The sequence below is a fragment of the Nesoenas mayeri genome, assembly GCF_963082525.1.
Source record: "Nesoenas mayeri genome assembly, chromosome: 3".
Taxonomy (NCBI): domain Eukaryota; kingdom Metazoa; phylum Chordata; class Aves; order Columbiformes; family Columbidae; genus Nesoenas; species Nesoenas mayeri.
This window is the reverse complement of record NC_137544.1, coordinates 110,485,089-110,557,177: the sequence shown is the minus strand read 5'-3', so window position 1 is coordinate 110,557,177 and position 72,089 is coordinate 110,485,089. Positions and strand designations below refer to the sequence as shown.

Genomic DNA, 72,089 nt, shown 5'->3' with positions numbered 1-72,089 from the left:
CTACTGGGGGACAAACGGAGGGTAAAATAACTGCACAGCCATTAGTGGGGCAGTAGCCTGAGCAGACCTGCTGCATGGAGGGGCTGAGATGTCTCTCACTAACACTTCTAAATGTCTTAGTCTCACAGCCAACTGTGACTGCAGCATCCCATCCTATTGCTCTGCCCAGCAACATTTTATTTCCCTGATCCTTTTCCTCCAAGCCCAGTTATAGACAGGGTGAGACTAAAATGCAGCTGCAATACAGTGCCTGTCTAGTTGGCAGGACACTGGACTGGTGTGTGGGAGCCCTTTGCACCCTGCTACTGCCCCGCGCTGCAACCTTGGCTGCCTCACATCCCCTTTCCATGATGTTTCTCCTCTCCATTTTGACCTGGGTGTTTCGGAGCTGCACTGACTCTGGCTGGCACTACAGGCCCTGATCTCAGCTGCAAGATCCATGCAAGAGTTCATTATGTTATCTCAGAAGCGCCAACAGAAGGCAGCTAAGAAATGCCAGTCCATTACTAGGGCATACCAGTTCTGCACCTCCTCTGTAATCTTCCCAAGGGAGTTGGAGAGATTGAAACTTCCCAGTTACACACAAAAGGAGAGTTAATATTCATGATGGGCTGTCTTTGTTTATGATGCACTGGGATAATGCATCCTCAGTTGGGGTCTATGTGATTCAGCCCTGTCCCAGCTCATAGGCTGCTTGAAGCCCATGATGCACAGATGCAACCCCCATTGCTGTATCCCCAGACCAGCATGTTGGTCCAAATGATCCCATGGGAAACCTGTGGGTCCCCAGGCTTCCTTCCCCTGCATAGTGTCCCTCCATGGGCTTCATCTCCCCATGCTTACCTGCCCTGCAAGGTTGAAGTATGCATGGTTTGTCAGGTTGATGGGTGTTGTCTTGCTGGTCTGGGCTCGATAGTTGATGGCCAGCTCCCCACCACTCAGCATGTAGGTCACCCAGACTTTCAGGTCACCGGGGTAGCCTTCCTCACCATCAGGGCTGAGCCGGTAGAAGCAGACGCCATTCGGGAGGACCTCGGGGCTCCAGAGAACCTGCAAGGAGCGTGCCATGGATGGGACAGTAATGGGAAACATGGTGCCCTTCTCTCTCGACCCAAGGGACAAAAGGTACTCAAGGAATAATACACAAAACCAAATAATTTTTCAATCATCTTTCCTGCCCTTACTCCTAGAAGAAAAAAAAGTCCAAACCATCTTCTTCTCCCTATGAAGAACTAAAAATCAATATGACCTTGTTGAAAAAGGGAAGCGTGAGAAAACACAAGCACTAGTCTGCTCTTTGTTCAGCCAGGGCCAGCAGCAGTAAACAAGTTTTCCACTGAGCAGCCAAACAAATAAGGCAGTTTGCTTTGATGGGAGTCTGTCCATGTTTAAGAGGGTCCATGTATTTGATTTTTGTCCTGCAGCTGGACTTATTCCCCCTCCCATAGATCTCCTGGTGTGCAACATCACCTCAGCAAGCTGCCAGAACACTGTAAATTTAGCTGCTCAGGCAGCATGTTTGACCTTGGCTATGGATCTGATGCTAAGCAGATGTGTCTCCACTTGCAGGACAGATGCGTGACAAAAGGTGAGGTGCTCTGGCTCTGGAACTTTGCATTTACTTAAGGAATAGTCACTATCTAACCAAAGAGGACAGATCTAGGGGTAGGGACTAGATAACAATTTTGAGATGGCCCCTTTATGTCCTATGCAGAGATCGCAAACAGAAGGCACTTGTCAAAAGCCAACATTTTCACCAAATGTGGGAACTGAGGGTGCCAAACGTGATAACCAGGCTGCCGAGCAGGTCCTCCTGCACCAACTACAATTTGACTGCAGCTGTCACTGCTATGGGGACACTGTGTTTTTTGATGTGCATGTCTATTTAAGTTATTCAAAGGAAAAGGCTATTAAAGGCCAGTAAGCATACAGATACCACTATTTTTAAAACTAAGAGTCCCCCAGTTCCCCAGCAGTGTGGCTGCAAGCTTCCATGTCACCAGACCATAGACTGACTGCAGCACCGAGGTCTCTAAGATCTGGAAAAACCCACAAGATGGCCAAGACAGTCACAGCCAAGCGTGTCTTGTTTTTGTTAGAGCTGACCACAGCTCTCTGCACAGTGACCATCACCTGGCTGGAGGAGATCTTGAGCAGGTGCTGAAGCATGTCCCGTGGCCAGAGGACAGAAAGCCCTGGTGGAGAGGTGTCACTGCCTTGTCCCCACCAAGCTGGGGTGCCTTCAGCAAGCAAGGGGAAGAAGCAGAAGAAGAGATCACATCACCTGCCTGCAGAAGACAGCCTGGAAACCCTGGGTGCAAAGGAGTGCATGTTTTCAGCTCCAGCTCACGGGGCTCAGGGTATATAAATAAATTTTAAACCAAATTGTCCTCTTCAGGGGTACAACAGCCACATCATCCCAGTACTCCCTTTTTTCCTGAGGCTGCTGAGGAGAGTTTGATCCTGATCTGAGGCCAGTTCACATTGCACTGCTCAGAAGTGAACTTTTTTCCAGACACTCTGAATTTTTCCCTGTCAGCCTGGATGTCCTTTCACAAAACAAAATATTAACCCAGGAATGCAGCTGCAGTAGCACACTCAAATAAGTTCCTCTGGGAAAACGCTGAGGGAGCTGGGTCTCTTTAGTTTGGAGGAGACTGAGGGGTGACCTCATTAATGTTTATAAATATATAAAGGGTGAGTGTCACAAGGATGGAGCCAGGCTCTTCTCAGTGACAAACAATGGTAAGACACGGGACAATGGGTATAAACACAAACATAAGAGGTTCCACTTAAATTTGAGAAGAAACTTCTTCACAGTGAGGGTGACGGAGCACTGGAACAGGCTGCTCAGGGATGTTTTGGAGTCTCCTTCTCTGGAGACATTCAAAACCCACCTGGACACATTCCTGTGTAGCCCCGTCTAGATGTTCCCGCTCTGGCAGGGGGATTGGACTGGATGATCTTTTGAGGTCCCTTCCAATCCCTGACATTCTGTGATTCTGTGATCATCTACTTGCTGGTTAAAAATGCAGCTGATCTGACAAAGTCCAAGGTTTCAGAGACTTGTGAACCTGCTATACAATCAGTAGGGTTACCAGTAAGGCTTTTGAGAGAGGAGATTCTCTGCTGCTCTTACCACTGTTAGCGCATGGATGGTATCTGGACTTCAGCAGCAGCTCTTGGGTGAAGATAGGAAGAGTTGAGTGCCCTGGGGCAAGGGAAAGGTTATTTTGTCTCAGGAGGTGACAGGGAAGGGCTGGGGAGGGGACACAGTGATGCTGAGGCATTTTGCAGGCCTGATCTAGTCACCCACTGCTGTGAGTCAGAGCAAGAGCCCAGGGTAAGCTGTCACTGCGATGAAAGCATCATGGAAGGGGGTAATGCAATAACTTCACTGAACCCACAGCACCACCCTGTTCTCCCTGTGCTCAAAAGAACTGTCAAAAGCAAACAGCATTGAGTTTCTGCAAACCCAGGGCCTTGTGACTCTGGGAGAAACTATGGGCAGATAACAGCCTCGAAACCGCAGGCGTGAATGAGTCTGCATGGATCACTGCTCCCCAGGAAACTTTCCTTTGGCACTGGGACAACTGCATCACCAACTCCAGGTCAGTGCGGCTGGCACCTCGGGAGCCTCCATTGTGCATGAAGCTGCATCCTCACCACCACGTCCAGACCCAGGCACTGCGGGAGCAGCACCTTGCCCCAGGACAACCCCATCAGAATTGGGCTCATAAGGCCCCAGGGCTCGTAATGCAGAAGAAACACAGCAACCCTGGGTGGGTGTATTGATCTGCTGGAGTGTATGAAGGTTCTACAGAGGGATCTGGACTGTCTGGATTGATGGGCTGAGGCCAGTTTTATGACATTCAACAAGGTCATCAATCCAGCCAGTCCAGATCCCTCTGTAGAGCCTTCTGGGTCCTGCACTTGGGTCATAACAACCCCATGCAACGCTACAGGCTTGGGGAAGAATCGCTGGAAAAGGATCTGTGGTGTTGTTTGACAGTTGGCTGAATATGAGCCACCAGTGTGCCCAGGTGGCCAAGAAGGCCAATAACTTCCTGCTGTGTTTCAATAATAGTGTGGCCAGCAGGACCAGGGCAGTGACTGTCCCCCTGTACTCAGCACTGGTGAGGCTGCACCTTGAATACTGTGTTCAGTTTGGGTCCCTTCACTACAACACAGACATTGAGGTGCTGGAGGAGAGAGTTCAGAGAAGGGCAATAAAGCTGGTGAAGGGTCTGGAGCACAAGTCTGAATGTGGAGTGGCTGAGGGAACTGGGGCTGTTCAGCCTGGAGAAAAGGAGGCTGAGGGGAGACCTTATCACTGTCTACAACTACGTGAAAGGAGCTTGTAGCATGGAGGGGGTTGGTCTCTACTCCCAAGTAGCCAAGTGACAGGACAAGTGGAAATGGCCTCAAGTTGGATATTAGGAAAAATTTCTTCCTGAAGACATAATATCCTCCACCATAACCCCACAGGCTGTGTGCCAGAGAACACCGGGACCCATCAGCCTGATTTTTACCTTGTCAAATCCTTTGGCTCCTCCATGCAGGCTGTTGGGCCCATTGTTGAGGAACAGCTGATACTCCTTCCCATCCACAGCGAACCTCCCTTTCGCAATCCTGTTGGCAACACGTCCCACAACAGCACCGAAGTAGGGGTGCTTCCCGATGTAACCTGGCCAGACAAACAGCATGCAGTTAAATGGAAGGATTGCTCAAGGACCCAGAGGTGTCTCTCTCTGCTTTCCCCCATTACTAAATAGGTGACTGCAGTCCCAGCATTTCACAGGACACACAGCTCACTAGTCACGTGCATCTTTTATTAAAACAGCCTTATGGGGTCTTTTATCCTCTGCAGATTTGCAGAAAAGGCCTCTGTCACTGCCGGTTAAAGCGTGACACAGAGCCACCCAATTAAAGAGGCAATCCAGAGCCACCAGTGCCCCATTCCCTGCCCACCACAGGACAGGCAGCAGGAGTTGTATTTATTCAGCCCACAATTTGGAGGGACCCTTAGAAGCTGATCATGTGGCAATAAAACAGAAAATAATTTTTAAATTGCCTGATTATATTTTTTTTTTTTTTAAGAAACAGATTTAGACCCACCTTGCAAAGTGTCAAAGCCTAGGACAACATCTGAAAACTCTCCATCCCTGCCTTTTGTCTCCAGAGCAGCGATTATGCACCCTAAGGACAGGATCTCCACTTTCACGCTGTCCGACTTTAACACGAACTTTTCCACCACTCCTCCTCCTTCCTCCTGGGGCATCTGCCCGAACACCTCCCGCTTAACTTCGGTCATTGCTCCCCAAAATTTGTCCCTCCGCACCGCCGGTAGCGAAGGACGCTGAGGAGGAAGCAACGGTGGCCGGGAGCAAAGGCCAGTCCAGACACCAGTCACCACAACCGCATGATGGCGGCCCCGGGCTGGGAAGAGTCACGCCGGACAACAGCCACCCCGGCCCGGCCCAGCCAGCGCAGCCGCGGAGGGCGGGGGCGGAGCCTGGGGAGGTGCTGAGGATGTCACAGAGTCACAGAATGGTTGGGGTTGGAACGGATCGCTGGAGATCATCACGTCCAACCCACCTGCTAAAGCAGGTCCCCTGAGAGCTGCGGAATGTCCCTGGAAGGCAATGGCCATCAGGGCCTCCTGGGCTGGGGGTTATGGAGGAAGGAAGGAAGGTGCTGTGGGAGGACACCTGGGAGTTCTGGTGGGCAACAGGGTGACCATGAGCCAGCAACGTGCCCCTGTGACCAAGACGGCCAATGGTACATGGGGTGCATTAAGAAGAGTGTGGCCAGCAGGTCAAAGGATGTTCTCCTCCACCTCTCTCTACCTCTGCTCTGCCCTGGTGAGGCCACATCTGCAGTACTGTGGCCAGTTCTGGGCTCCCCAGTTTAAGAAGGACATGGAATTATTGGAAAAACTCTAGTGGAGAGCTACAAAGATGATTAGGGGACTGGAGCATCTTTCTTATGAGGGAAGATTGAGAGAGCTGGGTCTGTTCAGCCTGGAGAAGAGAAGGCTAAGAGGGGATCTTATTTATGCTTATAAAAATCTCAAGAGTGGGTGTCAAGAGGATGGGACCAGACTTTTCAGTGGTACCCAACAATAGGATGAGGGGTAATGGGTATTGACCGAAGCATAAGGAGAACATGAGGAGAAACTTCTCTGAGGGTGAACGAGCCCTGGAACAGGCTGCCCAGAGAGGTTGTGGAGTCTGCTTCTCTGGAGACATTCTAAACCTGGCTGGACGCATTCCTGTGCGATCTGTTCTGGGTGAACCTGCTTTAGCAAACCCCCTTCCAAACACAACCATTCTGTGATTCTGTAACAGAGGACCACCACAAAAAGCCCTTCTCCCCCACTGCCATGACACCACCATAGATTTCATGGCCCTTGCAAAGTATGTCATGACAAAATGCAGTTTTGTCCCTTTATGCCCCCCACTTTTAGCCCCTCCAGAAGGGGCACAAGGCAGGTCTAGCTCCTTCTGACAAAACTGTAAATTTGGCTTAGGGCATTTGCTGGCCAGGTGTTTTTCTCAAAGTCACATTCACATGGCCCTGACCTAGACTCCATTAAAAAATCATCATCTTTTGAAATATCACCGACTTTTGTCTCTGTCAGGTCTTTGCAGGCAATTTCAGGCTGTGGGAAAACCCTAGCAATGTTTAAGTAATGTGTAATGCGCATATTTGATGTCTCTTGGCAAGGCTCAAATGTGAGGTAAAATAAATTCACTACAATTTGATATTGTTATATTTTTGTAAGGGCCCATTTTCAGAATTTGTTCAAAAACCAATAATCCCAGGAACCACCACCAAAAATCCTCAGTCAGCCAGTGGTTGCTAAATATTAATTTCCAATGTGGCAAATCAGCTTTAGAGAAGACAAACTATGGATTTCAAGCTGACACAGAAACAAAACCTCCCATCCGTGGATGAGCAGAAGTGGTTTTGAAACCTGCACTTCGTTAACTACAGCCTGCTGTTTGCAGTGTAACACAAATGCTGTTCCACTGTTTCCTTCTGCACCTTCACAACTAGTACTCTCTGTCTGAAAACAGCATTGCAAGTAAACATGCCTTTTACAGCTCATCAATACCAGCTCCCATTTGAAACCTGCCACAGAGCAGCACAAACTCTGTTTGGAGCAAGGAAGGCTCCTGGCAGGTGGGAGAGAGGGAAGCGACATTTATAACCCATTCATTAAGTGTTTTCACATGGAAAACATTCCCAGAAGCTCAGTCCTTGGCTCCCTCAACATGTCTCTCTTAACTTGCTTCTCCAGACATAGGAAGCATTTCTGCTTCACAAAAACAGGTTTTCATTATGGGCTTTTTTTGTTGGTTGGTGGTGGTTTGGGTTTGTTGTTGTTGTTGTTTTGGTGTTTTGTGGTTTCGTTTGTTTGTTTGTTGTTGTGTTTATTTGTTTGTTTTAACCACAATAGAAAATGCCATTTTGATTTACTTCTCTGATTCACACCAGAGAATATCCAGAGCCAACTCTTTGTCTGATACAATAGTTATGCATACTCTTCCATTTTCTCATATAGCTTCACAGGTGCAAGATCACTCAAGCCCCAGTGACATATAAGACTGTGCAGGTGCAAAAGCAATACCACAGACAAATCTGTTCATGAACCATCCACCCAGTTCTCAAGCTGACAAATCAGAAAAGAAACGAGCTTATACAAGATGGACTCTTTGCACAATACAGTAAGGGCAGTGAAGCAACATCAGCTTCAGGATCTGAACAAGGTATTTCAAGAGTCCTGCTTCATTACCTAGAGGATTTCTCATAGTTTGCCTTTGTGTATGTCTTACCTGTCTGCCTCTGGTGAATGGGGAAGGCAGACAAGAGGAAGAGGCAGAATACAAGCAAGTTGTGTTCGGCATCTCACTACACTGGATTTTCTTTTTGGTCATTCATTTTCCTAAGAGAGAGTTTGTTTCAGGCCTTACTCACTGTGGCATTGAGTTTTTATTACAATGAGGGTCAAATGCAAGCTCCTTGCATTTTTCTTTTCTTCCCAGAAAAAAAATGCAGTACTGGGCCTGAACGTTCCTGACACTGGCATCAGGGCACTTCCACAGCCAGTGAGTGTTCAGAAACACTTGCTGCACATCTCCAGGAATTTTATTTCACTTCTCTGCCTTGTGGCTCTGCACAAGTAGCATATTCCCCTCCATATTCTCCTCACTTTCACTGAAAAGGTACCGCATCGGCCTTTTGCAACCCATAGCCCAAAACATTTCTGAGGATTTATCCACCCTGTCACAGCCAGTGACCCTGCAGGTATAGCAGAGGCATGGCAGGAAGGCAGGTTATGTGCTGCCCAGAAGCCTGGCCCTAGCTCCTCTAAACCAGACAAGGAATTTATGTTTAGTAGCAAAGGTGAACTGGGAAGTGAGCCTGTGAGTGAATGGTCCTGTTTTTCCCCCACCAAAAAGCTAGTAAAAAGGCACACTGTAAAAAAGAACAGTTTGGATTTTTTTGATTTTTTTTTTTTTTTAATTTGAGAGAGAGCCATTTAATACACTGTCAACTGCCATCAGAAAATAAACTTGTTATGAAAAGAATTACAGAGGAGAATATTTCCCTGGGATCAGCAGCTTAGAAATTCCAGGTGTTACAGGGCAGCTATCATTTTGCAAAGTAGAAGCAAGGCATTGGATTTTACATGTGCTTGTTCTATTTTCTTATGGATGCTTTATTTTTATGCTTTTTTTCAGATGCTTTTCTTTAATCCAAAACAAAGTGACTTTGCTTAAAAGGCTAGAGACAATCAAAACTCTCTGTCCTACAGTACCTACTATCACAAGATACTTAAGCAATGGCCAATGACTACAGTTGCCCAAGAAGCTTCCTTATTCACTGACAGCAACGGTAACATACCAGCGCTGCAGCTGCAGATGGGGTCTGTCAGGGCTGGTTGCTGCACAGACACAGAAAAGAACGCAGACATCACTTGTTACACCCTCCAGCATTACATGATTGTAATTAAATCCCCTTTTTCCAGCAAACTTTGTGTAAGCCTGCAGGGATGAGCTGGTACTGAAGCCTGCAGAGTTTGCATCAGTACACGGAACAGTAGGGGAGACATTCCCCTCACCATTTCATTGTCTGTTTATTTAATGTATCTTCAGCTCTGCTGGGTACTTCCCTGCACACAGGCTTGAAGTGGAGCCTGTGCCTTTTTTTTTGCTTCATCTTTTCAGGGGCAAATATGCTGAGCCATTGATTAGGTTATTTTAGGATCATGGCACAGTACAATTGTTTGTGGTTCTGTCAGTCATTTATCAGGAGCCAGTTACACATGTTTTAAACAGCTCTTAAAAAAACACAGCTAGCCGAGAACACTTTACACAGTACATTTCACATGTGCCTTTGTGTGCAAATTGTGTGTCAGTAGCAGCCAAAAAGCTGTTCGGATATGTTGGTTGCTATAGTAATTACTTTCATTGGGAACTAAAATAACAGTTTACAGCTCCTGCAGCTTGCTGTTGTGTAGGCTGCCTTGAAGCAGAGACACTTCCATTTTGTTTTGGAGGGGGTTGGGGACTATAACGAACGCTGAGAGACAGACTTTCCTTTCTGTGCTTGTGCAGCTAATTTTGAATTTAACCTTTGTAGAGGATGTGTCATGGGTCTAAAGGTTCAAAAATAAAAGCAGCATATGAAATGGTAGGACAGCCTTATAACCAAGGTTTCTGATGGGGATGAAGACTTGGATGTGATTTCCATTTCTGTTACTGGAAACTGGTAGGAAGGGGACTGAGGGTCATTCTCTGAGACTGATTTTCAGTGCTGAGGGCCCTACAAAGCCATGGGTGGAGGGCTTGCAGGAGTTTAAGTGCCTAAGCAAGTCAAGTGGGAACATGACAAGGAAGACAGCTCTGCATCATTCAACATCTTTTTCACTGGTGATGGCACTGGTGAAGTAGCTGCTGTACGGACCTGCAGCTCTGGAGAGGGTAAGGGGTCTCACTGTGGACAGTGTTTTGCCTTTCAGAGAAATCTCACAGCTGGCACACACCAGCACCTCCCTCCATCTGCACGCACAGAACATTTCTGAGTGACATGTTAAATTGTGGTCCTGTGGGCTGTGTGACTTTTGCTTGAAACGGTGCTGTGCAGAAGCATTTCCCAGCAATAGAACAAGCTCTGTGCTCATGGCTCTCATGAAGGAGGTACTGAACGAGCCTGGCCTGACGAGATGTCGATTTTTGTGCAGCTTTCAGCCAGGTAGGGTTGGCACTTGTATCTGCCAAAGAAGCAGAAGAGAGGCAGGGGCAAGTGTCACAAGAGATGATCAGACCGATTGCCTGCCTGCATCAAGAAGCAGCTGCAGGGCCACTGCAGCTCAGATTCATGACTCACATGAGTTGACCTACATAGAGTCCCAGCACCAGCAGCAAGTACCAGTTTGGTTTTGCAGACAGAGACCGGAAAAGGGGGTGGTGGATATAAAAAAGAGCTCAGAGAAGGGGGCAAGGTGAGCTAGGATGAAAGGAGACAAAAAACCAAATAGGGAAAGTGTTTTGCCTCACAATGCTGTCCTAGAAAATTTGCTCTCAGATATGTACCTGGCTGCATTGGCAACTGGCAGGGAGATGCCAAAGGGAGATAAAAGAACTGCATCGTCGGCTAAAGGCTGCAAACATGAACAACAGTTCCTGTTTGAATAACAGCAACACACAAAGATGCAGGGAGGAAGGGTGTTTGGGGAAACCACAGGACAAAACTGGGCCTTCAGATGTGAGGGCGGTGTGCTTGCCTTGCAGGCAGCAGGTGATAATAACTTATCTTATGTGCAGATGCCCCAGATCCCCACCCCCTACAAATTTAGGCATAGCATACATACAGGTTTTATGCCTATGTATATTCTAGGGAGCACTTTGAAGAAATATCAGCTTTGCTAATTCCTTATTCCAAGCTATTTTTCTTTCTGCAATTTTATGCTCCTGAAGTGTAATGCTTTACCCACAGAGTTAAAGCAGCCTCGCGGGAAGTTATATGAGCATCCCCCTTCTCCCCAGGCCATGCTGAATAAAGCACCCTTTGGCATGCCTGCGTATACTTAAATGAGGCTTGTATCTAAAACCACTGGTACAACAGGCCCAGCTCTGGAGCCCTCAGTACAGGAAAGACATGGACCTGTTGGAGAGGGGCCAGAGGAGGCCACAAAAATGATCAGAGGGCTGGAATAGCTCTGCTGTGAGGACAGGCTGAGAGAGTTGCGGTTGTTCAGCCTGGAGAAGAGGAGGCTCCAGGGAGACCTTATTGGGGCCTTTCAGTGCTTAAAAGGGGCCTATAAGAAAGATGAGGACAGACATTTTAGCAGGGCCTGGAGTGATAGGACAAGAGGTTTTAAGACTAAAAGATGGGAGATTCAGGCTAGACATGAGGAAGAAATTTTTTCCAATGAGGGTGGTGGAACACTGTCCCAGGTTGCCCAGAGAGGTGGGAGATGCCCCATCCCTGGTAACATTCAAGGCCATGCTGGACGGGACTCTGAGCAACCTGATCTGGTTGAAGATGTCCCTGCTCATGGCAGGGGGTTTGGACTAGATGAGCTTTGAAGGTCCCTTCCAACCCAAACTATTCTATGATTCTATGAACTAAAGCCAGATAACTTTTTGTGGAGGAACAGCCATGGAAAGATGCTGACCTTGCAGTGAACGATAGTTCAAGACTGCTCTGACGACCAAGCCACGGCCCATGTACTTGCACAGACGTCCTGGTGCCCTGTGGAGGCCAGGAGAGCCTGGCCAAGCTGGCCATGGGGGACACAGGGACTCAGCCCACTCACCTGTCCCTCCAGCCTGGGGCAGACATGTGTGCCTAGCCCACAGCTTACACCAGGTTGATGGGAAGTCAAGAGAACATGGTTTTGGTGTTCCTAGGCCCTCTTCCCCCTCACAGTGTGGATGTAGCCAAGATTACTTGTATAGTGCCTCTAAGGATAATGCTTAAAGATCACAGAAATCCCAGGGTAAAACAGGATTATGGACTTTGTCAAGGAAACTCCCCAAAAAAATGATACTGGAAATTTGGAAATGCTTCATTGCAAGGACTCACAGCTCTTTTTTTCTTTTTTTTCTTTTTTTTTTCTTTTAAAATGATCGGAGAGCCAAACTTTTAATTCACAACAGTCCAATTGTGCAGGTTTCAGCTATGAGAACATTTAAAGTGTCTGTTCTGTATTAAACTTGTTGTGCTAAGTTTTCTGCTATTGTATCAGAAAATTTGGCTGCATTTTTAGCCCTCGTAGATTGTGGGGTACCAAAATCTTTTAAAATTGTTCCTGAAGCACTCCAGTAGAAACAACATTTGAGATGAAAAATCCGAAATGCAAGGCGGGAAAAGTATTTCTCTACCAAGAAGCTTTAAGAAACAAAAATGTAAATAGAAAGGCATATGAAGATAAAATTTCACAATCAATCCAATGTATTACCTGATTCTATAGATTATTGGCCAACAACTGCAGTTTTAGCAGAGTAAGAAAATTTGTTTCTTTACCCCAAATGGGGCCAGATATGGCAGAATCATGGCTTTCCTTAAACAGGAAATCTGCAGCCATCATGATTACTTAAAATTATAATTAAAAACATGATGCAAGTATGAGATACAGTCTAAAGTTACCACAAGGCAAACAAAACAATTTAGACTGTCTTTTTTTAACCACAAAAAAAAAAACCACCTGATTTTTAAGCCATGGTTTGGAGAGAGCAGGACAGGGCTAATTCATGACTTTTGATTTCTCAATGGGCAGTACAGATCTAAAGAATGATTTATGAGACTGTGGCTGGACCACTAGATTTCTCTTTAAGTTGAGAGTAAATTTTTTTATTCATTATTTGATATTTTACATTTGTAATGAGTTGCTCATGTGTGACAACCTTGAAGCACTCCCCACATCCCAATTAAAACAAAACATGATATTATGCCTTAAACATCTATTTTTTTATCCTTTGGGTGGAAAAGATAGATGGCAGACACCTTGTCTTTTCTTTCCCAAGGTTTTGCAAAAGATTTTTAAGATAGAGGCAATTAACAGTGTTGATGTTAAGGCCTCGTGGCCTAATTGGGGTGATAGAGATGAACCACCTGGCAGACAACTAACTACCAGAAGAAACCACAAACCAACACCTACACCTGCTAGGCAAAACAACTCACTTCTGGTCAGTACTGTGAACTTTCCCCTAGTTTGAAGACCCTAGACCCATTTCCAGAAGATTCTTTCTAATTAGCATGAAGAGCGAACAGAGGGAGGAGACAAAGCACCCTCTTCTATCTCACATGTAAATGAACTGGGTTATAAAATGACCTCATGCATGACATGAGGTGGTTGTGTGTACCAAAATCTTCAATGTGTCCATTCCCCTCCAGAGGACGTCACGGAACTGATCAACCTGTGGAGCAGTGATATCTTTCTTTCTCTCTCTGATCTCTTAGTTTTCCTTCTCTCTCTCTCTTTTCCTTCTTCTTGAACATATAAAGGTAGTATCATTGTAAGTTCTGCTGCTAAAATCTTGTTTTGTGCTATATTAATATACTTCTGCCAAGTCACTAATCGCTGTAATTTATATTCCACCAAGTGCTCTTAGTAAATTCATAACTGAATCGGACCCCTTGAGTGATTCACTTTGCATTACTGTGCAGAAATACCCAGAGTTAACTCACACCTGATCTCACCTGGTGAGACAGGGCGTATGTCACATTCAGAGTTAACTCATCCTTAATCCCACCTGGTGGGATAGGACACTGTGTCTCAGAACATGCACTTTAAGAAGCTTTGCCATATTAAAAGCAAAAGTTGCTACTATATTTAAAACTTGGGGGAGGCTCCAAAAAGCTTCCTGTAGTGGAGAACCACTTTATGCAAGATAAGTATTCTTGCTAGCATAATTATGATTTCTTCGCAGCAGCAACTCTTCATCAATACAGACATCATAAAATGAAAAAAAATCTTGAAAGTTTGCTCACACATATAATTAAAATGACTTACCTTACATCAATGTAAGCTAGGTAGCTTAAGCATGTGGCTGAGCTGGACAATGCATGAATGCTCCTGTGAAGTGGAGTGTGGAAAGATGAAGTGTGTCATCCAAGAAAGTGTCTCAAGGACACCCTAAGGACATGCTTCATCAAGTGCAACTTCCTCACTGAGTAACTGGAGCTTAGTAACGATGCTCCACAGACCTTGTTTGTATAAATAGAATTTCCTCAGGCAGGGAGAGCGTGCTAGCTGGAGTAGTAGTCATGGAGGAGCTCAAGTGGTAAATCATATTGCAATTGCATAAGAGAAAGCTGACTGAAGCTTGTATTACTGAGCCTGATTCCTCCGCCCCCACCACAACGTTCTCATCTTTGGCGGCCAGTGGCAGCACCAGCCATTTAATTGACACAGGTTTAGATACTGTCAGTTGAGGCAAAGTAGAACAGGGATTTTTTTTTTTTTTTTCTTTTTCCTCTTTGTCAAACCAATTGAGGCAATACTTGGGAACTCACTTGCTTTGTTGCAGTCAAAATCCTTGTGCTAGTGCTCTGCTTGGGGAGTCTAAGAAGGTGGCAAAAGTTATGCTATAAGGAAATCACAAAGGATTTATGTCAAAGCTATTGCAGCTAACTAGGTGAAATGGTACAAACCATTTTATTTGGCTTTAGTCAGCAGAACATTATTTGTAATGGGCAAAAACAAGCAGAGACGACATTATTAATGATAATAAAACTAAACCTCATGTACCACATACAGCACAAGAGCATCGGTAAGCAGAACTGCTTTGAGCTTACAAAGTGTTTGTGCTGTCCAATGTACATTAAACCACTCTGGAAGCACAAGAAAAGATATCTATAAGATGCTGGTTCATGCTTGGGGTAGGGTGCATCATCTCCAGCCAGCATGAAGGTGAAGAAACCTCTGCACCAGTCTCACCCTGTTGACATTCTTGCTTACCTGTCAGTTCAAAATCCATCACCAATTTGCAAGTAAAATAGTCCAGTGCTGCTGCTCCATCCTGGATGGGAAGAGGTGAAGGAGATCAAGATTAGAAATAAAATACAGTAGCATGTAGGAAAACACCTGGCTCTCAGACTCTCTCTCACTTAGATAATGAGCATTATGCTCCAGTCAAGTTTTCACCATCCAAGAGCAAGGTGCAAACCACAGAACATAATCTAAATTTCTGTTTTAGAAATGCACATCTTTTCTGGTAGCTCTGCTTCAGGGGTGCTTAACAAATGGTGATTCTGGGAAACAACCTCACCTTCACAAATTGACCACTGCTCATTTTTAGGAACTGTTGCCTAATATAAATCCAGAACTGCGGCCCATTCCTCCTTGAGGGGTGCAATGCTCACAAACAAAAAAAAAAACTTCCAAAAGCTGTCTTTAAAATGGAGCCACTATTTTAAGAGAGAACAGTCCTGGTGTCTGGATAACTATGCCCACTGATGGTAGTTCAGGTTGTAAGCAAGAGTCAGAACTGGCTAAGGGCGTGATTTGTGCCCACAGGACAGGAAAGCTATCTGCCTTCTCAGCCGGAGAAGCTGCCTGGTGATTATTTTGCATGAGCAGCCCTGAGAGCATTATACCAACAGGCAGCCAGGGCATATTAACCTGACAGGCCATGTTGGTCAGCCCCCCTTTCCCTTTGCACCCTAGGACACCCCAATCTCCTTCATGATTCTGTGCCCACATTTCCTGAGCCAGGCAGGATGAGGAAGGTGTCTGGGTTTCTTTTAGAGAACTTTGCTATGCACAGGGCATAGCCAATGTGCATGCAAATGAACTGTGGGTACACTGCAAAGCGGTCGATTTAATGGGACCAGGAATGAGTGTAGCAGCTGCAGACTTGACTTTAGGCATGGGCAAAGGTAGTTTTCTAGGACAGCAAGGCAGCCATGGCTCAGGTCCCCCACACCAGAGCTCTGGAGGGATAAGCTGCCAACAGGGGGTGTGGAATGGCTGCTTTGAGACACAAACACAGCACGCCTGCATGGCACATCTATACGGTACTGAAGTTGTCCACCTCTTCTGGAACTGCCAACAGATCGGCAACCTGCAAAGAAAAGGAAGAAATTTCAGAACTGCAGTTATTTTATGCTGCAGCCCAGAAGACACAAAGCCAGCCCTGGATGAGGATGTGAAAGTGCCATTACAGTGTTTTGAAGAACAAATGGTGTCTAGTGTTTATGCAGAGAAAGGTGATTTGAACTAGATAGAGGAAGTATTGACTAGACAGATATGTTGTACTGTCCATCCAAGAGAGAATGCTGATAAACAAACAAATAATACAGGTAAAAAGTAAACACCACCACCCCCCACCATCCAGTGGCCTCGTACCTGGGTAAGAGCTGTGACACTGGGACTTTTATCTCTGCTGTGGCTGCACTAGTGCAAACAAGTGTAGTGCCTCTGGCCTGCTGGTGTACCTCTGGTATACTTAGGTCTGAAAAATACCACAGGATGACCCATCAGGTTGCCTTTTTATCTTTTTAACAGAAGGAAAACACACATGCTGTAGATTACAAAGAAAAAGAATTAAACATGCAAAGTCAAAAACATACATAATGGAAAATGCCAAGATGAAAGTTGCAAACACAGGCTGATTTTGTTTCCTCATCTGTAACTTGCTGTGATAAGGACTTCAATTTTACAGCCATTGATTCATTTGTTTATGGGGCCTCAGCCTCACTTGGTGCACTGGACAGGCTGTGCCCAGGTAGCAAGCAAGTGCACAGCCTTTGCTTTCCTCCCACTCACACAGGGAGCCCAGGCTGTGCCCAGAACATGCTCCTCACCTCTTCCACTGCTAAAAGAATTCCTTGTTTTCTTCTGAGTATTTTCCACTACTGTGGAGAAGAGTGTCACTGCCATGTGAGGTGAGCAGGTGCTCTAGTCTGCTGCAGAGGTAGAGGACTGATGATACGTAGACAGCTTTTGGCCAGATGTATTCTTAATAATTTCCAAGAGATCATTTGAAATACTTAAGGCCCGATTCCACAGATAATGCAATTTTATTTTGCATTCAGTTCTGAAAATTAATTCTGAGGTTGTCAGCTCAGGTGTAAGAAAATGAGGAAAAACCAGTGAGTTTTAAGTGACTTACTTAATATTACATCAGTCTGAAGAGAAACAAAGCAATGTCATTGCTTTTAAAGTCCATGAATGTGTGCGTGCGTGTGTGCATGCACTGACTCTGTATATACAGAAGAGCAGCCGTAATAAACACTTGAAAACTTTGTGTCAGGACATCCAAAAGAAAGCCTGATATGTGCAGCAACACAAAACCTCCGAAGAGCTGTTGCCCTCCCCCACCCAGTCACAACCGCATCCTTGGTAAAACAGCTGAGTTTTGGCTGAGCAAGAACTGCAGAATGAAACCTGCAGCACCAGAGCCTCCCTCACCACCAACCCCCACTTACATGAGCCACCTTTCCTGGCAGGGCTCAGGATGTCACGCTCCTCCTATGCTGTCCTGCCAGCGTCCACTTGCAGCATGATGCCTCCTGTGTCATGCTGCGGCAGAGAGGTGCAGAGAGTGCAGAACGCTCCAGTTACACCAGTCTAACCTGTGGTGAAATTACTTTTCCTTCAAAATGGGATTTTCTCAGTTTCAGTCCTTGACTGAAGCTCCTGCAGTTGCGTGCCCGCAGCTGCAGTAGCTTGTGTCAGCAACAGGCACAACAGGCCAGAGGGGGAGAACAGTGGTAACAGCCCTCACGTCGATGTGCTGAGAAATGCGCTGACATGTTCCCCACAAGCTGCACGATTCTCCTCAAGCTCCAGGAAGATCCCTGGCATTAGCTTCCATCAAACGTGCATGCAAAAACATGCAACACAAGTTTGAGACATAATGGCATCAGAGGACTGATTACTACAGGAGAACCTTTATGGAAGCAAAAAGTATAAATAGGAAAAAGAAAAAAAGACTAGGCAAGAGCCAGCTTAAGGCTATTAAACAGAAAGCTATAGAAACAGCTTCTGATTCAGAGGATGCTTAAACTGATGACAGCTGGAAACTAGAAAGTGTACCAGGGAATGCTCACTCTGTGCATGCCATGTTTTATGTGGTGCTATATGCACCCAGTGCTGGCAACTCTCCTGTATAGGATGCTTTGGTATCTCTGATCTGACCCATTTTTATGTTGACTTGTCTGAAAGGCGTAGATCAGGTCTTAGTGTAATATCACCCCTAACACCCAGCACAGTAATGTGTGATGGCTAAGGGACGAACTAAAACCTTTACCCATTTGTATCCTAGCTGTTATTCGCATTCCTATGGTATCTAAATACACTGATCTTAGCACTGGAAGTGTAATGTGTTAGCATGGTAAGAAACATTCCTCGCTACAATGAGCTAATAGCTTAATGTAATATAAATTACAGTAAAGGATGTAAGAAACACAAGGCAGAAAAGGAAGAGGAGAGAAGATTGAACTGGTAACAACATGATGTTGTTGTGCATAATTAGGTGGTTTACATTTCTGCCGGGTTTGGAAATTTTTCTTCATGTCATTGTTCTGCTCTTTATGTAATAATGTGGTTGTACTTGACTGCAGGGTAGTGAGTAAATACCACTAATTGCTTTTCTTATTGGAGAGTAGTGGACTGAAACCATGATTTCTGTTTATCATCTCCAGGTAATAAAAAATGTATTAAAATAACTATTTCAGGCAGTATTAGCACCTTTCATCTCTCACTCTCTTTTATACAAAAGAAGCAGGTCTGACAAGCAACGTACAGTGAAATCCTTCTCCTGAGTCAGATATTCAGTTTCAAACTTACATAACTGGGATGTATTTCCATATTTCCTCACACCTTTCATATGCACAAAACACAGACAGAAATAATGACTGCTCCTAAGCTACTCACAGTAGCTTAGTGTGGAAACCTCAATGTCGCAACATAAATGTGAAAAATATTTTAACATCTCCACTGTGGAATAATTAAATAATGCATTAAATTAGCAAAGCAGGGTCTGCTACCAAGTGAGTCCATATGCTGCACAGAAGTATGCCAAAACTTTTCTGTTTGTTGGAACACTCAGTAAATAAGAATTTGGTCAAACAGTAAGTCATTTCCTCATTTTCAGAAAAGTAATTTTAAATACATGGGGGGAGAGAAAATTTCGTTATTGCAGCAAATCTAATTATTGCAGCAGTTGAATGCCATTTTCTGACTGTAACTGGCATGTTTTGTGATTTCTCAGGCTGTTTTTTGTTTGTTTGTTTGGTTTTTTGTTTGTTTGGCTTTTTTTTTGCAAAAGTATGGTGTAAATGTCTGCTAAAATGCCAGAGCTCTAACACATAAAACTAATTTAGCAGAAACCTAATGTAGCAAGTAAGCATTTATGTCCATAGCAGAAATATTGGTAGTGTATTTAGAAATAAGTGCCATGAAAAGAAAGTTTAATATTCACGGATGGCCTGTTCCTCATGGATTATTTGAGCCTACAACAGATATATGTACAGCTTCAGCCCTGTGGACGGTATGATCTCAAAGCTGTGAGGGATTTTTGTTAAAAATGAAAAATAGGTACAAGAAATACTGAAAGTAAAACATAACTTAAGAACCAACGAGAAAAAAAGAAGGTGAGAAATACGGCAAGCTAAGTTAATCAAATGTATGTATTTGTAGATGAGATGATTAGATAAGCTACCTGAGAGATGCAGATTCAAATAATGTCAGGCAGAACAGGAAACTGAATCTCCTCCCACTTCTTGAAGGATTGCCTTTACCACTGGGTTTCAGAGTAACTGAAAATGTTTAAACAGCAAACCATTTGCTTTCTTTTATAGCTTACAAGTATTATTTCAGGTTGAACAAGATATTTTGTTTCATACAAGAATGGGGCTTCCCCCCCGCCTCACCAAAACAACAAGGATTATGTTTATTTTGGCTTCTGACTTACTTCCCTTCCTCTTATTTAGCTGCTCAACTGAAAAAGCAATTACTTGCACAATCCTGTATCCATCATCCATTGACCTACTTTCAGCAGGGTTCTACTACACATCCACCTGGGTTTGGCAGCCACAGCAGCAGAAACTAATTCAGCTAAGAAAGCCCTGTAAGCCACTTATAAAATTTAAAGTCTTCTTTCTGTGCCTCCATCCATGAGGAAGCCTTCTGCTGGACAAACTGGCACAATACAGATTGGATAGGTAGTCTGCAAGATGGGTAGAAAACTGGCTAACAGGCTGCACTCAGAGGGTGGTGATCAATCAGGCTGGCAGCCTGTCACAAATGGGGTCCTCCAGGGACTGACACTGGGCCCCATGCTGTTCATCTTCACAAATGATCTGAATGATGTGATTGAAAGCCCCTTGACAAAGATTGCTGATGACACTAAACTGAGTGGTGAGGTGGAGACACGAGAAGGCAGAGCTGTCATATGGAGAGAGCTGGATGGGCTGGGAGAGCAGGCTAGGAAGAACAATATAAAGTTTCACAGAGACAAGTCCTGCACGTGGGATAACATAAACAAAGAGGGCAGTACAGGCTGGGACCTGTGTGGCTGGGGAGCAGCCTTGCTGGAAGGGGCCTGGGGCTCCTGGTGGACAAGATGCTGAACATGAAACAGCAGCATGGTGCTGCAGCAACGAAGGCAAATCAGACCCTGGGCTGCATCTGCAGGGGCATTAATAGCAGGGATAGAGATCTGATCATCCCACTCTATTCAGCACTTGTCAGACCACACCTGGAGTACTGTGTCCAGTTATGGACCACACATTTCAAGAAAAACATGGTCAGACTGGAGAGGGTCCAAAGAAGGGCCATGAAGGTTATCAAAGGGCAGGGCAACCTGCCCTATGAAGGAAGACTGAAGGACGTAGGTTTTATCTCCCTGGAGGAGAGAAGACTCCTGGGGGCAGTGAGCCTCATCACAGTATTCCAGTACTTAAAAAGTGGCTACAAACAATATGGAGGCTTCCTTTTCACAAGGGGCCCCATGGAGAAGACAAAGGGCAATATGACTTTTTTGTTTTTACAGTGAGAAAAACCCATCAGTGGAACATGGGGATGGGGTAGAGGCTGGTTCACAAGAGGTTTTAAAGATGCGACTGGACTGGCTTCTAGATAATCTCATCTAGGCTCCCTTCCATGAAAAGTTGAACAAGATCATCTTTCAAGCTTCCTGCCCACCAGAGTTGTTTAAGGATGATATACAGACAGACATGGGCTCCCAAGAGCCACCTTCAGCAACACTTCCCTGCAGAAGGAACCCTGAGGCGACCCACCTACTATTTGCATCGCCAGCAATTGCCATTGCAGTGCAGCCCTATGACACACATCTACACGGTTAGTGCCAGTCACAGCACCCTGGGGCACACAGACAGCCAGCCACCCAGGCAGCTCTCCGACCTCGCAGGGAGCACATCTGGTACGGTCCTGTTTCTCATCCGATGAACTCCAGACCCCAGGGCCCCCCTGAACAGGCGGACGTGCTGGCCCCCCGTGAGCCGGGGGCTCAGGGCGCGTAGCGAACGCCTGCGCGTGAGGAGATGCCGCGGCAGCGGTCTCAGGGCTCTGTGACCTTGGCAGCCCACGGCCGGGAGCTGGGACACACCGGTCGTGCCGCCGGCCCATCCACTCCTGGCCGGGCCCGCGGCGCCGAGGTCCGCGCCTCTCGCCGCCTTTCTCGGCCGGCAGCACTGGCAAAGAGACAAAGGCGGCGCGGGCTATGGGTGGAGGCCGAGGCTGCCACGCCGGGCCAGGCGCCCACAGGCCCTCGGCGCGGCCTCCCTCAGGCGTGCGCCCCCGCCGGCCGCTGCGCCGGCCGCGTCGCGCACGCTCCCGCCAGCTTCCCGTTCCCGAGTCCTCAGACATCAAAGACCCGGGAGGGGGGAAGAGGGGAAGGGGGGCGGTACCGATTCAGCCTCGCGGCGCGGTGAAGGGCACTCTCGCCGGCCAGTCGCCGCGCAGACGGCGCCCGATGGGCATGCCTGCTGGCCTATCGCCTCGGCGTCTTCGCCCCCTCCCCGGCTCGGAGCCAGTTGTGGTGTCGGTGGGCGGTGGAGAGGCGTGACCCGCTCCCGGCGCAGGCAGGGGTGTGTGCGGGGGAACGGAGCGCAGAGCATCTTTCGTGTTCGCCGGCGCCGCCAGGCTCCATCCCCGCACCCGCTCGCCTCCCCCAGCCGGTAGCCGGGCCGTTCCTTCCCTCCTCTCTCGCGGCCATGTCGTCGCCGTCGTCTGGAGAGCGGTACGAAGAGGAAGAGGAGGAGGAGGACGGCGCTTACGAGAGCCAGGCCAAGCGGCTGAAGCCCAGCGCCGCTGCCGAGGAAGGCGAGATCGAGTACAGCGGCGCGGAGGAGAGCGAGAGCCGACGGGACCATCCACCTCCGCCGCGTGGAGGGGCCTTCTCGGGCGGGGTGAGGGACGCGGCGGCCGCTGGGGTGGGGGCGCCTCCCGTCTGGATGTTGGCGAGGGGCAGGGGGCCTGCGAGTCACTCGCCCCGCCCCCTCCCGCGGGGCTAGATCGGGACCCTCCCCCTCCTGTCTTTGCCCGGCGCGGGTGGCGGGAGTCCTGGCCCCGCGGCCTTCCCGATGCTGGAGCCCACTGACCTTCTCCCCCGAGCATAGAGGGGCTTCCGGTGGGGGGTGCGATCTCCCCTAGCCCCCGGGGTCAGGAAAGGCGGGGAGGGAGCCAGGCCGGGTCCTGTCCTTTCCCTGCTCCCCGCCGCGGGCTGTGCGGCTGGTTGTTTCTCACCGTGGTCGACCGGGGAAAGGGACTGAGTTTGCAGCTGGCTGGCTATACGTGATTTGGATTTTGCAGTTCCGACGTTGTCTCTGTTCCGTGGGCAGCTTGTTGCCTTTTGAGATGTTACCACTGCAAGTTTTTGTGCTTGCCCTGTTGCTGAGTGTAGCTATAGAAACGTAGAGCGGGGGAAGAAAGCAAGGCAGAGGGTTTCTTTCATCCTTCTGTTCTGCCTTTGTGTCTGGCAGTGTAGGGTGATAAGGCTGATCATAAATGATTACTTCCTTTTTAAATTCACTTGTATTTCTGCTTTCTCCCTCACAAACAATGCGTGCTCGTTCACTAAATGTTTTAGTGCTTACCTTTTATTCTTCATTAATTTGTATCTAAGTATCAGGATAGTGCTTGACCCATAAATTTGGGTCAACAGTCCTTCGGTGTCTGTTGTTTGATTTCTTAGCCAACTAATTGTTCAGCTGATTGTAACCATTTTTCTTCTTGATGGCTCTATTTTTTACTTGAAAAAGCAAGATTGAGAAAACATTGATTTAACAGCAGACCTTGAAATTTAGAATACCTCTGTTTCATGATTTGTTAAAATGAACTTGCTTAGCACTGGGATAAGTTAATGAGAGAGCATTTGCTGTTACAATCTCTCCACCAATTAAACCTCTTGATGGAGAGGATACCTGCTAAATTAGTACAAGCGTCCCCTGATAAACTGCAACAAAGATAGATCTCGGGAGAGAACTATTTTAATTCTATGGTTTCTCGTGACAGAGTATCATCTCTGTCACAGTCAAGACTTAGCAATATGCTTTGTTTTAAAGGCCAATTCTGAATGAAATCTGTATGCTTGTTTAAGTTATCTTGAAATTTTCTCAGGTAGGAGAGCTGGACATCATGCAGTCTTTCAAGTAGCAACAGAAAACTGCTCTTGTCTTTCCTCCTTTCTGCAGTATTTTATGAAATCAGCTAGTTCTTTTTTCTTTTTTTTTTTCATTCTGGGTTCTGGCTCTGACAATCTTCATGTTGACCTCAGTATATAAGTTTATCACAGTTACTTTGCAGGACACACTGCTCTGCCTCTTTAGGTAAGGAGAATGTGAAGTAATATCTGTAACTTTACATTTTGGATTTCAAGAATGGCATGTGCTGAGTCTCCTGAGCCAAGAAACAAACAAATGTGTAGCAAGTCAAAAACATGGGGAATATCTAGCCAGCTTGTTGTGTCCAGTTCAGTGTGCCTCAAGGAGCTGCATGGTCACTGACTCCGATGATTTATTGACAAAGCTGTAGTCACAGGTCCGCTATTGGAGAGGCAGAAGTTGTCTTGATAATAGAGATCAAATTAGTTTCTTAAGAATAAGTCGTAACACCAAGTGGACATGTAAAAAAGGAACGACTGAGTGCTTTTGTTAGTAATTTTATGTGGGGCTTTTAATAGCAAAATGTCATCATCTATTCATTAGACTTAGGTAATATGAGATTTTTTTTTTCTCTAATAGATTAAAAAACTGTGCAGGAAAGTTATTTATTCTGTGGATGTACCTTAGAACATTTCCCTGGAGAGAAACAAATCAACTTACGAAAGTTGTATGTGGCGTAGGGCAATGACGTATAAGAAGAAAGTGGGCTAAGAGGAGGGAAGAAGTTTAAGTGTCTTGGGTTGCTTAGAAAAGAGCAGGAAAAGAATAAGTGAGGATGAAGTAGGAGGAATTATGGGGAATTAGAAAGAGAAATGGGAAAATGAACGACTAGGGTAAAAAGAGTGGTAGGAGTCTGGTAGCCTCACTGTTGTGTTGTTTTTTTTTTTTTTTTCCTTAACATGCATTCTAGAATATCTGTAAACTGTACACTCCTATGGATTATATAGTCTCTTTGTGTAAAAGCTCTTTTGTGGTAGGACCCTGCAAGTGTGTTGGTGGGGTCTCCCTGCTGGGCTATATTTGTTGTTGTGGCATTTTTCCCATTTCTCTGGAATTGTTTCATTTCATGCCTCTAAGTGTGGTGTTTGGTGTATTTTTGTTTGTTTGTTTGTTTTTTGTTTGTTTGTGTTCTGTTTTGTTTTGTTTTTTTCCAAATGAGTGCCTAGGAGTCTGTATATGAGATCGATTATCCCCGTTCTTACAGTTAGGGAAGTGAGATGTGGTATCTAAATACACAAACATAATTACAAGCTGCCACAAGGTAAGATAGGGATGTGAATTTGCAGCTTCTCAGCTACTCTGCTGTAACTTCCTATGTGCAGTGTTCTTGCTTTGTGGTAAATGGAAATCAGCTCACTGCGCAACGCAGTTGCTTCATGTCTTTACAGACAGTTGCAGTTACAGTAGTGAGATGGCACTGAGTTCAGATCTTCACCTATTTTGCATTGACTTGTTCATATATCCATTTCTTCAATGAAGTGCACCCTAGAAACGGGTTATGGTGTCAGTGTAAATCATCCTCCCTCCTTTACTCTCCCTCAGAAAAAGTAACTGTTACCTTCAGGCTAGTTCTTCTAGAATCTCAGATTGAATCTCCTGATAATGCTGTGTGTTGTTTGGGGTTTTGTTTTGGCATGTTGTTTTTTTTCTTGTTTATTTTTTTAAAGGATATTCAGATTGTGCTAAGCTGAGAGGAAAATAGAATAGACTAGTTCAGTTGCAATGATCATCTAGGCCAACTGCCTGACCGCTTCATGGCAGATTCAGAATTAGCAGAAGAGGCCAGAGCGAAGGTATTCTGTTCTGTAGCGGTTGTATTAATTGAAAAGACACAGTGGTAGACAGTGCTAGGAAGAGGTATGTTTAAAAAGAGAAACAATAGCCCAAGTTCTACATCCAAACCAAAACTAACTTGCCACGTAGCTTTTTAGAATATGGAGTGTGATTAACCTTAACGCCCTTCTCCTGCCTAGCCCTCTCTAGCTCCCCAACCAGCCAACCAGTAACAAAAAACCCCAAGATATAGAAAACTGGCATATTCTCATACTGCTGTGTAACATTAACTTTGTCTTGTTTGCATGGTTCTGAGACACTGTCATACTTCACTGTGTACTGGAAGTAACTGTTGTCACTGCAAAGCTACAGGCATTGCAAGTGGCACGGAGAGGTGTCTCCTGTACCTCTGTGGGGAAGAGACAGGACTGCTCAAGTCAGGCAGGTATGATCAGCAAGGGTGATGTATGTCAGAGCAAACAGCTTTAGGTTAATGCCATCATCCTGTAGTACAACTAACAGTTGAAGAGTGTGCAGGAAATGCGATATATCTGCTTATGAAAGACCTCCCTTATCAGACCATCCCTATTGGGCAGAGCTGAGATAATTGGGGAATGCGTTGTGTACTTCCACTTTGCCTTTATAGTGTGGTAGTTTTAGCTACCCGTGACAATCATGCAGGGCAGTTGGATGCAGATCAGTCCATTGTTAGGCATTAATGAAGTTTTGGGCACTTACATACCTAATAAGCAACCTTTTGGGGCTTCCTCCCCACCCCAGTTCTGTTGTATTTACGAAAGCAATTTCAGAGCATTTAAGAGGGATGCGGCGAGAGGAAAATTTGAGAGTGAATAAGATAATCCTGATGGTGAGAAATAACAGTTTATTTAGGTACCTAGTGGAGAGAATATGAAGGAAGAATGCCATCCTTTTGCATAAGAAGCACAATGGAGGAAGTAAGCAGAGAAATGTCAAAGGAGCAGATGGTCCAAAAAAGGCAGTGCAAACTAATAGAACCAAGAACTGGAAGGTGTCTGGAGAAAGGATAAAGGACACATTTATGTGCAAATGGTGACAAATTCTCCAATCTGGAATTGGTGAGCAAGAGACACATCATCCTAGAGCCTATGATGACTTTTTTTCCTTTTCAGAATGGCAAATTGTAATTTGTTAGCAAGAAACCAGTGATATATTTAAAGTGTTGTCTAGGACTATGTAGGTCACCAAAGAACGGAAGTTAAAATGCTACAGCTTTGAATGCTTTGAAGCTGCTTCTGTTGCTGTCTTATGTATATGAAATATCTTGTTTGTGTTTCATCTGCTTGGTTATGTCAGCACTTCCCTTCATGCTTCAGCTCTCTACAGAAGCTTGTTGTCAGTGTTAAATGTTTTTATGTTCCTAGCTTCTTTCTTGAGGGAGATATTTCTGTCCTTGTTACTGGTCTTGAGCACTTAGAAAGGAAGTCTGTTTCCATTGTCTATTTAATAATTGCATTTTCTGTCCAGCTAATGATTCTTCAAGAAATTGTTATTGAGCTTTCAAAAGCTCTTCATATATAGTCATATATACTAATGGGTACAGCAGTAATGTCAGCTAGTCTGTTCTGGCTTTGGAGGAGTGCAAATGTTGTGTTGGAGTTTTGCATGTGGTTTTTGTGCCATATAGTGGGAGTTGGAGTTACTGAAAGACTCCTTCATAAGCAGATAAATACTGGTGGTGGTTAGTCTGTATGTGAGTGGATGCTTTGATGTAACCTTTGTCTGTGTGTAGTTTTCAAGATACAGTGACCACGAGATCTTGGTCAAAACTCTATATTTTTTGTCTCTGGGAAGAATTTATGGCATCAGTGCAGTGGTTTGTATGAGTTCTGATGTTAGCTGTGAAGGTGCTTAACACTTACAGACACATTTGATTTTTCATGTGGTCTTGTGGTTTTATTTCTTTTAGAGGAAATCAAGGCTTCATACTGCAGCTTGGTAGCTGCAAAACTTGTTTGATGATAATATTTAAGTCTGCCCTTCATGAAGACTTTTTGCACTCAAACATATGCCTGTGGCTGTCATGGGGGAGTGATTTTAGGGTTCGGCTTGCTGCAGAACAATGTTTAGATTTCTTAAAGAGAAGCGTGACTTAAAAGGGTTCGGTGGCATGTTCACTCTATTATTTACCACATGGGTGAAATATGCCAAGCCAAATGCTGCTTACCTTCTCTCCAGATGCCTGTACCCATTCACGAAGCAAACTTTCAGGCATCTTCCCTCCCTGATAACCGTTCGCTCCAGGGGGCTGTGTCTTGGAGCTCCAGAGACAAACTTTCACGTGAGGCCAGTATCTGTCGCGGTACAAACTGTCAGGATTCCTCTTTCCCTGATAACCGTTTGCTCTGGAGTCTGTATTTTAGAACTCCAGCAGCAAACTTTCAGGTGAGGCCTTATGACCATATGCAGAGCAGACTTCCAGGAGACAAGATTCTCAAAAAATAAAAAATGTAATGGAGTAAAATAGCAGAAGGGGTGGCTCAAGCTGGGTACCTGTGCAGAGGTCCACCCGAGCATAGAAAACTACAAACTTTTTTGCATCTTTACAGATCATTCACATCAAGATCCAGTCCAATAGCAAAATTTTTACACCAGGTCCTTTGCTCCCCATTGGAACCTTTTTCCCTGACTCCACGTGAGCCTTTGTTTTGTTCAGTTGTAGATACTGACTTTGGTCCATATCCTTGAAGGTGCCGTTTTGTCTGGATAAGTCCTTTCTTCTCAGCCAAGTGCAAAATAGATCTCACTTCGCAGATGTCTGTGATGTCGCTGTGTTAGCCTTGGATTGTTGTTTTCCCAGTCAGTTCCATTTTTCCCAGCAAAATGCAAGCTAGACTTTATCTTGCAGGCGTTTAGTGTAGTCTGCAGTTGCTTTTGGCAAATATGAGCTTAAAATTTTAGCAAATCTAGTCTACTAAGTAACATGAGTCAAAGAGTATATTAAAAACCATGCAACCTTATATCTCTAAATAACCCATTACATTTGGTGTGCATCTACCTAAGCTAAATGACTAATATTGAACTTGAATTTGACTTGTCCGCTGACCTGTGAGTAGTAAAACCATTGCCATACAGCTCACTTATTTAGGGAGAGCTCAAAAGCGGGCTCATCCAGGCTGTCATATTTATAGAATGAAGTGGTTGACACATAGTCAAATTGCATACAGTAGGAAAAGTATGCATGGGACTCCCTGCACCCACAAGTCACCACTGTTCAGTGTGCCGTTCTGCTTCCCGATGGGTCTCCTGGAAGGAGTTCTTGGCCTAGCTGTGGCTCAGGCGCTTCCCTCCTCTGGAGCCTGGACCAAACTGCTGCTGGTTTGGCTGGGGGGAGTCGAGTGCACCTGCCACAGCGGCACATGTTGATGTCTTCACCAATATGCTCTGTAATGTTAGTTTGTGGCTTCCTGACTCAGGACTGGCTTACGCTTGGTTCTTATGCTGCTCTTTACTGTTGCTGGTTTGAAACTATTTTGAGTAAAGCAGAGGCCATCTGCTTAATGGTTTTATCTGTATAAATTAGTTTCTGAAATGCTGTGTAGGTAAGTCCTTAATTTCATGGCAAGTGACTGAGATCTCACTCTTTGGGGGTTGTTTGTTTTGGGTTGATGTTGTGTGGTTTTTTTTGTTTGTTTGTTTATTTTTGGTGGTGGTTGTTTTTAACTCCATGCTGCTTGAGCTTCTGTGCAAGTTACTACAATAACAGAGGTATTATAACTTTTGGTTCTTATTGAACCTCCTACTGTACAACACCCTACTAAAGGATGCTTTCTATATGGTGTTATGGGAGAAGGAAATTTGGCTTGGAAAGCCAAGTGTTCCTTTAACTACAAAACAGAGCAAAATTTGTATTTGCTGATGGATCCAAGAATAATTCCAGCTGCAGAAGTGCTGACACCTGTATAGGTACATGTAAGTTGGGTGTAAGGGATTTGAAGATGCAAGTACAAAAGTCTTAATTTTTGAGAGAAAAAGATTTAGATCTTCAGTAGACAAGCTTAAATGGATGGCTAATAAATAAAGATAAAAAGGAATATGCTTGACAAAGAAACATCAACTGAAACTATAATAGAAGACTGAACTGGGAACGGAAAAATACTGTTCTGTTATGATCCACTCTCTGAAAAGCTTGACTTGCTAATTAAGTAAGGTAGCTCTTCGTAGTGAATCTTTGCTTCAGTGAGAAAATCATTGCTTATATTTGCCATCTGATGAGACAGAAATATTTTCAGGTGAGATTTCTTAAATGCATTAAAGAAGAGAAAATGCATACCCGTCGCATTAACTTGGATCTTAATATAGTAAGGTGTGCAGCACAGTGAATAATTGATTTAATAACTTCTGATTGTTCTGCAGACTATAAAAAAAGTTGCATGCTATCTTAACACCTTAGAGTAGTAGACTTTGCAGGGAAAAAAGCTAATTATTTTCAGTTTCCTTAGGTGCTTCTTTCAGCTTTGAAATGTATGTGTGCAGGTAAAGAAAATGAAAACCTCTGTGTAGTTCTGTTCCTTCTGCTATTGCCTAAGTATTTGCAGTTCAACGTATTAATCTTTTATGACGACTTTGATCACTGCTACTGCTGTACATCTTATCTGATTAATTCAGGATATATGTTATCTTATGCAAATATCACTAGTGATGTTTTCTCACAGTTCTTGCAGCTCTTATTCAAATAAGTGTGTTCCCACTTACAATACTTTCATACTGCAAATGGATAAAACATAAGCTAAGCTTAAAAAAATTACACAGCAGAGTGTTCTGATGTCTGATGGTATCTGGAGTGCTGGCCTTTGGTTCAAACAGAATGGTCAAATCCTCAGTTTAAAGAAAAATATATGTAATTGTTCTGGGAGAGCTTTGTATAGAACACAGGAATTAAATGTGCAAGGCTCACTTAAAAGTTATCTGGAATGTGTTTTTTACTTGAATCTATAGTTAAACAGGGAAGAGCGGAATGTTCGTAGCAGTAGTAGCAATCATTGTGGTTATTTGATTACTGGAGCTGAATACTCTTTTGTGCTGCAGATGAGAACCTCTCTCTGGTTCTGGAACATGCTATACTGCTTTTTACGAAAAAGTGAAAAATCAACAAGACTTGATCTTTTAGATCAAACACATTGATGTAGTTGCTAAATTTGAATACATCGACTTTACACTGCAGTTATATGTATGAAATTTGAGTGCTGGCAATGACAGTATATTTTAGTATGTCCTTTGTTATCTCTATGCTTTCTTTGGTTATTTCTCATTGTTGGTTTGTTACATTATTTTTATTTATTTATTTATTTGCATGTTTATTTATTTATTTATTTTATTTAACCTCCATGTTTTGGAATATATAATGTAAATTTCAGCCCTACTTTAGACTTTGCATGGAAAGATGAGCTGATTCCAGCTCAGATTCTTCAGTAACACAGAACTGAGACTGTCTGAAGTCTCAATACCTCTGAAAAATGCTCATGGTGGGAACTGTGCGTGTTAATGTATGACAGCTGAATCTGTTGATGGTAGTCGACATTGGGGCGAGAAGAGAAAGCATACCCATATGCACAGAAATTGTGAGTTTTTAAAAATGTGTATGAAGAGTGTTCAGAATTAGAAGGGAAGTTGGGTTTATTTCGTATATGGTACAGAGCTGGCATTTTCTTGCATTGTGGGGCACAGCTCTGCATGTGTTAGGAAAAGAATACTGATGGCCTGTGTTTGTTCCTGCCTCTTTATCCCCCCAGCCTGTCTCAAACCAATATTGGCATAAACAAACAAGGAAAGTGTCAGAAATATTTTAGCTGTTGTGCATGTCCAGGGTTTTTTTTATGCTTTTAATGGATAGGGTGGAAGACCTCTTGCAATTCAATCAAGTGTTAAATAGACTTTATTTTATAGTAGAAAAATCTGGCCAGTTCCAATATATTAATTAAATCTGCAAAACATGTCGTTTTAAGTAGACTTCAGCAACTGAACTCAGCAATCTGTAAAGAAAAGTTAAATTACTTAAAATATACTTGGATTGTACATTTAAATGGCTGCTTCTGGACCCAGTGTAGTGTCTGCCAAATATTTAATTTTAGTTTGTGATAGCAATATTCCTTGTTCTGTGTTGAATTTTAAAATGTCATTTCATTGCTAGGATGCCGGAGGAAGTCATCACAAAGTCTCTGTTTCTCCTGTTGTCCATGTCCGAGGGCTGTGTGAATCAGTTGTGGAAGCAGATCTTGTGGAAGCTCTTGAAAAGTTTGGAACCATATGGTATGTCAAACAGTATAAAGTCAGATTTCTGGACAAGCTGGGAGCATTATTTAAAAGTCTCTTGGACCTCTTTAAATACATTATAATAGCCATTTGAAATCTGGAACTTAGTTAACAGAAAAACATAAAGATTTTTCTAGCTGTGTGAAGATTCTGTGTTTCTGTATATGACAAGTCTGGTCAACCAGAGTTATACTGTCTACATGCCCTGTTGTCTGCTGGCAGACTGCAGTAGCACAGCTAGTCCTGGTCTTAATGTGAGCTGTAGCTAGACTAAATTGCAGAAAAACACAAAGGTGGTTGTTTTGATAAGAGTGAATATATCAAAAATAAGAATGGGCCACAACACAGGTGATGCTTTTTCCTATGGTTTCCTGTGGGAAGAGTGCTTGTGATATGGCAGGGCCTTCAGAATGAGGTGGTTATTCAGAGAAAGTCCCTTCAAATGTCATACAGCCTGAAGAGTCATCATTTGTGAACAAAATAGTAAAGGTGAATGGGTAGAGCCAGCTTATGCTGAGGTTTGAGTGCTGCTTTCTGGAAACTGGCATTATTTTTCAAGGAAATGCATGTATTGAAGTCACATAGGGTTTTGTTAATAGTACAATAGTATTCTTCACTGCCTTAATATTCAAATAATTGAATTATACTTGTACCAGTATCTTTAAATGAATGAATGGAGTGCACGTAAGCTTGTTCAGACATACAAATAAGTACATTTTAGCCTCAGAGTTTTAGTTTTCAAAAACTTAATCAGCTGACAAAGCTTCTTGAATTTGTCTGTGCCTTAATTTGGTTAACTAGAATAATTAAGTCCTCTAAAGTAGTTTTGTGTCAGAATGGTATTTTAAGTTTCTTAGCAACAGCAAATTTTGTAGCAATTTTGAATGTGTTTTATTATTTGCATTTACTTGGATCCTTTACCTCATAAATGACTTTAGCAAGTTTTTTAATACTAATGGTAGTTGTAGTAAGTTAGTAAATTATTAACTGTTTATTGCATTGAATGAATGTTTTTATGCATCAAACTTTTTCAAGAAAACATCTGCTTATTACTTACTTATCTTATAGCTGCATTTCTTTGTTTTGCTGCAAATGCTTTAGAAGTGTGTTGACCAGGTTTGAGAAGCATGAGTAGGGAGACCTACCTTCCTTTTATGTCTTTGCTAGGAATTGCTTAGAAAAAACGTATCACATATGAGAGTTATGGGACTTCAGAGTTTGAGTAAGCATATAGGAAAACTTACTGTAATGTTTCTCTCACCAGCTATGTCATGATGATGCCATTTAAGCGCCAGGCTCTGGTGGAATTTGAAAACGTAGAAAGTGCAAAGAAATGTGTAACGTTTGCAGCCGATGAACCTGTATACATTGCTGGACAGCAAGCCTTTTTCAACTACTCAACAAGTAAGAGGATTACTCGGCCAGGGAACACTGATGACCCGTCGGGTGGAAATAAAGTTCTCCTGTTGTCAATTCAGAATCCTCTCTACCCAATTACAGTGGTATGTTTCTTCTTTTTTTTTCTTTAATATAATAATAAAAGGCAGGGAACGGCAATCTCTGTTACATTATTTCCATTGTGTATTATTTGTTAAAATCGTTAATTTCAGTCAGGAAATTAAATTCACTTACCAAAGCTTTACACTGTCAAGTAACATGCATATTCTGGAAAAAAAAAAAAAAAGCTTTTTCAAGATGATTCATCTTGTACAGATATTTTGCAAAATATTTGAAGACTTCAGTGGTCAGGATTTTGAAATGTTTTAAGTTGCTACATGCTTCTGAAGTATTTCCAAATGTGTTGCCAGAGCATGAGGAATGTCATTTAGCTTTTATACTCTGAGTAATGCATGTTTAAATAGCAAGTAATTTTTCTAGTGGGAGGGGTTATTTTATTGCAGTTCTGCATTCTTAGATATTTCCTTTGTGGAAAGTTGAAACCACTTGTTGATTATCATCTCCAGTCTGATGGAATCTTCCTCACTTTTATTTGGTCTGATACATTTTTCTTTTCAGTATTTCTAGTCATACCATATATACAGTTGCATGCTAATTTATTGCCATATATTTATGGCACACATGCATTTTTTTAATGGTATGGATATTTTTTGCTAGTATTTAAGAATGCATATTTTCTCATGCATTGAATACTTACATTTTTTTCAGAGAGATTTTATAGAACACGTTGAATTGCACAGAAAGATTTCAGGAAAAAATTTAAAACTCTGCTTTAAGCAGACTTGTAATACTGTGGTGCAAGCATAAGTTACTGGTTCTTAGGGAAATACATAGGATAGTATGGACCAATCTAAGTCTTTGGGTTGTGTGGAACCATGTAACTTAATGCAAGCATTAAGTTTTGTTTAATGTGCTGTATATTGTGTTAGCAAATTGATTGAAACTTAATATTCCTGAAATTACTTCAAGCAGTCATTTCCGTATCATGCTTTTTCCTTCACTGTATTATGAATATTGGTAGGTTTTTGCCTGTTGCTTCATTAGTGGATGATGAATTTTCTTTCTCCTGTCAGTTTTCTTTATAGAAAAGCATGGCAAGGTATGAGTTGCTTTTTCATCAGTGTTTAAGAATGAACCTGCTTTGAGCCATGTGAACAAATCCACTAAGTTAAAGAATTCTTTGCATGTGACTATAACACAAATTTTGGAAACTATGTTTAATTCCTGCATTTTAAATTTAGCTTGCATAAGCATCTGAATTGAACGTAGAGGCTTGGGGAAACTTGGTAGCAGAAGCATTGTTCTGGGTGAGGAACATTTCATGGAAATTCTGAGGATCAAGCCTCCAGCACAGTAGCTCCTTTTTTAAAACAAACACACACCCCACCACCACCCCCCCCCTTCCTTCCTGATGCCTCCAGCTGTTAGTTTAGCATATCCCAATGAGCATTAGAAGCAGACAGATTTCTGAAATTACTTGAGAGCATCAGAGCTCATTGAAGATAGTGTAGACTAGTAGAATCATAGCAACTGGGAAGACCAGTTGTACCCCTAACAGGTAGAAATGTGATGAGAAAAATAAAAAATTTGCACTTCCCCAACAGGTTAAAGAAACAGTTAACTTAAGAATGTCTCAAGCAAAATCTGCATATTAAAAACAACATAAAAAGCCTGACACCACCTCTTCCTCTTCAACATTTTTCTTTCCTTAAATCTGAACTACAGATCAACAAAATAGATGAAAAATTGCAACAGTTTTAAGTGGCAAGTCTGAATAACTGCAATAAACTGTTCCATAGTTCTTAAGAACTTCAAAACGGGATACATTTTTTTCAGATAAATTGGTCTGCTTAAGGGCATCTTGTGGATGAGGCAAAGTTGTTGTACAATTTTGCTACAGTTTATTTTCTCCACTACAATTGTGACCTGCTTCTTTCCTAGCAGATTTTTTTTCAGAGAGATGTGACAGTAAAGGGCAAGAAGGGCAAGTTAACTGTATTTAATTCTTAATTACTTTCCACCCCTTTGTATTGGGGAGGCTGGTGTTTTGAAAAAGTTTTGCCTAAGGTGTCATACAGAGGTCTTTCAAGTTTTGTTTCCCAGTTTCCTTATCTGTGGGCAGCACTTTATTAGGGGTTTGTTTGTAAGAGCACACAAATTTGTCTGTCCCCATAGAGCTTCTCAAAGTGACCACTGCTGCTGCAGTTGTTAGTCTGTTCAGCTATACTTACTGCTGCTGTTGCCTCTTAGGTCTCACCTTCTAAAGTTTAGAATCTAAACCTTCTGTACATGCATGAGGGTGGTGTGATATGCCTTGGCAACTGAAATGTTTTAAACTTAATTACCAACTTCTGTTGAGATTAGGTTGCTGTACCTTCTTTTTCATGGTATTCTAGTATGTATATAATGCTAGTGTTAATTTTTATTCAAAATAGCCCATGTTACTGTATCTTGTGCATCACTTGACTGATTTGGTAGTCAAAAACCAAGCTGCGTGTATGCCTGCTGGCTAATGACACTGATAGCATTTTGAGTAGAGCTTACATTTTGAAAGATAGGTTGGTTTTTCTTTGTGTGTGTGTGGGGTTTTGTTTTGTTTTGTTGGTTTTTTTGTTTGTTTGTTTGTTTTGCTTTAAATTAAGTGGCTGTGAATAAATCTTTTTAGAGACAAATTGTAAAAGAAAGTTGTATGCCTGAAAATTTATGTCTTGTGGAACTGGAAAATTTTCAGGATACTTGTGTCCCAAACAAAAGGAGATGGAGGGCAGCTGTTTTTGAGTGTGCATAGAAAACATACCTATAACCAATCTCATAATTGTTTATTTTTAGGGGTTCAGGCTGCTTGAATTATTTCTAAAAATGTCTGTCCATCTTCTGAAAAACTTGACAGTCTTCTCTGCTTGCTTCATTTACTTATACAAAACACTCACTGGAGTGTCTGGAGCAAGGCCTCTGAGCATGGACAAAGTTTTGGTTGGTTGGTTGGTTGGTTTTGTTGTTGTTGTTTTGTTGTTTGGTTTTTGTTTTGTTGGTTTTTTGTTTTAGGTGTTTTGTTTGTTTATTTGTTGTTGTTGTGTTTGGGTGCTTTTTCTTGTTTTTGTTTTTTACTGGTAATATGCCCATATATTAAAGGTTATGGTACTTCATATAAGCCAGGAGTTACACCACTGCAGCTGTAGCCAACATTAAGACATCCTCTTTTTCTAGTTTTTTGTTGTAAGAGGGGGGTATGTGGGCTTGTGTTTGTTTTGTTTTTAGAAATCCAGCATGCCCCTCACTGCTTTGCCTCCCAATTACTCTGTTATTCTGCAGAACATAATAATAAATTTCGTTTCCCCTCTCAAGAAGGGAAATAAATTGTGGTAGAGTGCTTCACTGAGATGTCAGTTCCTTTGCCTGCTAGGGTTACCTTTCAGCTGTTTGAACATGATCTAACAAGTGAATTGTTTCAAGAAATCACAGTTCCTGTTTGTTCAGGTTCTCAAGCCTGAGTCTTTAGAATTCCAAGTATGGGTGTATAAGCAATCTAAACTCTTTTTTCTTGGCCAGATTCATGCTGGAGACTTATTTCTGGTAACATGATGTTTGAATTGTTATATGTAATGGACTGTTATTTGAGATACCCCCAGCATCACATCATTAGTGTGGCCTGATGCGCAGTAAGGCAAACTTTTCGCACTGTTTGGTTCCCCTGCAGCACTGGAAATGGTCCTGGATTTTATTGGTTCCTTGTAATATAGATAATGCTGGTGAAAGCAGAGCATTAAAAATTAGTTTGCATGAATCCGATGTTCCCTGTCAGAAGTTTTCTCTGCCTTAAGTGGAAAAAGCACAGCAACCACTTGCAGTGTCTTCAGTTTGGGTGAATATGATCGGCATTCTCCCTTTGATAGCCACCTAAGCTTACATCGTGGACTACTCCAGGTTACTCTTCTGAAAATGAACATGAACAGTTAAAAAAACCGTTAGCTGCTAGAGTCTTATGAAATGAAATGTGCTATAACTATAGTGACGTTTTGTCTATCTCTGCTTTGGTGAAACTACTGCAGCGCATGCTTAAAGGGAGCACAGCTTGAGACATGGATGCAATTTCTGGATTTTCAAACAGTTGAAGATACTAATGTTTGCATGAGTACTTAAATTATTTATTTCCTGTTTTTCAGATTTGGCTGCCTGTGCTATATTGATCCATAAAACTGCTAATCATGAATGTATAAACTCAATAGGGAAAATTATAAATGAAAAGTTAACACGCCTTTTCTTTGCTCTTTCGCATTAAATGCCAATACAAGGAAATATTCTGTGAACCTAAGGTGTTTGAAATTTCATATCTGACTAAAAATATTTTTTCTCCTTTAGGATGTATTGTATACTGTGTGCAACCCTGTTGGAAAAGTTCAGCGCATCGTTATATTCAAGAGAAATGGAATACAAGCTATGGTTGAATATCCTTTTTGAGTGTGATTTTTTTTTTTTTTTTTTTCTGTAGGTTCCTGACTGCAGATGAGATTCAACATGAGAATGTCAGAAAAATACCCTGTAATTTTGAGACCAAATTATGTCTTAGGTAGAATTCTAAAAACAGTAATTTCTAACTTCTATATGTGTATAAGACAAAATAGCACATATATATTTCACCTTTGTAGGAAAATGACATTGTCAACAATGGTCTTGATAACCATGTTCATAGGCGACCCTAAGGCTAATAATTTGCAGATGTGAAATATGTCATAGATTTGACAGTGCATTGTACACAAAAGTTTTGTGGCTTCTGCCTGTGTTGACACTCAAGAAATGGGTAAGGGATTGCAGAGGTACGGTTTGACTTCTTCAGACTCTTCTAAAATAGTTCTAATATATACTGCTTGTCTTACTATTCTGACTTCGTTGAAGCGTGAGACCAACTTAGGCCTCCTTGACTCGTTTATCATGTGTTGACAAAAATCCCTGCTCTGTTATCCTACTGTTTACTATATTCATAGCTACTAGATTCGTAGCATGAGGTGAACGTTCAGAGTTATTAATATGTGACTGCGGTTTGCAAAGTCCAAAGTCTGATAAGATTACCCCTTACTTTATAAAATTTGATAGCCTTCTTTCTAGCGACTGATTACCCTCAATTTTTGAGCAGTTATCTAGAGAAAATGGTATCAAAATCTCAGAAATTCTTTTGTGATTTCCCCACTTTAATAACTTTATTCGTGGGTTACTTCTGTAGCATTATTTAACCAGTGGCAGCATCAATGATTTGCCAGGCAAAAAGAAATACCCTGACTTCCATAAAAGCTAGCTAATTTCTGTTTTTTGATGTAGAAGACTTAAACTGTGTGTCCTAATAGTAGTTTGACTTACTGCGATAGTGTGCTGAGTTTGTGGTAAGTGGTGGTGTCTGGATCAGATGACTTGTACAGTTGGGGGTTATTATGCATCTTGTGACAGATTAGGGAAGTTGTGGGGAGGATCTTGCACATGCTCTGGAAGTACCATATGTCTGTCCTTTGAATTAAATCCTGCTACGTGCCTTTTATTAAAAACAAAAACAACCAGCAGTTGAAAGAAAACTCGCAAATGTGAGCAAAGTAATGCAGCAACATAGGTGAACAGTTTGCCTGGCGTGGGGAGTGAGTTTCAAGACAAGTCTTATATGAAAAGTTCAAAAATTTTCTCAAATTTCAATGCTAATTGCAGTACCCATTACTTTTGCAGGTATGCTCCCACAGTTCTAGCCAGTGCCAAGTAATTTCTTAGAGGTCTGGGAAGCCTAACTTTTCTCACTCTTAAAATCCACAGTGAATCTACTTCACCCTGGAAGAAGTTGCGGGAATGTGGTAAAACACAATTGATATGGTATTGACACAGAATACTTCCAGAATGTCGCTTATTACATCAAATGTCATTATTATATTGAAGGACGGTGCAAAATGTCTGGTCTGCTGTGAGTTTCAGGCTTTCTGACACTGTATGTTATTGAGTATGTATGAGGTCATGGATTGCCCTGTGCCAAGGCTCAGGTATGTTTTTCTGCTAGTCACAGAACCAATCTTGGAACATGTAGAGGATAAGAAATAACCAACGTGTTAGAGCCTGGCATGTGCATCTGCCTTGAGCAGTGGATTGAAAGCAATCTGCTTGTTGTATTTTTTGATACAACGTGATTATTTTTTCATTCAAAATATCTCTCGATTCTGTGGTTTTATTTGGCTAACAGGCTCTTCTTAGTTCTTTTCACTGTAAATTAACTACTGACCTCGTGTTCTCCCTTCCCACAAGTTCTGAGCTAACGATAGCTGTGAGGAGGGATGCACTGTCTTAATTCACACCTTCTTGCCCCCAAGCTCTGATGCAGCTTGAACTTTCCCTTGAAACTTTCAGTTAAAATATTCTCTAGGCTTGCTGGTAACTTTCTGTGTCCTCTGATGAAAATTACTAAACCCACCAGAATATGCCCTTCCAAATGGTGTAAGCTCAGAGCATAAACAAAGCTTGCCCTTCTATATAATCCACACTGAGGAATTTACTGATATATGAATGGTCTCGTGATGTGCTGCATATATCTCAAAACCAGATGCTTAACAGAAGTTTAACCCATATTTAATTGTTGGTAATTTTATATTAATGTATCTGTAGACTTCTTGTACGGTATAAAAAACCGAAATATCTGCAGGCTACAAAAATAAAGCCATATCAGAAGAAAGGGATGTGAATGAGACACCTGGGGGGAAAAAAAAAAAAAAATTCCTTAACATGATGTGTATGTTTGAATCAGTGTTTTGTGCCCAGAAGGCAAAGGCTGCACTCAATGGAGCAGATATCTATGCAGGATGCTGTACGCTAAAAATTGAATATGCAAGGGTAATGCTTGGACCTTCTCCTTTAATTTTACTAGAAGAATATATATAATCAATACTTAACCTTTTTCACTTTTACTTTATTTGAACAGCCAACTCGACTTAATGTCATCAGAAACGACAACGATAGTTGGGACTACACTAAACCATATCTGGGCCGACGAGGTAGGTTTTCTTATGTTATCGCTGTAGATGTTTGCCTACACTAATGCCAATCCTTTATAGATGGTCAGGCTGTATGGCAGTAGTCATGTCAAAGCAAGCCAGTGCTGCTGGAGACTGTGCTCACACCAGGACATTAACCTTGAGCCCTAGTGCCCCCTACAGCCGTGTTCTGAGCCTCTGAGCTCAACAAGGAGCCCACACCTGCAAGCACCTTCGCAGTTCTCAAGGACTTGCATTTCTCCAAGCAGCTCTCTCTCTTTGGAGGAGAGGAAACCTGGTACAGACTATTCCTTACAAACTACAAACTTGCACACTGCTTCTCCTTCGGACTCTTTTTTTTTTTTTTTTTTTCCCTTATGTTGGACAAGGCATTAAGAAGGATAGAGGACTTCAGCAGGCTGACTCTACACTTCATCATGCACCACATCGGCATCAGCCAAAAAAAAAAAACCAAACCAACCCAAACAAACAAAAAAAAACCAAACCCAAAACAAACCAACAGAAAAAAACAAACTCTGAAAAAACTCAGACTTGCAATTCACCTTGTCTGCATACTGCATGCACCACCACCACAAGTTTTTAAAGGAGGACACTTTCAGTACTTCAGTTGTGTGTGAGATGAATCACGTGATAGACTGTACCCATTCTGTTCAAGTTTGTATGTATACTGGTCTTACATAAAATTACAACTGAAAAATTGAGAACGTCCAAAATTAAGAGCCTTTCTTGTTGATACCATTTATGTTGTACTACCTGTATGTGAGAGTTGGATTCAGTCTTAACAATGTAAATATTGTCTAGTAGTAGGGAAATTTAATCCTTATCTTTAGATAGTTGAAACTGAGCAGTGCAATATCAGATAGGTCCCCTCAGTTATATTTAACTATTAAAATAGGGAGATTCATAATTGCTACAGGCATACTGTTTCTTAAGTACTCAGATGTTAAAATTACCAGTTTAACTCAAGTCAGTTGAAACTATGACTACATATGTAAAGATAAACTGCTGTTTAGCTTAACTGCTGTAAAGTGTTTCTTCAAAAATAAATTGTAACTATTGAGTGCAGTGTTCAGTTAACTTATGTACAATAATGTATGCAATGTTAAGTTAGAGAAGTGAAGACAATGTGTCCAAGACAGAGTATCTGCTTATCAAAGACTATATGAGAACGAGGACTTTGACTGTCTCAAATGATATGCACTTTCAAAGTAATTCTGTAGAGACCCTGAGCTTGTAAAAACTGTTGTACAACTGAAAACTTAGGGCTTGAATTTTCAAAATCAAGTTCTTGTAAAAGGTTAACAAGGGAGCTACAGTATTGGTTGCTAATTAGAGATTATGACTTTGTATAGGGATTCAATTTTTTCTCAAATTCCTCAGTTAAAAAAAAGATTTTGTAGAAACTCCAGGGCAAGAAAAAAATATGAAAGTTTGAATTTGAAAAATCTGAAGGATTAATTTGATCCTCATATCTCTTGATCATTGCAGTGTTTGGTGGCTGACTTGTAACATTGTGCATCTAATTACGTGATGTAATTGGTCTGCAGATATGACAGTATGAACTAAATGTTCCCCAAGCTAGAGAAAACAGTGGAAAATGAAAAACTTAGGATAGGTACGGCTTGCTCTTTCTCAAGAACTCTCATTCTACTCTTTTGTTTTCCTTTTGTTACATTGACAGCTGGTCTCTGTTTTCTATAGATCACTCTGCTACACATGAGAAGAAAATAATTAGCCTTGTATTATAGATGCATGTACTATGCTATATAGTATATAGCACAATTTTTTATTTACTGTGACCCAGATCTACTTAGCTAGCAAATGGGAATATAAATTTTTGAATGAACATGGAAATGTACTTGAGAAAGTAGGCATCTAGAGCAATTTTGCCCATAAAGTAATCCAGGAATTTTCTTTTTTTCTAAGAGTTTTCATACTTGTGTTTCAGCTTACTCTTGCAGCAATGTTGTTTGCATTTTGAACTTACTGTGACCTGAACAGTAGCGGTGTGACTGCAACAAACAAGATCTTAACCCAAAGGAATTAAATTTTCAGGAAAGGCATGTTAATACATGCTTTCAGAATTTCCTTCACCCTTTCCTCCTCAAATCTTAAGAAGGAAATTCATTTTGCTAATTATTGTTTTTCAAATAACTGTTAAGTTATAGACTTCCCCATAGTATTTCTCCATATAAATAAATTTCCTAGCAAGTGCCTGCTGCTATGAACCCATATTGCATTAGATTGAAATGAAAAAAAAAAAATCCACCTGACTTAGTATTCTACATGGTTTTAGCCAGAAAGTTCAAACTGTAGTTTGGGGCATTTATTTCTGTGGTAATACCAGCATACACAGTGACTCAAGGACCTGATTTAAAAATAACACCAAAAACTCAACAAACTCCAAACTTAAACTAGATTATAAAGAACAATTCCTTTCAGAATTATTTTTAACATAGGTCAGTTCTCATGTTTCAATGCTTGTTTGCACAAGTAATTTGTACTTGCACAACTGAGGGACTTTGTTCAAGTAAGGAACAAGTATGAGGCAAGGAGAGAACAGTGGACTACACCATCACGAGGAGGAAACATTTGTCAAACTGTTCTCCCAGAATTCTTTATTTGAAGAACATGGTCCTTTACTATATTACTGTGTGCAGTTTCAAAGTGTTTAGCTCCATAGACTGGAATTATAATCTTTATTTTTTTCTGAAAGAGGATTACTGCATACAGTTTAAATGGTCAAAATACTTCATATGACTGCCCATTTGCTTTCTAGAGCCAAGAAGCAGGGCTGTTACCCTGAAAAGGCAATGGAAAAACAAAACTTGACAAAAATAATATTTCTCCTATATAGTTGAAGGCATTCAACACTTCTGTCTCTTCAGGCTTCATTGCCAAAGTAAATATCTGATATGGAATCTGTCCTCAAAATCCTGAGCAGAAAGGGCACATGTGTTTTCATCTCCCACTGTTGTGTTGCGTAATGCTAATAGCACCTGTTTTGCAGGGGAAATACCTCCAGCTGCATCAGACTGGAGTTTCCATTTTCAGCAGTCATACCTAAATTTACTGGAAACTTTTATAAACTGATAAATGTCTTGCCCCGTCTTTTGAATGTGGTTGTTTTAATTGTAAGAAATCAGTTGTTGCTTACCACAAACAAATTTGGAAGTTTAGATTTTCTTTGTCATGCAGCACAGATCTGATCAGACAATACAGCTTTGGCTATGATGTGCTGCTTTCCTCCAGTAATGTAGACCCCTTGCTTAACTTTATAGCCTAGAGAACTGGGTTTTCTTAAAGGATTGACCGTTGATTAAGTGCATTATTCAGTGATGTTTTTCTTCAGTTGAACTGTTATGTGCTGCTGTTAATGCAATAATGTACAATCCTTTCAGCATGCTCATAAATCAGTAGGTGTTCTGTAAATATATATGTACACATATGTAATGCTCTCTGTTTACTGATTATGAAACCATGTAATACAGGTTGTTGTTGGCTTATGCTGAAACTTCTTGAAAGAAGCCCACTTTGAAAATGTGTTGCTGTTGAAGCTAATATTATGATTCAGGTACTGTTTTTCAAAAGTACTGCATTTCAAATTTGTTTTAAGAGACACATAGGTAAATCCTGCTGTATGGTGTTATCTATACTAATGTGTGGTGTCTGTTTAGGAAAACTATTGGATATTTCCATAAATCTTAAATGTCTTCATCTCATTGGCCACTGCCCCGAATCAACTTAAGTGCAATTTGTTACACAGATGGCAGTCTCTTAATTTTGGTGTCCCAGGGCTACAGCTTGTGGTTTTAGAAGTATGATGAATGAGAAATTGTTTATAAAATTAACAAATATTCAAATTACTTTTTTTGCTTCTTAACTAGAAGCTTTATGTCTTAACTGGAGAAATCAGGTGCATACTTGTCCATACTAAACTCTTTTCTTTCCCTTCCTGCATGTTAGACAGAGGGAAGGGCCGACAGAGACAAGCTATTTTGGGAGAGCACCCATCATCTTTTAGACATGATGGTTATGGTAAGTAACATAGGATGACAGGTCATTACAATTTCTTTGTGTTATGTGGAATTGTAAATATTCAATCAATGCTTAACTGGGGACCTCGACAAGTAGTCCAGATTGTGCTGTATGTGCAGTGCTATCAGTCTACATCTGAAAATGCTGGTGATTCACTGAAATCTGTATGCTTTTGTTGCTGTGCCTCTACATTTCAGGGAGAGCATCCAGCCCTGCAAATGTATTCCTTGGAGGAATGTTCCCTTTTAGTTGCCATCACCCTACCAGTGGGTGAAAAGTGGTCTCTGTACTGGGAAGGCAGTTTTCTTCTAGAAAATGGCAGTATAGCTTGATCAATGGTTTGATGCAACACAGAGCTCTTTGATGTTCTTGCATGCAAAGCTGTGAATTGTGGGGTTTGTGTTTCTTCTCATTTAGCTAATTCTGAAAAGCTATAGATATGTGACGGTGTAAGAATGTTGTTTTAGATTACTGCTATAGAGTGCTGAGGTTGTTACTGGCACTGTCCATAAATGAACATCTGCTGTCACTTCCATGTGTTGGACCAAGACCTCAGGGCTAAGAAACTGATGTCCCCAGTTAGATATGACTCTTTTAACTGTCAAATGGCAATGTGATTTGTCTGGCCTTTTTCTTTGCAAATGTATTGATAATATTTTAGGTTGACCTTTAATCTACTCTTTCCAAAGGTTCTTCACATCTCCAGAATTTCCAGGTTCCACCTTGTATTCACTGATGTTCTTTTTTCATTCTTCTGATATACCTTGATACCTTAAGTCACATGGCTGTCTCCTCCTCCACCACTGCATCCCTCTCACTACTGTTTTTTGCTAGGGGAAAAAGAACAGAAGGTTCCTTTTATACTTGGTTCATGTGAATTTCTCCCCTCCTTGGTCTGTAATACTGATGTTTTCTATGAGCAGAAGTATTACATACTAGCAATGCCTCTTCATTTAAAAAAAAAAAAAAAAAAAGTTAATTTCAATTAAACTTTCACTTCCCCTGTAATGGACAGCAGGACAGCTTCATCTTGCATTAAAGCAGGATTTTAAGTATTCCTGTTTCTTCCAAGTGAGCCATTTATAGAAAGGCAGCCTTCTGACTTAATCTTTTGTCTCTGTCATCTCCTCTCCTGGCTAAAAGTTCACTTCTTTTGGTTTGTTTTCCATACTTTGTAATATTCTTTCTTGATGTCAAGTAGCTCTATAAGTAGACATGGCAAAATTACTGAAGGTTTATTTTAAATATTTCTTCTGATAGATTTGTGTTCAAGTATTTTGTATGGTGCAGGGTAGATACTACTTCTAATAAAACTGGTAATTTTGAAGGAATATAACCTGTAATTCAAGCCATCAGTAAGATAATTACTGAAATAGCTTTTTTCACTTGTGTATAAATACAATACCATGAAACAGCTCCTTCCTTCTTGTCTGGTAATGTAAGAAGAGACTTGGAATATTAAAGGGAATAGAAAAGGTCTCTCTTTTTCTTTTTTAATTAGAGAAAGAATTAAAGGAAACTGCTGTAACGTTGTTCTCTCATCCTCCTTTAAAGACGTGTTGTGTGTGTGGGCTTTAATGCATGATTAAGTAGTGAAACTTGTTTACAATATGAAAGCATCGTCTTTCATCTCCTTAGGGTCGCATGGTCCTTTGTTGCCCTTGCCAAGCCGCTACCGAATGGGATCTCGGGACACTCCAGAACTTGTTGCTTATCCATTGCCCCAGGCATCCTCCTCTTACATGCATGGTGGAAATCCTTCTGGGTCAGTTGTCATGGTTAGTGGGTTGCATCAGCTAAAGATGAACTGTTCAAGGGTCTTCAACCTGTTCTGCTTGTATGGAAACATTGAGAAGGTAAGGCATAATTTATTAGAAACTTAGCAATTACTATAGCCATTTTAGTTGTTTTGGAAAAAGCCTAGCTGAGATGGTCTAAAAGTATTTCCTAACAACTTACAAAACTCTTAGTTGTAACTGTTTGTTGCAATTTAATTTCTTCCCTTATCTATCTTAGGTAAAATTTATGAAGACTATTCCAGGCACTGCACTGGTCGAAATGGGTGATGAGTATGCTGTGGAAAGAGCTGTCACACATCTCAACAATGTCAAGTTATTTGGAAAGAGACTTAATGTCTGGTAAATACGTTTTATCAGATTAATAGTCTACTAGTGGGCAAATAGAATGAGGCTGCAAATGGTCAAAATCCCATTGTTATTATTTGAATTATTTCCAATTTGTAACTATTATTGGTTTATTACTATTTAAATTTTATTTATTATTCTTTTGCTTATATTAATAAAGCATATGGGCAATACGTAGGCTGCTCATAAATTGTACTCCTTAATGTGTCTTATCCATCCTTTCTACTTTTCTTTTTCTTAAGGAGGGTGTCAAATCCAACCTATTATGTTCTCCTTCTGTTTCAAGTTGTTGTAGAGAAATGTCAGCTCTCTTCTGGTTAGATCAATAATCTGTGTGAAAAGTGTGCAAGTCTTTAACTGTATATATCCTTAAATCACAGCGTTTCCAAGCAGCATTCAGTAGTTCCAAGCCAGATATTTGAACTGGAGGATGGCACGAGTAGTTACAAGGATTTTGCAATGAGTAAGAATAATCGCTTCACCAGTGCTGGCCAAGCATCTAAGAACATCATCCAACCGCCTTCTTGTGTGTTGCATTATTATAATGTTCCCCTGTGTGTAACTGAAGAAACTTTTGTAAAGGTAGGCAGTTGAAATTACTGTGACATGCTGTGCTTTGGGGCTCTATCCAAGCTTTGCACTGTGCTATGTTTAAAAAGGAATAGCTGGGATAGTCACAGCATAGCGGCTGGAAAGAGAACTGATTTAAAAAATGTTTGTAGCCTCTCTATACAGAAGCTGCTGTATTTTCACAATTCTGGCATTATTTTCTCCATTTAAAAAAATATACATGAGAAACAAAGTCTTGGAAATGAAGTTGAGAAGCTTAATGTAGGGGTTTTTTTGAGGAAGGGGAAAAGACTCTCACAAAGCCAAGTACAGGGACAGTTGACTACAATTCACTTGCACAGTTGAGTCCTGAACAATGCTGAGGCTCTCAGGTGGAGGTGTTTGTAAAACTGATGATGGTTCAGTGAGTTATATTTTTTTCCAAGCTTTGTCTGAAAGTTATCTCTGGTTCATGAGTGGTGTGCTTGGATATACAACTTCTGAGCCACTGTATTGAAGTGGTAATGTCAAAAAGAACTACTTGTTTTTATTTATATGTGATGTTTGAGGTAGTAGTGATATCAGTACTCTAACAATTTTTGTGCCTATAAAATCGTATTCATCATGGGAAAGCACAGATATAGGAGCCTTGTTTTGCATACTATAGAATAAATATATAGAATATAGAATACTCTACATACTATATTCTAAAGAGTTACCAATCTAAACATATTTTAAAAATAATGATTTGCCATAAATTCTTGGATGCTATCTTAAAGAGTCAGAATTTCTTTTTTGTGTGTCTCTTCCAGGAACTTGGAATTTTTGCTAGTGTGTTTATGTGCATTTTTATTGGAGTTTTACCTCTTATTTTATTTTTGTGACAGTTATGTGAGGATCATGAAGTTCTCAGCTTTATTAAATACAAAGTGTTTGATCCAAAACGTAAGTAAACTTTGACTTGTTTGGAGAGTTATTTGAATTCCAGCTTTGATAAGAACATGCAGTGTCAGGAGACATTATTGATCACCTCCTTCCCTTTTTTTATTTCTCATTTTGACAGCTTCTGCCAAAACACTGTCTGGTCTCTTGGAATGGGAATGTAAGACAGATGCAGTGGAAGCTCTCACAGTACTTAATCACTACCAGATAAGAGTCCCAAGTAAGTCAATTTTAATGCTCTAACTGCTTTAATACTTTTTCTTATTTTCTTTAATGTTGGTAACGTCTTTGTAAAAGATGAGGCTTCAGCATCTCAGCCTGCAGCTAAAAACAGTGTTCTTATTATGTTTATATATGTTGTATTTTATATATATATACACACATATAGTGTACCATATATATTATAGTATACAAATACTATATACATTACAGTATTTAATCTCGTTTAGCTTCCATTAGTTCTATATTAGTGTTTTGAGTCAACCTATAGAACTCAAAATGTGCTCTATAACTAGGAAGTTACGGAAGGATAGAAAAAATAATTGGTTTGGGATAAAAGGAAGTCAGGAAGGGAAAACATGAAAATCTACTGTTATCAAAACCAATCCTAACAGATAATGGCTTACTGAATCTTTTTTATATCTTTCACAATAATTGCATAGAAATCTGCAATATCTGAGCAGAAGATTCTTTAAGTTACACAGCTTACTGCTCTGAATTAACTCCTCCTGTAGTGGGTTCTCTTTCAAATCAGAACTTGTGAGGCCAAGCTCAGTTAGCTCCAAACTAGTAAGAATGGAGTGGGGAGTTCACCTGCTGAACAAGTACAAATGAGCCAGATCTGCACTGGACAATTAAGATAGTTTACTGGCTTTAAATGGAATTATTCTGGTTGTTCATAGACATAACTTTGAATCCAGCCCAGTGTCTAATATTATTTGAGACTACCTTCTCCAAACTATTATGAATTTGTCTTTCTGTCAAGCGTTAATAGTTTAAATCTTTCCCATCCCTCCTCCCTTCCCCACTGCTTTTGCCCACTTTCTGAAGAATGGACTGAGATTACTTTAGGAGCAGAATATTTTTAAGATACTGGTGACAACATAGTGTTCACTAATTTCATACTTACTTCAGTTTGGAGACATGAAAACAGCAGAAGAACTTACGCTTTTCAACATGAAAAAGGCAAACCAAAATCAAATATAGGTATTGCAGGAAAAGAGTATTTTTAAACAAGGACTGCTGGTTAAAACTTGCTGTAATAAGATTGGCTGAGGTGGGCTGAACCTAGATGACGTATTTTCCATTACCTGAGAAGCAAACATTTGCTGCCATCCGTGCGTCTTGGCAGCATTTTCAGATAGCGGGGAGTGTGTTATGCTTTGCTTTCTTGAAGGGTGTGCTGGACATCTTGCTGTGGTTTTCTCAGTCAAACACATCTAAATACTGTCCAGTGCCACTGTCTCTGATAGAAATGCCGCAGTCTTGATTTCCTTAAATATCTATGCCTTTTGTCTTTGAAATTACCCATTAAATACTACTATTATAAATAGCTCAGCATGAAGTGGGGCAGCAAAAATGGTAAAGTCTTTCTTGTATATAGTACATTTTGAATTCTATCTACATTCCCTTGCGACCAGATCCATCACTTTGGTTTTATGTCTAAAACGTGGTAGTGGACTATCAATAACACTCACAGGTCATCTTGTGTCTGTGGGCCACTGGTGGGGGTGGGGGTAGCCAGAGAGTTGCAAGCATTAAATCTACAGAACTGGTAAACTTGGCAGATGATGCAGGGGGATCTTGGTCAGCAGGAGAGGTATGCTCAGTAAAACAACCTGACTATGTTACATCTTGTCTTCTGACAGATGGCTCCAACCCTTATACCTTGAAGCTTTGCTTCTCTACTTCATCCCATTTATAGAGAAGAGAACAGCATGTTAAGAGCTACGTTCACCTTGATTTGCAAGTTTAAAAACTACATTTTGTTCACAAAGCTCTAAAGTGGTTGTTCTAATGTTGCCTTGTTTCAACTTAATTCTGATATCTTGTTTTATAATAAATGGGTGTTCATTCATAAATACAAAAGATATTTTCTTTTTGCCTCTGAGAAGTACATGTTGTAAGCTTACTACAAAGTTTGTATTTTGTTAGTGCAGTATCTTCAAATGTCTAAAGAAACATCAGTAGTATAAACAAGATTGTTTTCTTCCAAAATTGACATATATTTGAATTTTCGATGATGTTAAAGATTAGCAAGTATTTTTCCATTTGTAGTCTTAATTAGCAGATAGAACTATTGCATCAGAATTTTAAATGTGGAACTTCTTTTTCAGTATGTTAAGTAGTGAAGTATGTTATAATACTAAAAAGCTTGTATTTATAAAATGCTTTAATCAGGTTGATATTGAACATAGCGATTTTTTTAGTAGTATAGACTTATTGATTTATAGTTCAAAGTTAACATAAAAAGTTATTAAGTATGTACACGTGTATGATGTGAATTCATACTTCCGTAAAGTGGTTTTAGTTTTTTTAAAAAACTATTTTCCATTTGCATTAGCGTGATGCCATCTATAGCTAATCCCACCATAGGGGCCTTTTAAAAATTAAAATTGCAAGCCTATATCAATGTGTTCATCCTCATTTTCTATAATTTAAACTTAAATCTTTGGTGTTCAACATACCTTCTTGACTTTTTTTTTTTTGAAGTAGTGTTTTCGACATATTAAATGGTAGAAGTTGGATATGTGAGAAGATTGATCGCAGTAGAAACCAAGGTGGTAAAAATAGTTAAAAAGCAGGCCTCACCATACTCTCATACCTGGACAGTTAATTTGATGTTTTCTTTTGTCTGATTTATCTTCTACACCTGTTATGACCATGAAATAATTTATAGGGTGAATAGACTTGGCTAGCATCTCAAACCAAGGTAGTCTAGATGGGATTCAGACAATGTAACTAATTACATGACGTGAAATTAATGAGGTGAGAAATCTTTCCCTTTGGGGAAGATGATTTCATTTGTCCCAGTACTTTGAAACCTGTGTTCTCTTTTCTAGAACTGGGGTTGTGTCTTACTTGGGCTAAACCCCCCCAGAAATGGGAATCCAAGCAGAGAAGTCTGGAAGCTGTTGGCCGAGGCTCCCTGCTTGTTCCCCTTTTGGAATTTGCTGCGAAGTCTTTAGGTCTTCTTTTAGTTCTGCTCTTAGTGATCAGAGATAAGTTATCAGATATTTTATGTCTTATCATACAAGCTCTTTGTTCTGTCTTTACAGATTTTATCCATAGCCATCCTTTATGCAAAATTATTTATGCAGTATGCTTGTCCTTGAGAGATTATGTTGCAGTACGTTTACAGGCTGTGGGCATTGCACGTCTTTAAATACAGAATGGATTTTCCCTATTCTTAATTTCAAGGCAAATACAAGGGAAAATGTATCAGTTCTCCTTCAGGTTTTCTCATCAACAAAGGTTCATTTTTGCCTTGTCTACCTCCATTTTGTTCATGCTTCAGGTAATGAGTATTTCAGGTATTCAAATTTGGCTTCTAAAATGTCTGAACTGGGAACTGAAGGACAGCTGCTTTTCGGCAGCTCTTTCTGCACGTAGCGTTTGCAATAATACCAGCTTCCTGTCTGGTAGCAGACTTGCATTTTAGAGGCACTGCCCCTAAAAAAGAGTATTCTCTTTCAGCCTCAGTGTTTTTCCCCCAGAAACTGCTTCCAGAGAGCTTGAGTATTGAAGGGTATGTGCCATATCTTGCTGCTTGCCAACAGAAATCACAGTATCACACAGTATCACACTGTGATACTGTGAAATGCTGAGTACTAGTGAAATTTTCTGTGCTGCCTAGTGTTTTAATGGCAAAAGGTCTCTCCCAATCATTCATTCCTCGTCCATCAACTTGAATGTTCTGTGGAAACTTGTTTCAGTTTGGGATGTAGGATGAGTGGCCCTTAAAGCATTCAGGTTCAAAAAAAAAAAAAAGCAAGCACTTTAATATTTCAGTGTCCTCAGTGGATCACAACATTCAGTGCCTAAGGTGTTCAGGTGAAAGGCATATTTCCCGTGGCTGCTCAGATCAACCCGAGGACAGACTTGTTCCAGGTGTGTCTGAGAGGACTTGATACCAGCTGGAAGTCCCCAGATACAAAATGAGTAGCCTGTGCCATGTGGGGGAGGAGACTGAAAAATTGTCTAAGCTTCTTTCTCCTTAAAATAATCACCTTATTCATGTAAAAGGTGAGAATGTGAAAGACTCCTTGTTGGTGTTTTTCTGTAAAAAGAAGATGTCTTCTCTTTGGCCTACAAGGATGGATGCTTGTCCTTAGGGAGGAATGAGGTTGGTCTTCTCCTTCCACAAATGAGGTCTGTGTTCACCTATAATATTGCTCTTCAGAATAGAGCCCAAACAGTGGGGCAGGTACAGAGTTAGTTGCTCCAAGAGGAGTGAAGTTTATAATCTGGTAGTGCCATTACTATACTTGTTAGATTTAAATTAAACTATTAAGGTCTCTCAGTGCAGTTTGTTCTGTCTCCTTTGCATAAGCCATACAAGCAAAATAGTGAACATTGCTATGCACATTCTCTGCTTGTAAGCAGCAATATCTTCATGTCTCTTCCACTTTGTGTGTTTCGTGTGGTGTTTTGTTTTGGTGGGTTTGTGTGTGTGATTTTTTTTTTTTTCTTTTTTTTTTTTGTGTTGGTTTCTGGATTTTTTTTTAAGGGTCTGTTTTTATTGATCCTATTGATCCCTGTTCATTGCAGGTAAACAATATATTGAGGTGGGGATCTGTTCATCTTCTCTCATGATACTCTAATCCTTGTTTATATTTATTTTTCCTTATATGCAAGAAGTGGGAATAGTTGCTTGTTGGCTTTATATACCATCACAGCAAGACAGAGTGTATTGCTAGAGTGATTTAGAAGAAACCATTCAGGAAGTTTTTGGGTGTCCTGCTTTATGAAAGGAATGATACAACTTAATGTGGTGTCACTAAGTCTGTCTTTTAGTAAGGGACAATGTTTGGGGTAAGCTGGCTTGTAACTGGCTGAAACCCTCATTGTTGTAATTAAATGCAACTGGCTCCTTTTCCTGCTGTGTGTTTTCTTGTGAACAGTGCTTGAACTTGTTTGAATATTATGATGGCTTAGCAGGAGATATTCAGTCTCTTCTGTTAAATAATATGTCAAAGTCTGGGAACATGAACTTGCTCACATTTGTTTTAAACATGTTTGGGATTTTTTTGTGTCCTGTCCTCTTTTGAAAATACCTCGTATTCTCACTTTTGTAGCTATTTGTAGGTTTTTTAGCCATTCCAGGTTTTTAGGTCTGCCCAGTCTATTGGTTAATTCCCCTTTGACAATTACAGAGATGGTAATAATCTCAAAAATAATCTTGTTTGCATTGGCAAGGCTCTGGCCAGAAATAGTGTGCAAGAAGGTATGGGAAAATAAAACAGTAGTTATGGGCTCAGCTTACTGCAAAGAGTTGTGAAAGCACAAAATATCATTGTTCTGATTTTGATGCAGCTGTGCTGCAGTTAAGAGCCTCCCACCTTCACATATCGGGTTTGTAAAAGGGAACTTAAGAGTCCTGCTGTAAAATGTGTCTTGCAGTGGTTGCCTATATCAGTTTGCATGTTTGATACTGTGACCAAACAACACTCTTGTGTGTTGTCACAGAAGAGCTGCTGGTGCCCTCTTAATACGTGGCAAAAGTGTGTCAGCATCAGGGAAACAAACCTTGTTAATTTGGGTCCCCTGGTAGCAACAGTCCCAAAGAAAAGGAACAGCATGAAGGGAAAAGCAATCTGGTGCTCCCTGGAGCGTTTCCTGTGTGTTGGTTGGCTGCCGGTGCTGCAGTGCTGTCCCGCATCAAGGGTTGTCTTGCTCCAGGACTCGAAAGGCCTCACTGAATAACAGCATGAGAGAAGAGTGTTGTGTGACCTGATGTGCTGTGAAATTCAAGAGTGAGTGGAGAATCCTGTCTAAGCAAGGGACAGGCAGTGCTGCAAGGCCCCTGGAAAGAAGGCACTTGGGGGACAAGGGGCCAGTGCAGGTCACCAGACCTGCATTCCTCTCCCAGACTCAGGGGGCTGAAAACAGTGAGAGATGCACAGCTGGATGAAGTGGTCTGATAACGTGGCATCTCACCTAAGAACATCTGATGTTAGAAGTGATGTGTTTTTCACTTCCTTAATTTCTTCTACCGTATGCTATTTTTGTTCTTAATTAAGACCACATGTTTAATCTAGGCTCCTCCCAGCCTACCTTTGCTTCCATAAGGAATAGGCTGGGAGTGGACTGGAATGTGAAAAATGTTAATAGTGTTCACTGGAGAAGTCTGAGTTGAGAAATACTTGGTGTCATTCTTCATCTGTAAAACAAGGCATTTTCATTTTTTTTTTTTCCTTACCTCTTAAACCTCATGCATGTTGAGTGGTAAGACAGTATCTGCTCAGTTGCACAACTAATATTGAGAGGGGTGAAAAAATGTGCTCACCTGATAATGTGATGTTTCTGGCATGCCATTCAGGTTCCATACAAAAGCATAGTCTGAGACGAAAATAAGCTGAAACAAATGGCTGTTCAGGGTTTGGGAAGATGAGGCCTCCAAGTTCTACTGCTAAAGTGTCTGATTTGATAAAGGATGAAGAGCTTCCATTTCTAGACAGTTGTGTCATCAAGTTAGAAGAACAAAATATTTGTGTTCCCTTAAGTCTCCTAATGCACAATACTCTGTTAAAAACAGAAGATTTCTTTCTCCAAGGATTTTAATTCCCACAGGATGTGGAGGAACCTAATGCAGCCAGATTACTTATGCTGTGCTTTGGCTCTGTCCCTCTAAAGGAAATAACCTCAATCCCTTTACTTGTATTCAAAAGCTTCGGTATCTGTCCTGTGCCGAGCCTTCCTATTCTGGCCTTTCACAGCCAGCTCCCTGGGCCACACATTAATTCAGGTAAGTTCTCTACTTTTCCCCTTGACTGTTGCAGCTGCTGATGTGAGGTCTTAATTTCTGGTGCGATTTATTTAACTTTTTCCTTCCTTGGTGTTCATAGCGCGGCTGCAGACTGAGTGGGTCTTCATGCAAGGATACAATGACTCCTGCAGGAATATGCCAGGGAGCCAGCAGCCGTTAAAAAGGCAATATAAGTAATCCTCTCTTCCAAAGCATCCGGGATCCTGGAATACAAATTAGTCCTGGCAAGAGCAGTATAGCAGTATTCAGAACGAAACACTGACATGGGCTCGTAGCATGTGAGATAGCTGAGGTTGGCTGTTGCTGCAGAATACAGGATGTAATTATTCAATTTCATATGAGCCATTACCTGTTTATTTTCTCTTGCCACCTTCTTTCCATTTGTGGACTTACCCTTCTTCAAGTTAGTAAGAATATTAAATTGCAGATGTTTGTGCTCCATTCAAATTTAAGTGGGTGGTAGTCAAATAAGCCCCCAGTAGTTACTAGTTGGAGTGCTTTCTTACTAAAACGCTCCCAAATTTTCTGTCACTTAGGCTGTTAATACAGTGGAGTTTCGATATTTCAGACAGCACAATTCGTATTAGCTGATGCTTTCTCTGTCATCCAGGTGTAAACTTCTGGCCGTTTTAAACTTAGTGGCATGGATGCAGGAATTTGCATGTAATGCAAATTTTGCTTCTATTTTTTGTTAACCACAGCACTGGAATGGCTAAATCAGATTAAATCAGTGGGCTATAGGTGAATATTCTGTCAAAAAGCTTCAGAAGAGCATCTACAAAGTAGCCTGGTCAGACAGTGACCTGTGTCATCTTTTCTGAAGTTACTGACTTCTGTCTGAAACATGATAACCTAAAACTTCACTAATTTAAGGTGGGAATCCCAATCACTGACCTTTTAATTCTCACATGTATTCCTGGAGGGTGTGTGAACCAACGCAGCCATGTTGCACGAGGAGCCAGAGGCCACAAATGCAAAGAGCAAATTTTATTTTAGTTACCTCACTGCTAGGGGATCTCCAAAGCAGCATCTAAGCTCCTGGGCAGAGGTGACACAAGCGGAGACGCAGGCACTACAGAATTCAGCGCTGGTAGAAGATTGCTGGGCCTGTGGTGTTTGCCTGTGTTTCAAGGCTTCAAGCAGGCACAGCCTTATGCCCTTTCTCACAACAAAGCAGGAGTCTCAGACATAGTGGTGAGATGCCTTAGAGTTTCTCACATGCCTGTGTTATCTAATACAGAGGTTCTACTTGTCAAGCAAACAAGATCAATAAAATGGTGTGATGTATGTGCTTTTTATACACCACAGCTGCAAGTCACTTGAGCATATTGTGCAATTCCCATACAGAGGGCGCTTTAAATCCAAAACAAACTCCTGAGTTCTAAGGATGGAGCTAAAACTGAAATATTTTAGTTATACTTAAATATGTTCCTCTTGCCCAACAATTCTGTGGAGGTCTTTCATTGCTGTATGGACAAACACTTGATTGTGCCTTTTTAAGGATCCTTTTTGTGCCTCTAACTCTTCTTTTTTTGTGTCCTTTTAATGTGAAGCAATGAGAACTAACCACAGGATTTTGGATAAGGACTGTGCTATTGACTTATTTCAAAGGATTTCAGAATCACGTGTTCTCTAGTCTTGCTTTTTTTTCAGCTCTAACTTTCATCTAATAATAAAAAACTCTACCCTAAAAGTCTAAAGAACAAGTTTCTCTTCAGGAAGAGAAAGTGATAAAACTTGCCCACGTCTTGCAGGATACAGACTCCAAGTTCACAGCTAAGTGTGACCTTGCTCTCCTTGGTTTCTCCAGCATAGGCTATACTACACATTTATGTTTGTTGCTTCAACCTGCCCCTGCTGTTACCAGCGTCTGCACCTTTGACCCTGTCACTGCAAAGAAAGAAATTGAGCGCTTCCTTTTTATCTCACAAAGCTTTCAAATTAAGCTTGTTCATCTGTTATTTTCTGCACATTTTAGAAACTTACTAGGAAAAGAGGAGGGATATTCGGGGATGTGGGAACAACAGCAGCTTATCTTGTTTTGGACTGGCAGGAAGGAGTGATTGCTGGCTCCTGTCCTGAGACTGCCAGCACAACCTCCATTTCTTATTACTGAAAATAGACTCAGCTTTCCAGGAGCTGTGCTTTGTAGACCTTTCTGGAGAACGCCTGGCTAAGGATCAACCTCTTTCCGTACTGAGGAGAGTGCAGTTCAGAAACCCTGATGGCACAAGTTCATCCACAGTATGTGGGTGTTCGTGTGGTGTACTGCCTTCCCAGCAGCTTTGGCAGGAGATCTACCACCAATAAGGTGCTCATAGCTGATCAGTGTTTGAGAGGGGCTAGTCTGTAAACTGCTATAGGAGCAGTCACATTCCGCATGAAGCTGCTCTTAAGCTGTTTTGCAAGTACTTTTGCTGCTTTTATCTTGTACTCCTCTTGAGGTACTGATATTCTCCATTTCCCCAGTTGGTTTATGGCTGCCTGTACCCTATATTGGCCTGGTTCCTATGAAAGACCACAAAGATCAGTGTTTCTAACAGTGTCATTCTCTTCCGTGCTTGCTTTGAGTTATATATGAGGTTTGAGCCTAGTCTGCCAGCTGGGAGGTCAGCTCCTGAACCAAGGAGGGTGGGAGTTTGCCATGACACAGCAAAGCCCTAAAAACAAGTTGCCCAGAGCAGCTAGTTTCACTCGTAGCTCAGAAACTTGTCCACACCTGTCCTTGCAGCTTGGTGAGGTGTCTATTCACCTTTTTTGTGCAAAACACGCTGCCAATATCCCCAAATCAGCTCTGTAGCTGGGGCTATGCAACACAGAGATTGAGCTGATAACCACTGCATTTTCCTTTGTGTCCTTTCCAAGTACAGACCAAGTTTCACTGCTGAGATCTGAGGAAGTGGTGGGTGGAGAGCCTGGCACTGTGTTCACTGGGGAGATACTGTTCTTGTCTGCTCTGATAACAGCGAGCTGAGCAAAGGAGCAAGAGAAACATGAGTGAACCTTCGGCTCCTTGTTGTGCCAGCGGTACAGAACAACCACAAATGTCTCTGTTGCTGGTCTGTAAAGCAAAGCTTTCAGAAGAAAGCTCGTTGAGTTTTTTAGGTGGGTGCCTGGTAGATTGATTGCTTGTAAAATGGATTTTTTTTTTATGCTATTTAGGTAGCTTTCAGCTTGGTACAAGGTAGCTCTGTACACCTGGCTCACACACGATGAATGCATCAAGCCCAAGACTTCCCTGTTATTTTTTCTTGCCAGTTTTTCCTGGTTTACTAGTGACATGGTGACACGTAGCAGTGTGCCCATGCAGCTTGCTTGACCTTGTGGATTGCCCTGGTCCTCACAGGCACAGCCAGCATGCCTGCACTGGTCCTTACATGAGTCTGCACTTGGTAGGGGAATGTCACTGGGCTGGTTGTTGCATGGTATAGAGTCCAAGCTGCTTGAGCAACCTGCTGGGCTACACAGGGCCAGGAGATACTAGTTTCTGCCAGGAATCTGGTGAGAGGGAGGAGGTGAGGACGGTGAAGTATAGGGCAGCTATTGCTGCAAAGGCATTTTTCAGCTACTTTCTCCACAGACCTTTCACAGCAGATTTATCTCTCCTCCATCTTCTGTTTCCTTTCAGAGCCTCTGGTTCTGCCTATAAATAAATGACACAATCTTTAATAAAGAGAAGGCAAAAATGGCTTTAGATGGTGTGTAGTCCCCAATTCCCTTTGTGCCAGGCACAGCCTGGCTGATGCAATCCTGGTTGTGGTGTTTATCTGAAATACAAAAGTCAGCCATGGAAGAACAGGCAGGGTCCTGAGAGGGACCAAGCACATACAGCTCTGTGGTTGTTGGGCTTCTGCAGCATTTTAACTGATTTGTCTCTCTGGACCGGACACCTGATCATCTGAAATGCTTCCCCACACCCACTTCTCAACTTAATTGTTCTGTCAGTTGAAGCAGGAAACTTATTATGTTGAAGTAGCAGGCATAGATGATTTTTTTTTTTTTAATTATTATTCCCTCTGTGTTTGCAATTCTTACCTTCCCTCTCTCCCTCCAGTGGGGTGAGTTAGCAGGGATGAAGGTTCCTCCTGGGCCCATCCTGACAAGCAACAAAGGTGAGCCACCACTTCCCAGGGCTACAGATTGCTTGCTGCAAGGCTGATGCTGTCTCCTGGCTGGTGTATTCATGTTGCACTGGAGGCCAGTTGAAGCAAGGAGAGCATTGCATTCAGAAGTGTTTCGTGTGGGACTAAGCTTCAGCAATGACTGGTTTTGGGATTGAATTCACTGAAATGAAGACAATCTGACCTGGAGATTGTCATGCAAACTGTAGACAATGATTTCAGCCTGCAAGAAGCAGTCCTTGGTAAGCATCCACCTGGGTGTGTACCTGGATGCTGTCTCTGAATTACTTCTCATCTCCAGTGTCCTCTGAGGCCTGGCAAATTAATTGAATGTGTTTGCTGCCTAGCAGTGTGATCCTCCGCTGCACCAGAGGTACACATGGTTGCATGTTTCTACACGCAGGTAGTGATGCTTTTGGATGTGTTCCTGTGTGTGGACATGTGTATGTGTTGGTCCATGTCTGTGCACATGCATGTGTGTTTATATAGAAGCTTATTTATGTAAGAGCTGTAGCCTGTGCACAACTGTGAGTGTTTAGGAAAAGGTTTCTGCATATATGTAGCTGACCTCTTCTGTGCTTGCATGTGGACACACAAGCAATATGAAGAGAAGCTGCTAAATTAATGTATACTGTGATTAAGTTACAAAGGATGTACCCATCATTAACCAATTGACATGGCAAATGCTTTCTGACCACCTGCAAAATGAGGGGATATTTTTCAAGTTTTAGATCCTTCTGCCTGACAAGAGGGAGATAGAAGATTAAGTGATACATTGTTTAGAAGCAGAGTGCTTCGCTTATATTTTACTAGTAATTAATAGATATATTCTAAGAAAAAACTCATCAATTACTTGCGTGTGTACTATGTGTGCTTCCGCAAAGAGCTGCCAACGTGGAGAGGTCGGTCTGTGACACATCAAAAGACCCTGAGAAGCCTCCTCAAAAGAGTATGCAGTACCTGAAAAGCATGCTAGATAGCAGCAAAGACTGTGAAATAACTAAGGCCGTACTAACCTTATGTTTAAGCAACTATTTCTTAGTATAGATGTTGTCGTGGTTGAGACGGACAAACGACATAGACCAAGTTCTTCCAGGATGAAAGTAGTAGCTGCCACCATAGTAGTAGACCCACCATAGTCCACCACAATTCCCCCTTTTTGCTTTTTGTGCTAAAAAAATTGCCTTCATTGTCCGCTGCAGGGCCCTTTGCAGCAGAGAAATCGTGCATGGCAACGTTAGTAACACAACCACAGCAATCATCAAGACAATCAGTCCTGTTTTCGCTACTGCTAACAACCATCCTAAAAACCCCCAACCACTAAGCAATTTATTTAAGAAATCACATCAAAATCTTCACACCCATGTCCTTGAGCTAATAACAAAAAGTCTATCGTGCCTCTACTCTGCTGTGTGGCATGTCTTACAGAATCTACATCTAACAAAAGTCCACTTAAAGCCTTAGAAGTTCTGTTAGTTTGCTTAACTAGCTAGCATCCTAATTTTTCTAAAATATTTAAAGCTTTCAGCTGTGCCAACACCAGATACAGGAGATCCTAAAATCCTTAACCCTGATCCCCAAAAATCTACGTTATCATCACATTTTGACTTATATGCATGCAAAAAACGTTTTTCCTGTGTTGCTTTTCGGTTATCTACTATCATGGATACATTGGGCGTTAAGAGAGTTAATAGTCCCTAAATACAGTCCTCCAACAGCATTAGAAGGAATTCCTGGCCAGGCTCTGTCTCCATAGATCAAGAATACACCATACAGGAGGTTTTGGGGTCGCTCTCCCACATTATCAATGACACCCCTTGGATTCTTCTGCGAGGCATTACACCATCGAGTTTCATTTCTATAGTCACCAAGGGTAGCATTGATATTTTGCAGTTTATCCATTCACGTTCTCGTATATTGTTCTGACACTTTTCACAAACCAGGTTGATACAAGCGTCCATGGGCATAGATGCCAGCAATTCCAGTTCCTGTGGTTCGATATCTGCTTCCAGGAGGCAATTAATCCAAAGTGCCATGTTGGTATTATTACAGTTCGTTGCAATGCCTCTGCACCGACCACTATTTTGAAACAGTCGTGTGATGCTGCTATAGTCATCAAGGAAGACACCAACCAAGCATGTGTGGAACAGGTTTTCCGGAGGCATCGTAGTTAGGCATATAGAGTCCTGGTCAGTCATGTTGGCTAAAGTAATCCACATGTTAGTCTTTGTCTGTGCGGGCATCCAAAACACAGCAGCTGCAACAATAATTGTCAGGAAGATAACACAGGTTTCACGTTTCGTGCCAGCAACCATTGCGGCCCTTGATCTGTAAAGACACAAGCATAGCCTCTCCCCTAGGTTATCAATTGATGTGGCCTTTTCCATTGACCATTAACTAGTGATTTGGCCATAACTAATGTAGGTTCTTTCTGATTTAGCATGGTTTTGGGTCACACTTGCAAAGCGTTTCATCACATACAATGCTTTTGACAATTGGTTTTGTGGTGTTTTCCCTACTTCTCCCCGCTTTTTGTTTTAAAAAAAACCAAACCAAAACAAAAACACAGTTCAGAATCAGATACCTGCATTGGACCTTGACTACGTACTCAGAATCACAAATCAAATTTAGAGGTTCCTCCTTAAAAAGCTCTAAGTAATTTAAAGCTGTGCCAAGTTCTGCTAATTGGGTTGAACCTTCAATAATTTTTACAGAATGATGCCAATTGTTATCTTCACACCAAACCACTACAGCTTTATGAGACTTCCCAGAACCATCAACAAAAACTGTGCAAGTATGTAGGATCAGACCAGATACAAGTATGGCCTATGACCTGATGTTAAAGACTTGCAGGTTCTGCAGCAATTTACATTTAGGCATGCCAAAAGCTGTGCTGTTAAGAAAACCAGCTAGTGCAATTTATAGAGACATAGATTACAAATTAAAAAAAAACAGAATTAAATTTCACAAATCGTACATATATGACAAAAGGATCATGGCCTACTAAGACTTAAATTCATTCCTTGCATTTTCTTGATCAGAGTGACAATTGGTATATAACAGTCGGTATATCAGTCTGCTAGCAATCTCATCATACTGTCCCACAGTAGCCACAGGTTGTTTCTATGTTGTAGCTATAAATAGACAAATCTGCAAGTCCAATTGAATGCAGTCAGCCTGTAAGGTTCTCATAAATGTATTCCTCAAAGTTTCTGACTACATTTTGGCTGTCATATTTATTGGATATTGTTTTCCGTTACCGGATCGAAGTCCTGTTTCAGATCTATCAGTGTAGTAGTTGCTTTATCGAAACATTGGCTGTTAATACTAGTGGAAATACAGCATTTGAAATTTCCTTGGAGATTTCTCACTTGCAGCAAGCAGATCTGTGCCATCCAAGCAGCTTCTTGTAGGCCATGCAACTAAACAGAATTCTCAGAAAATGTTATTTGAGCTTACAATTTACTTAACAAATCTTAACCTAACAGAGGTATAGGACTTTCTGGCAACCATAAGAATTCGTGTATTAAAACTTTGTTCCAAATTTGGCATTCCATTGGTCTCAAAAAATGGCCTTTCTTTCGTTCCCTCCCATGACCTCAAAAACTAGCATGGTGAATTTACTAAGAAGTCTCTTACAACTAGTTACCACAGAATAAGTCTATCAACAAATTTTTTGTTTAATTTTCCAGTTTCATTAGAACTATGGGTCTGCTAAGGATGCCTTTAAACTTCACCCTCGCACTGCTCCATTCAGTATTACATCGCTGCAGTGTGGGGGGAGAGAGAACCCTCCTTTGCTTTAAAAGCAGGCAGCCAGGTTTTTCCTTTTTTTTTTTTTTTTTTTTCTTTCTCTTCTTGCTGCAGTTTAGATATAACCAAGGTCACGCAGCTGGCATAATGGCTGGTACGAAGTAGGAGGCTCTGGGAAACTTCTCGGTTACAAGGAGCTGCACACAGGCCTGGGATATTTTGCTCTTTTGTTTTCCCATTTCATTCCAACCATAATACACTTTATATGCAATTTCAAGTAGCTCAGCAGTAGTTACATTCCTTAGCTCCATTTACCTTTTACAATTTAGAGATGTCAAAAAACAGTATAAACCAGTATAATAAACATAAATCCATTATTCTATTTTCCTAGATCCAAATCAGTTAATATTCTAGCAACTTTTAAATACAACCTCTTCCAAATTCACATCTATCATAGCATTTTAAGAATTTAAATGCTTTTCTAACAATATAAGCGATTACTCTAATGTGTAAGGATGCATCCTAATGGGGGGCAAGGTGGAATTTTAGCAGTGGAACTGGTTCCCATTTTGTAATTGTCTCCCCAAACAAGATTCTTTTGGTACCAAATATGAATATGCAAACTAAAATACTGAGCTCAGATGTGAAAACCAAATACCCAGTTCAAATATGCAGATGGATCACAGTCACACTAATTTAAGACAATATCTCAATTTTGCATTGCACCTTTGGGCCGCTTACTGCTCAGCCAGGTGGAGGTACCTCTGGGTCTCCCTGACAAAATAGGTCAGTGCGTGCTGGAGCCCCACAGTGAGCTGGACTGGGCAAGGCCTTGTTTTTTTTGTTTTTTTTTTTAATAGTGTCTCATCTGGTGCACTACAACTGTTATTCCAAGACTAGGATTCTTTCAAATCCACCACACCGAGATGAGACACAGCCTGTCACAGAGTTGTGCAAGTCTGAATGCCAGAATAAAGGTAGCATGCTAGAAAGAAAAATAACAGCTACTACACACAAAATTTTACCATCACATTCACACAGTAAAGAACTAAATCACTTATGATCTTCTATATTATCACAAAACGCACATTTTGAGTCAATGGATTCTCATGACTTAACAGACTGTGAACTTATCGTACCATATAACAAGGACCTACCAAAATTGCAACATGCTTAAACCGATACCCACAAAGAAAACAGGTTAATGAGGAAAGCATCAGCAAGTTTACTGTGACCTGTGTGTTATCAGTTAACTCTCTCTCAGCTTGTTGACGTTCAAACCGTTCCAGCTGTAAAACTGTCTGTAATGATCTAATGATCTCTTGTAGAGATTTATTTTGTCCTGCTCTTCTCACCTTAAAAACAACATTAATTGCAACAAAATTCTATTCTCCGGACACTTTTCCCAATCATTTAACTTAAACAGCAGCCAACACTGATTTCAGTATTTAACAAGATCTTCCTTCCTTATAATTCTGAGTGCTTTCCTAAGTTTTAAACACCTCCCAATACTGATTTTTCATGAACACAGCTGAAAACAATTATTCCTGACCCCATCTTGCAAGTAAAAACCTTGAGAAGAGGGAAGGAGGGAGGGGGAGGAGGGGAGGAAGGCACAGGGCTGCTTGCAGCGTGAATGGGAAAAGAGGGGAGAAGGTTTTATGGCGCACTTAAAAACAACTAGTAAAACAATTAACTCACATTCCTGACAAGCTGCTTGATTTTCAGAGAGGCAATACACAGGAGCACATAATATGTACTGTAAAACTCACAAATAACATGTTGATAGCAAACATTAGCATTCTCTACTGCTAATCTCAACACTCGTGCTTCCTTAGCTTCTAAGTTTTCGACCTGCTTACTGATGGCCTCTTGAAGGTGGTCAATAAATTGCATGTAATTCTCATTGGGACCCTGATTAATAGTTGCAAATGATTTGGCTGCTTTGTTGGTTTCAGGCACCTTTATCATAGCTTGATATGCGAGGTCTGTTGACTGCCTCAGGATTTCAGAAACTTATCGTGCCTGTAGTTGTGGTGTGTCAATTAGTGTCTCTTCTAAGAGTTGTGGGATACATGGCACTTTCAACGAATCCCCATCGTTCCGTCCTAAATGATCTATAGCTGTTACATTGCATAGGTCTAATTTTGCTTGAGTCTTTCATAGTTTTTATCTGATCTCGGGGCAACATGTACACATACTCTTTTTCCTGTTAACTTTAAAAAAAAAGCTGCAGACCCTCATCCGAGTCATCAGATAATGCGGACTTGAACGGTGCTGGAGAATCATTAGTAACAGGGGGGTTCGGGGTTTAGAACAGTGCTTTTTTTTTTTTTTTTTTTTCAAATCTAGCCCAAAGAAGCCACCCCCCCTCCACTGTCTCTGCATGTTCCCGTTGCTCTTTTAATCCTCTCAAAGTCTCTAGCAACAAGTCAACAAGTCCCATGTTGTTAACCGTTGTTTCTTTGGATCTTTCAGTAGTGCTTTGCCCCATCGTAACATAGTCCTTTGTAAAGTCAATTGCAGAGGCCTAATACCCTGCTTCTTCAGAAGCAACTTCCATGCAGATAATACAATACCCTCCTCTTTAGATAAGTTTCCCCCCATGTTCCCGGTATCTCACCTACTCCTTAGCGAGGTGTCTTTTCAAGATCCAGATCTTTGGCAGCTCTCCTCGGCTGCTCTATCAGCTGTACTGGGCTCCGTCTCCACAGCTCTTCTTCAGCTGTTCACAGCTTCACGCTGTCTCCTTGTCATGCGAGATCCTCTTCAGGCAGGATCACGTTGGGGTCACCATATGTCGTGGTTGAGACGGACAAACGACATAGACCAAGTTCTTCCAGGGTGAAAGTAGTAGATGCCATTTATTGCCACAAGTGCATTTTTATACAGTTTTACCAATTCATGTGTCTCTTCACTATTGGTTACAAGTTACAGCAGTAACATCTCATTGGCTATTTTTGCTATCATCAATGTTACTCTTCTATTCCCTTCTCTCTCATGGGTACATCCTTAACATCTCTGGATACTCCTTTACTCCCATCTTTCTCACGGGTAGGCCTTCATATCTTCAAGGCTTATTTCTGTTCCCATGCCCTCCGTCAGGGAATCCACGGACCCACCATAGTCCCCCACAAGATGTATGTTAAAAATTTCCAAAAATTGTAATGAATATGCAATAGTTGTGTGAATATAAGCAACAGAAGAGCGTCCAGTTGTTGGAGCACTTCAGGTGGATAATCCCCACTGTTCCCCAGTGCTGTTACTAAGGAATGCCTGTTTAACAGTATAACTGACTTTTCTGTTAAGTTTTTTTCTCTATTTCAGATAGCTTCCAGGAAAGGTTTAGAAACAAGAAAGCAGAACTGAAAGTTGTGCCATGCAACCTGTTTTCCTTGGTAGACTCTTCACAGTCACACAAAGAACAATACTTGGCAGTAGCGCTCAAAGAGAAATGTAATCAATGAGCTCATATTGGCAAAGAGCAATGGAGAGTGGGTGCAGAAGTGTGTGCCTGATATGTGGGTGTATGGACAACTGTGAGTGTTCTCACGTGTGTGTTCATTTTGTTTTGCTTTTGCACACAGGCATACATGACTGCAAGGGTATAAAGCTGCTTGGTCTGGAATTCAAAGTTGATCTTCGTAATCTGTTTCTCTTGCCAGAATCTCACTCTCACATGAAGAATGCTTAGCGGTAGGTCTCAAAGAAAAAATACATCTATAATGGTTTTATCATAAAAGAAGATCAGAGATTGTCTTCAAAAGCTTGTGTGTGATAGGCACTTTTGTACCTGTCTGAGAATATACGTGTGATTCTGCACACACGGCAATAAATATTTGGGGGGTGCCTGTGGGTACGTGCCTGCATTTGGATAACCCGGTGCCCATCTGCTAGTGTGTGTGAAAGTTTCTATGTTTTTCTCTGCAAAAACATGCACATGTATGTCTGTATGTGTGTTTAAGTGATCTCATGCATATATATGCTGGTGTGAGTGCACAGCTGTGCTGTTCTGCCTACTTGTGGTTGAACAAGCCTGCATTTTTCATGTGGGTGGATAAAGTTAAGGAATCAACACAGAAGCAGCAGAACTGGAAGTTTTGCTATTCTGTTTCCCTTGGCAGACTCTTGCCTAAATGTTGGTGTGTGTGTAAGCGCCTGTGGTATCTATCCATCTCTCCACATGCACGTGAGTACATGTCTTTCTGTCAACAAATAGGTGTGTTAATGTTGCCGCATATGTACATCTGCACTGGTGTGCAGAAATTAAATTTACTCGATGTGGCATGTTTTGTTGTATTTCTCTTGCAGATCAAAGGCTTAGTGATTTTCTTGGTATGACTAGGTATGCTGAAAGAAACAGATTGCGTAGGAAAACTCAGTCTGCTTTCTTTGAGCCTAGTTGCTCTCCCTTGTATGTGTTCACATGCACACCTAGGATTCCTCACTGAAACACATAAAGAAATGTTTCCACAAACACACAAGTATGTGCACACACACACCAGCATGCATACACAGCTACAGGAAAGCACGTACCTGTTCACACACTGATATATAAGCAAATGCGTGTCCACACACATGCACACTTCTGTAAGCACACCCCACACACATCTGTTTACAGAAATATGCACATGAAATGCACATTCATGCTCTAGCATAAACATGTTTGTTTACATACAGCCTGTAGACATGGATCATCTTATACTGCTTGTGCATGGAACATTGCTCACAATCAAATCGCTTTGCTATTATATATACTTGTAAAACATGAGCACATCATTGTGCTACTTATACATAGTTACATTTAAGGGCACTATGTTGACCATGGAGAAAGATAAAAAGGGGTCAGTGGGCTTTGTATATCTGTCAGGTCAATTATATCAGACTCCTAAGCCCATCTAGTGGTTGGCAATATGTATACACTGCTGTGGGTACAGTGTTAGGACTAACATCTGGGGAAATGGAATGATTCACACCAATGGATTGTGAAGTGGGACTGCAGCCGATTCGATGTAGAAATTCATATGACTCCAGAGAGTGCTGTATGGATTTATACCCTGACTTCTCCTCTTATGTTACATTCTTTGCTAATATCAGTTTCTCAAGTTCTTATATTTCAGGTATCTTATCTTCAGTGAACACTTTGCTTTAGCTAGAAGAGACAGTATTGGAACAACATTATTAGTGTCACAGACAAAACATCTAATTGCAGTCCAATCTGAAAAAATGCAGGACACAGCTTTCCAGTCTGTCTGGGCAATTAACCCACACCAGCTTGTTAAATCTGGGGTAATACCAGCTGAAGGAGCTGGAGCAGCAGTGTATGTATTACTGGAAGGTGACAACACTCCTGTTTATGAACTTAGATTTGTCCTGGTGAACTTAGATTTGTTCAGACTCTACTGCACCCAAAACATTTGCCTTTAATGTTTAGAAGAAATTAACGGCTGCAGATCTCTTAACATGTTTCAGTAGTGTGACAACCCCAGTAGCTGTGTTACAGAATTGTGCAATGCTAAGGGATTTTGACATTAATGTTTCTTTTTGTTGTTTTCTCTGAGTAGGTAGTGGCTGCAAATGCTTCAATTCTGAAGGCAGGTGTTTCTTCATCATGAATGATGAACTAGCCAGCATGGAAGACAACATTTCACATCTTTGGGACTAAAGCAGCAATGAAACAAACGAGTCATTCAGCCATGCATTATCAGTAGATTGTTTCATTGACAAGATGAACGGGACACCCAGTTTAAAGAATTGTTGCAGAAATGCATTTTTTCCTTTTTCTGCATATGTTTATTGTGTGACTTGGTAAATTGCTCTGTGCTACACTTCACAAGCCCAAATGAACAACTCTGGCTTTGTTGGCCTCAGCAGAAGCAGTTGCTTTAGTGAGGGGGTGGAATGTATTGGAATAGCGTAAGAATAGTGAGGAGAGGAATTTGTAAATACACTCAAGTGATTTGAAGCTGTGGTGTAGAAAAAAACACATACATCACACTAATTGTTTTACTGACCTTGTGTGCTTGACAAGTAGAACCTCTGTGTTAGATAACATAGGCTTGTGAGAAACTCTAAGGCACCTCATCACTATGGCTGAAATTCCTGCTTTGTTGTGAGAAAGAACAGAGCACAGCATAAGACTGTAGGTGCTTGAAGCCTTGAAATACAGGCAAACACAGCAGGCCCAGCGATCTTGTACCAGGGCTGAATTCTGCAGCGTTTGCATCCCCACTTGTGTCACCTCTGCCCTCTGAGATCCCCTGCTAGCAAGGTAACTAAATAAATTTGCTCTTTGCAATTGCATTTGTGGCCTCTGGTTGTTCTTGCAACCTGCCTGTGTTGGCTCACAAAATGCTGATTCCATTTACAAGTGTGTAATTCCAACAGGACCCTGTGCAGACCCCACTGGTATTATTCCAGGAAGTCATGGTAGCAACTACTGGCTTGTGCTTTGTGGGCAAAGGTCTGCCTTGAATGACAGAAACAAAAAGTGATGCTGAAAAAAATCCACCTTATGCACCAAATGTCATGAAAATCAAACTTCAGGTACTATGGTTTTACTTCTTCAATAGATAAGGAGGAAATAATTGTATATTTTATTTACAGATAATAGAAGTCAGGCTTTAAAAAAAAAAAAAAATCCCCCTGCAGTTGTACACTGTTTCCAAGCCTCTAATAACCCAGCCCAACAAAGATAAAATGAAAAACTCCCTTCACACTTGAGTTTCCCATGACTTGCAATAAACATTCCCTACTCACACAAAAATGAACATGAGGATTCTTGAGGCATGCAAGTCTCTTAAAGATCTGTTTAACCTCTCTTAATGCAGAAATCACAAGCTTGATTTAAACTGCTTAAAGCAAATGCTCTGTTTACTCTGGGATAATCAGTGAGCCTTTCCTTGCCTGCTTACATTCATCTTCTCCCTGTTCAGGATTTCTGCTCACACAGGAACAGCCACATAATGGGAAATTTAGAGAGTGAAAACCCCCCATAGTAGGCACCACGTACCCCGTGTTGGTCTGGAGGAGATGGTCTACACGAGTATTCCAGGGAAAGTGGGTGAAATTCCCATCAGTGACCCTGAGGGAGCTGAAATGAGAAGAGGATCTGCCTCATTTTCCTGGGCTGGATGTCAAATGAGATAATATGCTGCTCCACTCCTCCTGCAGATTGATGTGTGGCAGAGAGCAGTGTCACAAGAGCTGACATGTGGCCAAAATGAGACATGGCAAAGGGACAACAGTTCCAGTCTTCAGTCATAGGTTCCTCCACAGTGTAAAAATTCCCAGTGAAAAATAACAAGTATTTGTATATCATGGGTTTGGAGGATTTTGCTATTGTTTGTCAGTTATTGGGAAGCAGGAGAGAGAGGGAGTTTCTTGGTGTTGGGGTTTTGTTTGTTTACATAACAGTATCTAGCACAGTTAATACCACTGCTCTTTAGTGAGCACTCTGTTAATTCTTAGGAGAAACTTCCTCAACAAAATTATCAATGGGTCATTAGAAAAAAGAAAAGTTGATTTGGAAGAGCTGTAAATGATCAATTTTATGGAAAGAAGGGGAGAGGGAAGGTGGCAGGAAAAATGTGCCCTCAGCTGACACAGAATCACAGAATGTTAGGGATTGGAAGGGAACTCAAAAGATCATCTAGGCCAATCCCCCTGCCAGAGCAGTAACACATAGATGAGGTGTCGAGGTTTTGATTATGGGGTGACAATAAAGCCATGGCAGATGTATTGCTGACCTCCTCTCCCCTCTCTTCTCCCTTCAGCCCCTCCCTCTCCCCCCCTTCCCACTCAGGACAGCCGATCGGGAGGGAAAGAAGGACAGAGAGAAGAGAGTTGGAAAAATTAAAAATGTTTTACTAATGCTACTAATAAGAATAGAGAAAATAATACAAAATATACAAAACCAATCTTGAAAGTCCCAGCAACTGCAGAGCTGCCACCCAAAATCCTGGATTGGACTCTGCAGCCAACCAGAGCTGGATTCAGTCTGTCACTAGGCCTCAGTTTGCAGGGATAACTAGCAAGGTCCTCTCCTAATGTCAGCCCTAAGGAAAAGGGACAAGATCTTTGTGATCTCCCACTTTCATATAAAGTGTTCACATGAATGGGATGTTATACTCAGTTGGTCAGTTTCTTGGTCACCAGTTTCTCCTTGCCCCTCTCGCGAGAGGTGCATCCATGCTTATCAATAACTTTGCATTCCATTGCTATGTTTACCAAAACATGTATCTGTTTCTCCTGGAAAATGCAGCTAATATAAAGGCTTTAGCTGACAGGCAAATTCACTAAAAGAGAAACTTGTTTTTAACAAAACCGGGACATGAGGCTACACACAAATGTGTCCAGGCAGGTTTTGAATGTCTCCGGAGTAGGAGACTCCACAACCTCCCTGGGCAGCCTGGTCCAGTGCTCTGTTACCCTCACTGAGAAGAAGTTTCTTCTCATATTTAAGCAGAACCTCTTGTGTTCCAGTTTGCACCCATTACCCCTTGTCTTATCATTGGCTGTCACCGAGAAGAGCCTGGCTCCATCCTCATGACACTCACCCTTATGTATTTGTAGACATTAATGAGGTCAGCCCTCAGTCTCCTCCAAGCTAGAGACCCAGCTCCCTCAGCCTTTCCTCATACGGGAGATGCTCCACTCCCTTTATCATCTTTGTGGCTCTGCGCTGGACTCTCTCCAGCAGCTCCCTGTCCTTCTGGAACTGAGGGGCCCAGAATGGCCCAGATGTGGTCTTACCAGGGCAGAGTAGAGGGGAAGGAGAACCTCTCTGGACCTACTAACCACCCCCTTTCTAATACACCCCAGGATGCCACTGGCCTTCCTGGCCACAAGGGCACAGTGGTCATCCTGCTGTCCACCAGGACCCTCAGGTCCCCTTCCCCTACATTGCTCTCTAACAGGTCATTCCCCAACTTATACTGGAACCTGGGGCTGTTCTTGTAAGACTCTACACTTGCCCCTGTTATGTTTCATTAAATTTTTCCCCACCCAACTCTCCAGCCTGTCTAGGTGTCGCTGGATGGCAGCACAGCCTTCTAGTGTGTCAGCCACTCCTCCCAGTTTGGTGTCATCAGCAAACTTGCTGATAGTACACTCTATTCCCTCGTCCAAATAATTGATGAATATATTGAATAATACTAGTCCCAGTACTGACCCTTGAGGGACTGCTCTAGATACAGGCCTCCAACTAGACTCTGCCCCATCGACCATGACTCTCTGGCTTCTTTCCTTCAGCCAGTTCACAGTCCACCTCACTATCCCATCGTCCAGACCACACTGCCTCAGTTTAGCAGCAAGGATGCTGTGGGAGACTGTATCAAATGCTTAACTGAAGTCAAGGCAGACCACATTC

The 72,089-nt window shown here is 41.7% G+C and overlaps 2 protein-coding genes across 2 annotated transcripts in view; one reads left to right on the top strand and one right to left on the bottom strand.

The window, feature by feature from the left end:
- GALM (galactose mutarotase) overlaps window positions 1-5,515 on the bottom strand; it is a gene marked incomplete at its 3' end in the record, with an annotated part of 8,942 nt that extends 3,427 nt beyond the window's left edge. Inside the window, exons 1-3 of the mRNA XM_080341499.1 lie at window positions 5,119-5,515; window positions 4,533-4,687; window positions 844-1,050 (exon numbers count right to left, since the gene is read on the bottom strand). Coding sequence (XP_080197625.1) covers window positions 844-1,050; window positions 4,533-4,687; window positions 5,119-5,314 — 558 coding nt within the window. The 5' untranslated portion in view covers window positions 5,315-5,515. The remainder of the gene's footprint in view (window positions 1-843; window positions 1,051-4,532; window positions 4,688-5,118) is intronic.
- Window positions 5,516-22,200: 16,685 nt separating this feature from the next.
- Window positions 22,201-49,847, top strand: HNRNPLL (heterogeneous nuclear ribonucleoprotein L like; the record flags this gene model as incomplete). Its single annotated transcript, XM_080342808.1, is given in 14 exon segments — window positions 22,201-22,395; window positions 31,592-31,710; window positions 32,978-33,215; window positions 37,531-37,623; window positions 37,626-37,629; window positions 39,938-40,023; window positions 40,112-40,184; window positions 44,151-44,222; window positions 45,861-46,078; window positions 46,239-46,360; window positions 46,747-46,948; window positions 47,803-47,860; window positions 47,979-48,077; window positions 49,726-49,847. Coding segments are annotated over 14 exon segments (1,635 nt in total). The 3' UTR covers window positions 49,782-49,847.
- Window positions 49,848-72,089: the final 22,242 nt, after the last annotated feature.